This window comes from Lactuca sativa, chromosome 8 (genome assembly GCF_002870075.4).
Source record: "Lactuca sativa cultivar Salinas chromosome 8, Lsat_Salinas_v11, whole genome shotgun sequence".
In the NCBI taxonomy this organism is placed as follows: domain Eukaryota; kingdom Viridiplantae; phylum Streptophyta; class Magnoliopsida; order Asterales; family Asteraceae; genus Lactuca; species Lactuca sativa.
The window spans coordinates 63,361,885-63,433,973 of record NC_056630.2 but is presented as its reverse complement, the minus strand read 5'-3'; the positions used below and the strand labels follow the sequence as shown (position 1 = coordinate 63,433,973).

General features: G+C 33.9%; 3 protein-coding genes across 3 annotated transcripts; all 3 read right to left on the bottom strand.

Annotated features, from left to right (window-relative positions):
• Nucleotides 1-6,247: 6,247 nt before the first annotated feature.
• Nucleotides 6,248-7,261, bottom strand: LOC128127569 (mannose/glucose-specific lectin-like). Its single transcript, XM_052766154.1, has 3 exons — nt 7,118-7,261; nt 6,830-7,024; nt 6,248-6,643 (listed from the first exon to the last, which is right to left on the bottom strand). Exons 1-3 carry the CDS (start codon nt 7,124-7,126, stop codon nt 6,404-6,406), a joined length of 444 nt encoding a protein of 147 aa, XP_052622114.1. The 5' UTR covers nt 7,127-7,261; the 3' UTR covers nt 6,248-6,403.
• Nucleotides 7,262-36,701: 29,440 nt separating this feature from the next.
• LOC111921172 (uncharacterized) lies at nt 36,702-37,349 on the bottom strand. The gene is made up of 2 exons (XM_023916742.1): nt 37,113-37,349; nt 36,702-36,992 (listed from the first exon to the last, which is right to left on the bottom strand). The coding sequence occupies exons 1-2, from the start codon at nt 37,347-37,349 to the stop codon at nt 36,702-36,704; spliced, it is 528 nt and encodes a 175-aa protein (XP_023772510.1).
• A 19,561-nt stretch (nt 37,350-56,910) lies between these two features.
• On the bottom strand, nt 56,911-57,360 carry LOC111921171 (uncharacterized). The gene has a single exon (XM_023916741.1). The coding sequence runs from the start codon at nt 57,358-57,360 to the stop codon at nt 56,911-56,913; it is 450 nt and encodes a 149-aa protein (XP_023772509.1).
• Between the last annotated feature and the right edge of the window lie 14,729 nt (nt 57,361-72,089).

Genomic DNA, 72,089 nt, shown 5'->3' with positions numbered 1-72,089 from the left:
CGTTGCTCGGCCTACCCTTCCAGGCATATCTAGGTGCCCAACCTACCCTCCGGTCTATCTCAACCGGCAACGGGGACTATTTCACCCCTACCACTATCACATAATACATAGCATACACATACTGCCAAGCATATATGGGTGCCCAATCTACCCTTCGGTTTATTTGAACCGGCTACCGGGTCTAACCTACCCCTCCTACCACTATCACTTAATATCATAGCATACTAGCACATAAAGCATAACAGATAGTGGCATACCAGACACTTATCACAAAGACAATCATCTCAACTATAATTAACTACTAGTGGGTCGGCATTGGTGCCTGTGACTGGAAGGTAACTCACCTCAAATGTCGTGAAGTAGCTGAACTGTCCTCGGCTCTGAAATCAACTCCACTCAAACTCCTACACATAAAATATCTCCTGTAAATACCCTTTCATACTCATAACCCCTTAAGGGTCAACTTTGGTCAAAGTCAAAGTCACTGTAAACACCGTGGTCAAAGTCAGCCTTCTGGTCAAAGTCAACATCTTGGGTTGACTCAACTCGCCGAGTTGGTCCATCAACTCGTCAAGTTCCATGAATCATAAACCCCGAAATCGCGATCCAACTCTTCGAGTTCCTCCTATCCACATAATTAGGACTTTTAAAGTCAATTCGTCAAGTCATCCTTGAACTCGTCGAGTTTTTCCCTTTTACAGAATCAGGACACTTCGATCCAACTCGTCGAGTTCCTCTATGGACTCGACGAGTTCTTTAGTCTGTTAAGACATCTTAAAAGATTAAGCTCATATCCTTCTGATCTAAGCTCCATACTTCATCTACATACTGGAAACGTATTTTTAAGGGTAAAGTTTCCAACTTTACCCGTTAATAACCTTCCTTAATGGGTTTAGCTCAAACCCTAACTCTTTAAGACCTAGATCTTGATCCAAAAGCCATTAATACTTCAAGCTAAGGCATACAAACTGAGATCTAGACCCTAGACATTACATGAACACATAAAATCTCTGACTTTCTCTCCATGCATGGCCTTTTGGAGCTTAAAAGGCCAAAATGACATCCTAAAGCTTGCATTGGGCTTCAATGGCCATAAAGTTTGCACTTTTATGCCATGAAAGCCCTTTAAGGTCCTAGATCTGGAAGTACACTCACTTGGGACGTCCATTTCCCAAGGATGAAGGTATTTGGACCAAAAACTCAATAATAGTGAAGATGGAGAGATCATTAAGCAAGTTTGAAACTTGCTTACCAAACAATGCTGCAAATGGAGTGAAGTTTCTGGATCTACTCACTTGTTCTTGATTTTTCAAGCTTCTTCTTCTTCCACAAGCTTCAAATGCACAAGTTTTCACTCAAAAATGACTCACAAGCTCACACAAGGCATTAGGGTTTTGAGATTTAGGATTTGGGACTTGGAGGCTGTAAATGAGGCCAACCTTTGGAGGTTAAGGTATTTAAATAGGTGCTAAACCCTGAAAATTAGGGTGTCACTCTTCCAGTCCTACTCGTCAAGTTGAGGCTGTCAACTCGTCGAGAAGACTTTACATCCCGCGTCCAAATTCCATTCCTACTCGACGATTTTGGGGCCTCCAACTCGTCGAGTTTCTATATAATGATGAATAAATTTTTTGAATTAAATACATACCAGTAACCAGGCGTTACATTATATGATTATTATCTAATCAATTTCACAATCTATAATAAATAAATTCAGTCTCTATTTATCAATTTCATGAGTTAAATCAAGAGTTACTCACCTTGTTTAAGGCATATGGGGATGATAATCCAAGATTTTAACCTCCTTGATTATGGCTTTTCCTTGATTCCCTAATCACAATTAGCTCATATTCATCAATGGTTAAGTCAATTAAATGACTTAGCTTTTATATATATATATATATATATATATATATATATATATATATATATATATATATATATATATATATATATATAATCTTTGTTAAGTAACAATACTATCATATCAATTTTACATAACCCATATACAAATCACAAGTCTAACACACTTAAGAAGTTTAATTTTATTAGTTGTAAATATCAATTACATTATCTTTTATCACCTAATGACTTAATCCATCAAGTCATGTTCTCCCTCTATGTATTCTTGATCTCCATAGATGAGGTTTTATATTGGCTTCCACTTTCCATAAATAACATTCAAAATCACAAAATAAGCTGAAACCAAACTATATAACACTAGTTTCTTACTCAATATTATGATGCAAGTTCAAACCCTTTACTTAGGTTTTCATCATAACCCTCATAATCTGGCTCTCAATCACAAATTAAAGTGTTAGAATTAGTAACTCATATCTTAATCCACCGAATTGAAGCTTTAATCTGTAACCCTCATGAAAATCGGACTTCTAGGGCTTAACTAGGTGAAATCACACATTTAGGTGTGTTTTTGGCAGTGTTCTGTTGAAATGATCTAATTATAGATCATTTGTTAACTCGTTTCAGTCGCCATGTCGTGGTATACTTCATGCCACGGCATGGCATGCCTTTTATGAGACCTCTCTCTCTCTCACGACATTTCACCATCCTTCACTAAAAATAAAATTAAGGTAATCTATTTTCCTCCACGTCGTGGTCATGACTTCTCCACATCATGGTATTTCAAAGTATGTTGCTTTCATTGTTCACTTTACGTAGCTCAAATCACTGTTATGAGACAATGTCGTTGTCTCATCTTTGCCACATCGTAGCTTTAAGAGAAGTGTATTTTCTACATATTTGATCACTAGGTTATTATCACTTGTACTTTTACGTTATGATACTCATTTTAATCTAGGAAACACACATAATAGTCCTACTAAGCTCATATTTATGTAATACAACACAAATTTATAAAGCATGTATTATGGTAAAAGCTTATGAAGATGTGTTCCCGTTTAAAATGAAAATCACTAATGGTAATTATGCTTTGTTGTTTGATGTTTCTGATAAAATTGACCTAGTTGTTCCTCGTTCTAATGATGATAACCTGTCATATGAATTTTTAGATGAAAACATACAATCTGGTGCCTCTACGTCTGGCCATTAGGTTGATGGTATTCATGCAGTTCAATCCATGGCTGACACCTATACTAGTAAAGTTGACAACCATGATGACGAGGTATCAGAGCGACAACCTGATCTGAGTTATGCTAGATCTCTAGGTTAATCTGAGGATAATTGACAATCAAAACTTGTTCATTCGAGTAGCCACTCTATAAGTTGTTATAGGAGAATATCTCATCTACCTACAATATTCTTTAATTTTATTCTTAAAGGTAGACGTAAATATGCAATTGAAAAAACTGCTAATTATGTTTTGCTTAGTTCTAAAATAAGGTGTTTTGTGTTTAATATAAATTAGGTTATTGAACCACAAAATTTCTTATAGGTTTCTTCATAGGCCATTTGGATAAAATCAATGAAAGAAGAGATGGAAGCTCTTCGTAGAAATAATACTTGGGAATCAAAAGATCTTTGATTTCGTGAAAGAGTAAAAAATAGGATATTCATGGGCGGATGTAGTTTATGTCAAGAATATGCAATTGCATACCCTTAAATTTTTCTTACATGTGTTGATTTTTTTTTTAAATAATAAAGTATGTATTAAATGTTACATTTGCATACCTTAAATAAATACTTGCATATAGGGATGCAAACAAGCTAAGCTACTCGGGATCGGATCGTTAAAAGCTCGACTCGAAACTTATTTTAAACGAGCCCGAGCCGGACTCGAGCTTAATAATAAACTCATTTATTAATCGAGCTCGAGCTCGAGCCTATGTCACTAAACTCGATTAGGCTCGCGAGCCTAAGCGAGCATTTATATAGTATAATTTATTATTATTATTCTATATTAAAATAAAAACATATATTAGGGATTAGGATTTTGGGTATTAGTAAACGAGTTCGAGCCAAATTTAAGCGTATTTAGGCACGTCAGACAAAAAACAAGCCGAACCCGAGCCCGAGTCCAGCTTGTATAATTATTTACGAGCTCGAGCCGAGCTTAGTACGAGAAGTTCGAATCAAGTCGAGCTCGAGCTCGAGCCTCGTATAAGTTAAACGAGCCCGAGCCAAGTCTGACTATACTCGGGCTCGACTCGGCTCGTTTGCACCCCTTGTTGTATATATCCTTTACTATTTTGCCACTTGTGGCAAAAAGCTATGCGTCCACTGTTTTAATTGACCACATATATAAAAAAAAACGGCTATCTGTTGAATTTTCAAATGGGAACGTATATAACACCTCAAGAAAATGTCATAATTTGGATTTTAATCAAATTTGGGCCTATAAAATATATTTTGAGTTTTTTTTGAACATTGTGCTAGAAAATTCTTTTATATCAATATATAGGATTTTCTAAATTTTGCTAATTTAATTATTCAAAATTTGAACAAAATGAAGGATTATTTTAATCGTTTTTATCGGTATCAATGATTCCATTAAAGTTGAATATGTGGCAGAAGTTTGAAATTATTCTCTCTCTCTCTTTCTTTATATATATATATATATATATATATATATATATATATATATATATATATATATATATATATATATATATATATATATATATATATACTAAGCAGTTATCGCGGTCCAAATTTCAATAGCAGTCACATGCCGCTATTTGAAATCGCGGTTATCGCGGTGGTATAGCAGTGGTATAGCGGTTTTTTAATATTATGTATAATTTATATTATATATTTATACAAAATTTATATATTAGATTATTAATACTATATAGAATTAATATCATAAAAAATTATATAAAAACATAACATAATCTATATATAATATTCTAATATAGTTATATGGAAACTAAAAAGTGTCAAAATATCATTACAGCTCAAGTCGTTCGTGGTTTCTAAGTACTGAAACAAACGAGAAATGGAAGTTGTCATTTGTTGATTTTGTAGTTTGTAATTAATTATATTTATTATTTGGACTTATTAAGAAAAAAAGTGTAGTGGACTAGTTAAAAAAAATAAAGATTTAATATTAAAATAACACATAAGCGTTTTTTTTCTTTGTCAAAGTAGCCCAATATGTACGAAATTGTAAAAGCGAGTGCATCGTCGCTATAACGCTGATGAGTTTCGCGGTAAATAGCGGTCAATAGCGCCGCTAATAGCGCCACCGCTATTTGTAAACGCTATTTCAAAATAGCGTTTCAATAACACCGCAAAACGCTATAGCGTCGTTATAGCGCGCTATTGATAGCATAGTATATATATATATATATATATATATATATATATATATATATATATATATATATATATATATATATTAGTTTATAATCCGTGGGAACCACGGTTATAGAATTAATTAAACTTTTAAAATAAAAATGAAATTATTAATAAATTATTTTAAATAAATTATTAATTAAAAGATTTTTTTTAGTTATATAATTTTAATCATTGATTTAAATAAATATGTGATATTATATCACTTTATTATTTGTATTAAATTTATTTTAATTTTTATTCTAATGTTATTAATTTAATGTAATTAGAATGAGAAATTTAAATATTGAAATTTGAAATGGAAAATCAAAAGGTTCACAAATGACATGCATTAATTAATAAATATAATATGGTGACACATGACAAAAGAAAAAATAAAATATGCATTAATTAAGGGGGCTAATAAGATGACACATGTCAAAAGGAGAATAAAACTATTCTTTTATTCGATATATATATATATATATATATATATATATATATATATATATATATATATATATATATATATATATATATATATATATATATATATATATATATATATATATATATATATATATATATATTGTAATACTAAAATAATTATAATAAGTTAATACATCTTAGTTATCATCGTATTTGTATGTCAAGATCTTCAAACATTTTTGTTCTCTTCTTTATGGTTCTAGATTAGTTTTTAAGAGAATGAGAGTGATTGTAGTAAGCTTTCAATTTAATAAAGTTTTGCTTGAGGTTTTTAAGTGTGATTGACACTAAACTTGTTATATTAATTCGTCGATGAATTGGTAGATGACGCCGATATCACTGGATATTAGTAAGTCACGGAGGAGTATATATATATATATATATATATATATATATATATATATATATATATATATATATATATATATATATATATATATATATATATATATATATATATATATATATATATATGTTTAATATAGTGTCCGTAATTCCTTTAAGGTTTTTCCATAATAAAATATCTGTTGGATTAATAACTTAATAGTTGATAAGAAGCTTCAAAAGTAACAATACTTTCACACATGAAACAAAAGTGCACCTATAGGCTGCTTATTTAATTAGCTACTCGAAGCTTGTTGACTTGGGCGGTTCAAACCAATTATGTGGGGCGGAGATAGACACCGATGGCATGGAGGTAGTCGCTAGAACGCCCATAGAATCCAGCAAAGCTAGCTTTTGAAATTGGTAGCGAAAAATGAGTCCCATTTTCCCTACCAAATGGTCCAAACTTGTTTACATCAGTTGCAAAAGATAGCGATGTCACAACAATCTTCCCATCAAACCATCCAACAGTTCCACTAATCTCATTCAGCTCCTCAACATCATTGTCGATGTGAACCTTCATGTCATAAATATGAATCGATTATATTCATCTATTCAAAAAGATGTTGTTATTCATTAACCCCATTATTAGATACACACCCCGTTTTGTAATTTTTTTAATATTTTTAATATTCCAACTTGATTTAAAATATATATATATATATATATATATATATATATATATATATAGTACTCAATCTACCTCGGTATAATCACCACCATAACCACCAAACCTTTGTGAATGGAGGTGATTACCATCATCATCTAGGCTTACGAATCCAATGGAATCAATAACTTCTCCATGGTTGATAAATATCTTTGTGATCTTTCCCTCAGCTTTGAATGACCAGTTTTCTCCATCCGATCCTCCCCATGGTCCGATTAGCGCTATCTTTTTCTGCAATAAACAGATTAAACATTACGCTATATATTGTAGATAAAACTAATCACTAATATGGAAGAAATTGATGAGTAATGGAAGAGAACATACCATTTTCATGAGAGAATAGTGAACTGAATTGGTAATTGTTTTGATGGGTTGTAAGTATATATAGGGATTTTAAAGGAGTGTTTATACGATTTGAAATTGAATTTTATTGCTTAGTTGACAGGTGTAAGCTATGAATGAAAAGTGTTTGAGTTTGGTGATGGATTGTGTGAGTTATTTTTGGAGGTTGGTGACGGTGCATGCAACCAATTAGATTATGTGACCCACCACATTTTCCTTTCACCATAAGTCTTTCTTTATATATATATATATATATATATATATATATATATATATATATATATATATATATATATATATATATATATATATATATATATATATATATATATATATATATATATATATATATATATATATATATATATATATAATTTTATTTAAAAGGAATTAAAATAAATATTTGAAAAGAGTAAACATTTATAAATCTTAGAAAACAACTTTTATAAATATGTTTATTATTTATTGAGACAGTTGAATGGCTACCAACATTACTACTATTATGCTATACTTTAAATGATTTTCACATGCCTTATTATGTCACTATAAGAAATATACTTTTTAACGAGAACACTATTACCGACGATAAGGGGTTTTACCGGCGACTTTATCTAAAATTTAAACTGATTTTTTTTTCTCTCCACTTAACTCTTCTACACAAAAAATAGTGTTTTTGGTCATTTTGGATTTTTGATAATGTAATGTTTTCTTTCGTAATATATCAAAGTTTTAGTTTTTCTTAAAAGTTTTAATATAAAACCCAAAAAGCCCATAAATGTTCGGATTTATTCATTTTGTAACATTTGTTGTTTATGGCCTATAAATAGTTTGTTGAGGTGTAAATGCATAGCATGTTGTCAACGAGTTCAAATTAATATGCAAAAATAAACAATTCAAGATGAATGAGAATTTCTAAGTATAGTATTGAGACAATCCTACTTTCATCTATATGGTAATATTTAAAAAGATATTCATAAATTTACAATGTAGTCACATGAAATTTTTAATTTTAGTCCATGTTTTAAAACTATGACACCAACAAGATTCATTTTCTTGTGGTGCTGGTCAGGGCTGAGTTGGTCCAAGCTATTGTTGGCCTATGGTACGGCTGTGACATCCCCAAAATCTCGGTTAGAAAAGACCGGTTTCATTTATGTTTTTTAAACATTTTCAGAGTAAATCCCTTTGATTTTAAAAGAGATGCGGAATTTGTTCCCAAAAACAAAACATGATGAAATATAATTTCATTTCATAATCAAAACCCGGGATGTCATGTTCCGATACAGACCATAAAGCATAAACGATAACATTACAACTCATTCAACAAATATATATATATATATATATATATATATATATATATATATATATATATATATATATATATACAGACTTGTAAACAAAACAACTTGATGATTATCCATCTTATGCCCTCGCGCCACTTCCTATAATACAAAGAAACTGAGTGGGTCAGGCTTGGGAGCCTGGTGAGCATATAGGGTTTTCAACTCACAATAAATAATTATATTTAATTTCACCAACCAACAATAACCCAATTACCCATTCCCGTTATTCTCACTTTATGTCCCTAAAATAACTGACACAAGGGACCTAGTCTAAGAATATTTCATCGGGGCGACAACACATGCTTTCGGGGGTTTCCCGGCAATATATGTCAAATAAGGCAACCATGGGGGGATGGAGTACAGCGAATGAACACCCAAGTTCATTAATACCTACAGGTGGCGAGCCTGCCAGTGTTCCACAAGACTGTCTAGAAAAGTCCGTGGTCATCATCTAAACTCCGCTAGATGACTAAATCAAAACAACATCTAGGCCTCTCATCTGTTTGTTACACACCAACTATCTACCCATGTTCTACTCAACATATTAGTAGATAAAAATATACATTTTTATACATAGTTTAAAACCTGTATAGCATGCTTTAATCAGTACATATTCCACATAACAGATGAGGCACACACACATAACACGTATTTCATAGAGAATAAATCAGATGTATGAGATAGAAGAGAATGGATATACATTTACACATATAACAACAAAATATATACACATAGCACGTATTTTATATAAAATACTTCGTAATAATGTGATGGAAGCAAGTAACTACACACTCACTTGATCAGAAGATGATCGGATAGCACTACAACTTGCATAAGTAGTATACTACGATAGATCTGGAAGATTTTCACAAAAATCAGACTCCTTGCGGGCAGAGCTTCGGCTCGGGAATAATGCTCTTCGGGATCCTCGGGCCTTCGGATCTTGTTTCAGGGCTCGAGAATGATACCGGGGCTTCGGGATATGATTGGCATGCAAATCGAAGCAAAAAATAGAGAGAAGAAAGAGTTTGAACAAGAGAAAATGGTTGATCTCAGTTTCTATTTATAAGCTGGTGGGTTTGGGATTACGTTGGGCGTAATTTCAATTTACGCTGGGCGTACTTTGACGTCACTGCATGCGTCAATTGGTGGCACTCAAGTATTGGTCAGGCAACTTGCACCCTTCTGAGTACGCTGGGCGTACTCAAATTACGCTCGGCGTAATTTGACTCGTCAAACTTCTAAATTGCGTAACTTTCGCATACGAGCTCCGTTTTCAACGTTCTTTATATCCACGCGTAAGTGAGACTACGCTCTACAACTTTCGTTTAGACTCCGTCGGCAAATTTTGACTTTATTTTTATTATTTAATTTTTAGTAGGCCCGGACAGGAAAACTCCGTTATAAATTCATAACTTCTTCGTCCGACGTCCGTTCTCACCTAACTTTTCATCGTTTCGCTACTAACAACGAGATCTTCGATTCCCGTTTAGATTGTTTCGACTAAAAACTGCTCGATCTCAAATTGAGTATTCGGGCTACATATTGCTAAGTCAAAACTTCGAAAAATCGTAACTTCCTCATACGAAGTCAGATTTGGGCGTTCTTTTTATGCACGCTCTCGGTTTAAAGAACTCTACGACTTTCGTTTAGATCACTAAGGCTAAATATTGCACTAACGTAAATTTCACTTTTTACGTCATTCAGCGTTGCCGGTTCTGTCGCGAAACTTCGACAGGTCATAACTTCTTCGTTATAACTCGGATTTCGGCATTCTTTATATATTCGGAAACCTCGTTTCGACCACTACCTGTTTATGTAATGATATCGGGCTTATCTCATACTTTAATTTTGACGCTTATTTTATTCTTAATTCATTAAATTATAATAATTAAGAAAATAAACACATCATTCACATAATACTCAAATATTTCATCATTAATACTTCAAAAAGAGTTACAAGGGTTAACCTAGACTATTACATCAACGAAAATGTCTAGCCTGGAAACGCGGGCGTTATAATTCTCTCCCCCTTAGGATGATTTCGTCCCCGGAATCACACATCGACAAACAAATGCGGATAGCGACTCAACATGTCACTCTCCGTTTCCCAAGTGAGATTTGGACCATTCGAATGTTTCCAACGGACAAGCACTAATTCGACCATCTTGCGTCGAAGCTTCTTAGTCTTTCGATCAACAATTGTCTCTGGTTCTTCAATTAATCTCTTGTTTTCAGCAATTCTCAATTCAGAAATTGGAATTATATCAGGAACTTCTCTCGTGAACTTCCTCAAATAACACACATGGAAAGTGTTATGAATACCAATCAGTTCTTCTGGTAGTTCTAGCTTGTAAGCTTGGTTCCCAATCCTATTAAGAACTTTAAACGGTCCAATAAACCTTGGACTCAACTTTCGCCTTTTTCCAAATCTTATAAGTCCCTTCCACGGTGAGACTTTAAGTAACACCGAATCCCCAACTTCAAAAGTCATCGGTCTTCGCTTCTTGTCAGCATAGCTCTTTTGACGATCTTGAGCTGCTAACATTCTTTCCCTGATCACTTTCAACTTCTCAGCAGTCTGATGGACCATCTCGGGTCCCATAAACTGCTTTTTTCCAGCCTCAAGCCAACAAGACGGCGTACGACACTTCTGTCCGTACAAAGCTTGATAAGGTGCCATCTTTATGCTCGAGTGGAAACTATCGTTGTAGGAAAATTCTACTAAAGGTAAGTGTTCATCCCAGTTACCTAGGAATTCTAGGGTACATGCTCTCAGCATATCTTCAAGTGTTTGTATCGTCTTTCACTCTGACCATCAGTCTGTGGATGGTAAGCTGTACTTAAACACAACTTGGTACTCATCTCCTCTTGTAGACTTTTCCAAAACCTTGAGGTAAAACGGCTGTCACGATCTGACACAATCGTTAACGGGACACCGTGAAGCCTCACAATTTCCTTCACATAATAATTCGCAAGCTTATCCATAGACCATTTCTCCTTGGCTGCTATGAAATGCGCACTCTTAGTGAACCGATCAACGACCACCCAAATCATGTCGTGACCAATTTTCGTTCTGGGTAGTTTAGTGACAAAATCCATCGCAATGTCTTCCCATTTACCCATAGGCACATGTAAAGGTTCTAAACTCCCATATGGTTTCTGATGTTGTGTCTTGACTCTTGCACAAGTCACACACTCGGCCACATACTTTACAACATCAAGTTTCATCGTCGGCCACCAGTAGTAGGGTTTCAGGTCCCTATACATTTTAGTGCTACCAGGATGAATCGAGTACATGGTTTTGTGATCTTCTTCCATCAAAAGATCTCTTATCCTTCCGGACTTAGGTACCCAAATCCGACCTTGGAACACCTTCAATCCATGACCGTTTGTATCAAACACCAACGTTTTGCCCAAACGTTCCTCCTTTCGGTCATTCTTCTCAGAAGCTTCCTCTTGAGCTTTCTTTATACTTTCCACAATTGTCGAGACAACTTCTATTCTCAACGCTCTTGGCCTTTTTTCCTTCAAGATTGACTTTCCGACTGAGAGCATCAGCAACAACATTAGCTTTACTGGGGTGGTAAAGTATCTCACAATCGTAGTCCTTGAGTAACTCTAGCCAGCGTCGTTGCCTCATATTTAACTCTTTCTGATTAAAGAGATATTGGAGACTCTTATGATCAGTGAAAAGTTTGCACTTCGTGCCATAGAGGTAATGCCTCCATATTTTTAGAGTGAAAACTACCGCTGCCAACTCCAAATCATGAGTTGGGTAATTCTTTTCATGCTCCTTCAGTTGTCGGGACGCATATGCGATCACCTTATCTCTTTGGGTCAAAACACAACCCAATCCAACCCTAGACGCATCGCTATAAACAGCGAAGTCTTCAACTCCATCGGGTAGAGATAGAATTGGTGCCTCACATAGCGTCTTCTTTAGCTTCTCGAATGCTTTTTTATGCTTATCACTCCAAGCATAAGTAGCTCCTTTGTGGGTCAAAGCTGTTAATTGACTAGCGATCGAAGAAAAGCCTTAGATAAACCTTCGGTAATATCCGGCTAATCCTAAAAAGCTTCGGATCTCTGTGGGACTTTTTGGGTGTTCCCACTTCATTACAGCCTCAATCTTTAATGGATCGACCATTATCCCTTCCTGGTTGACCATCTGACCCAAGAATTGGACTTCTCGAGTCCAAAAATCACATTCGGAGAACTTCGCATACAACTTCTCCTTCTTCAAGACTTCTAACACTTCTCGCAAGTGTCTGCCATGTTCCTCTTGGCTTTTCGAGTAAATCAGAATGTCGTCTATGAATACTATCACAGATTTATCAAGGAACGGATTACAAACCCTATTCATTAAATCCATGAATGCTATTGGAGCATTGGTTAGTCCAAACGACATAACCAAGAACTCATAGTGTGCATATCGTGTTCTGAATGCAGACTTCTCTATATCTTGCTCTTTTACTTTCAGCTGATGATATCCTGACCTAAGATCGAACTTCGAGAAATATCTCGAACCTTGCAATTGATCAAACAGGTCATCAATCCTTGGCAACGGGTCTCTATTATTTATTGTTGCCATATTCAGCTCTCTGTAATCGATGCACATTCTCATACTTCTATCTTTCTTCTTCACGAATAACACCGGAGCTCCCCAGGGTGATGAACTAGGTCTAATGAAACCTTTGTCCAATAACTCCTGAAGTTGCATCATTAGCTGCTTCATCTCCGTCGGTGCTAATCGGTAAGGTGCTTTTGCAATTGGCGTGGTTCCTGGTAACAAGTTAATACGGAATTCCACTTGTCGATCAGGTGGTAATCCAGGAAGATCTTCGGGAAATACCTTCGGATAATCACACACCACTGGAATACTCTGCATCACCTTCTTTTCCTTTCTTAGCATCAATCACGAATGCTAAATATGATGTACATCCCTTGGTCAAACACTTTCTGGCTTTCATTAGAGAAATGATTCCAGAATTTACCCTGCGTTTGTCCCCATACACCATAAATGACTCTTTCCCTGACGGGTTTACTTTTACTATCTTCTTTCTACACAATATCTCGGCGTCATTAGCGCTAAGCCAATCCATTCCCAAAACAATGTCGAAACCATTAAGTTCGATAGGCAATAATTCCTCGTGAAACTTATTCCCATTAAGGTCGATTAAGATATTTTTCATACGATGGCCAACAGGTACAAACTTACCACTAGCAACTTCGACTAATAAAGCATTATCTAGTCTATCAACAGGCAAAGCTAGTTTTCTACCAAACTCATGCGAAATAAAGGAGTAGTTGGCTCCAGAATCAAACAAAATTTGAGCAGGTAATTCGTTAACAAGAAAGGTACCTGAAGCGACATCAGCTTCATCTTTCGCAGCCTCAAGTGTCATCTGGAAGGCTCTCGCCTTCGGCTTTGGTGGGATGTTGGGCTTCGCTGCCTCCTTCTTCTTCGGACAGTGTTTCAAAATGTGCCCCTCTTCATTACAACCAAAACACATCCTTTTGTTGTTTGGACACTCATTGGCAAAATGCCCAATTTTTCCGCACTTGTAGCAGGTTACATCCTCACTACATTTCCCAAAGTGCTTTTTCTTACACTTATCACACCATTTCGCTTCGCCTCCCTTTCCTCCAAACTTCTTCGAATTTGACTTCGAAAATTTACTTTTCTTATTGGAACTTGAAGTTCCTTCAATTTTTCTCTTTTCGCCAACTTTAACCTTGTCGGCGGTCCTTCCTTTGATCATGTCCTCAACAGACTTGGCAGTCCAAATAGCTGCCTCTAGAGTAGGTGCCTGACGCACTGGCACTGCATACTCCCATGGAAGTCCTTTTGCGTATCAGTCAACCTTTGTCAGCTCATCTGGCACGATGCGCAAAGCAAACTCCATATTATCGGTGAAAGCATTTGTGTATTCATCAACTGACATGCTGCCTTTCGTCAATGTCAGAAACTTGTTCTCTAACTCCAACAGATATTGGGGCGAACAGAACTTACGCTTGAACTGCACCAAGAATTCTGCCCACGTCAGTTGCAGTGGCTCATTAGGGCTTAAAGTCTTCCCTAGAGTGTTCCACCAACGAACAGCTCCACCTCGGAACTGACGCACTGCATAGATAGTCTGCAACTTGCCACTGTAGCCACAAGTCATGAAGGCCAACTCCATTTTTGAGATCCAATCCATAACTCCAATCGGATCCTCCTTTCCATTGAAGGTCGATGGTTTGAAAGTTAGAAAGTCCTTGTACTTGCATCCCATTCCATCATTCCTTCCATCATGGTTGTTTTGCCTAACTATCGGTGGGTTGGCTTGACCAACAGACCCACTGAAGTTTCCACCTTCCGAGCTCCCTTCATCAAATTCGGGCTCTTCCACTTGAATTGACCGTTCTTCACAATTCTGTTGAAGCAACCGCCTAGTCTCCTCCATTTGACGATCCAACATCATTTGAATCATCAATTGTACACCGGCCATTGCTATCGACTCAAGTGTTGCTGCTACGACAGGTATTTGCTCAATCACTGGTGGTTGATTCCTATTTTCATCAGCATTTCCAACTCCACTTCTTGTTCTCACCATTTTGATCTACACACCGAATAAGGTGAAATTAGATCCTCATTCACGATAGATATTCAAATCATCCTTATCACTGCGAAACGTTTACATGCTAGTTCTAATATAGTAGACGTACGCTTAGAATCCTACACATATAAGGTTTCTAGATCTGGTCGGAAACAGACCATAGATCCGAACAAATAATATCATATATGGCAAACATATAACATTTAGCACATAAAAGCATCTTAGGCAATTTTCCTAAAATAACCTAGTGCTCGTGCCTAAAATATCACAGGCACACATCTCAAAATTTCACTTAGCATTTTAAGTTTAAGTCTACAAATCCTACAAATTCCTAGTTCGCTTAAGCTAATGCTCCGATACCAACTGTGACATCCCCAAATCTCGGTCAGAAAAGACCGATTTCATTTATGCTTTTTAAACATTTTCAAAGTAAATCCTTTTAATTTTAAAAGAGATGCGGAATTTGTTCCCAAAAACAAAACATGATGAAATAGATTTTTATCAAAACATTTCATGAAGAAATATAATTTCATTTCATAATCAAAACCTGGGATGTCATGTTCCGTACAGACCATAAAGCATAAATGATAACATTACAAGTCATTCAACAAATATATACATATACAGACTTGTAAACAAAACAACTTGATGATTATCCATCATATGCCCTCGTGCCACTTCCTATAATACAAAGAAACTGAGTGGGTCAGGCTTGGAAGCCTGGTGAGCATATAGGGTTTTCAACCCACAATAAATAATTATATTTAATTTCACCAACCAACAATAACCCAATTACCCATTCCCGTTATTCTCACTTTATGTCCCTAAAATAACTGAGACAAGGGACCTAGTCTAAGAATATTTCATCGAGGCGACAACACATGCTTTCGGGGGTTTCCCAGCAATATATGTCAAATAAGGCAACCTTGGGGGGATGGAGTACAGCGAATGAACACCCAAGTTCATTAACACCTACAGGTGGCGAGCCTGCTAGTGTTCCACAAGACTGTCTAGAAAAGTCCGTGGTCATCATCTAAACTCCGCTAGATGACTAAATCAAAACAACATCGAGGCCTCTCATCTGTTTGTTACACACCAACTATCTACCCAACATATTAGTAGATAAAAATATACATTTTTATACATAGTGTAAAACTTGTATAGCATGCTTTAATCAATACATATTCCACATAACAGATGAGGCACACACACATAACACGTATTTCATAGAGAATAAATCAGATCTATGAGATAGAAGAGAGTGGATATACATTCACACATATAACAACAAAATATATACACATAGCACGTATTTTATATAAAATACTTCGTAATAATGTGTTGGAAGAAAGTAACTACACAGTCACTTGATCAGAAGATGATCGGACAGCACTACGACTTGCAGAAGTAGTATACTACGATAGATCTGGAAGATCTTCACAAAAATCAGTCACACCCCAAAACCTGAATGGCGGAAACGTTCCGGGGCGGAGGACGTCATGTACAGTATCACAACAAGGCATAATAGTAAACAAGCAACAACATCATCCATTGCATTAACAATATAATTTAATACAAGTGTGTTATGTATAGTTTGTAAGACACCAAAAATATGAATCAAAATAAGAGACGAGTCTTGAACGCCCCATCTTCTCAAAACTTGGCATCGGTACCTGTCTACTGATGACCTAAGAATACAAGTTATTTTGAAAGAGTTTATCAGCTTTAAATCTGGTGAGTTCACAAGCATTTTAGTGTCATTATTTGTATGAAAATGTTTGTAAGTTGTTTGATGTATAAGTTTGTAAATGTTTGTAGTAAATGTTTGTATCTCCTAGAAAATCCTATATTTTCTACTAAACGTAGCCTTCTACCAAGGCAACAAATGTTCTGTATGTTTGTTTCTTGTAAAAGTGTGTATTTTTCCCAAGTGTGACTATCATTAACAAAATATAGTTAATACATTACCGTTTATGTGAGAAGATCACAATGTGAATGCAATGGGAAAATAATAAAATACTGTAGTGTTGTATTATTGTAACTACTGTTGTACTAACTACCTTAAACCGATTGTTAATTAAGGTATAATGTGATATGATTATACCCATACTTGATCGACTAGTAAATCACGACGCTTAAAGACTATGATTATAACCATACTTTTACTAGTGTAGTGTATGTTCTATCTGTCTAGTATGTAGTATGTTCTCTTTGTTTCTCATCATAGTATGTTCTCTTGTATAGTGTAGTGTATTGTATGTTCTCTTAGTTTCTCATTATAGTATATTCTCTTAGTTTCTTATCATAGTAAGTTTGTATTGACTCATGAATGAACTGACTCTTGTATGTTTCGTTGTACTAGAAATAGTGAGTAGTGACTTCCTAAACTATACCTATTATAGTTTACTAGTAGATTTGTTTATATGATTGAGTGTGTTGAACTGAGATAAAAAGCTTTTATGTCTATACATATATACATAATATATAACTAAGGATTAAACGACACTTGGACAAACAACATGGTACTCTAAGTCCACAATCAAACAAGGAACAGGAAATAAAGTGATTTATCAGTCCTAAGTCCTTCCAACCTTACTTATATAACTATATATGCATTAGACATGGTTTTGACAATATATAAGTTTGAAAGAGTTAAAATAAAAGGTTTGGTATATAAGAACAAGTTTCATAAATAGTTTAACATGTAAAAGAGTTTGCTAATCATTTTGAACTAGTTTGTTTGATAAATCAGTTAAAAGTATAGTAAATCCTTTTGTTTGATATTTATTAATCACATGTGATTGATGTAATAACTATAATGTTTCAACTTGTATTCCCTCCCCCCCCCCCCCCAATAAAAGCATTTAAAATCATGTAAAAGGTAGATTAGGGGTATAAACTCACCTGTAGTGAGTGGTTTGGATGAACCAGTGGTATAGGATGCTAAGTGCCAAGTGAAGACTTGAACACACACATAGATCCTATTTATCATATAATGACACATATATGCATCTAATTAGTGTTTATAACATCTAATATTGAATTGGAACAACCTTAGGGACTAGGAAACACTTGTTATGAAGTGCTAAACCACATAGGGTTGTGTATAAGGGGTGTAGGGCCTCATGTAGGAGTTTACAGCCCAATTGGTAAAACCCCCCATGAGTTTACGGCCCATGGTTTACAGCCCAATGAGTTTACGGCCATGAACTCATGGTATTTTGGACCATTTTGTGTGTTAAGGTCTTACAATCATGAAGGAAGTGATCTAATCTCATATCTAAGCCTTAGGAAGAAGTTATGGTCCTTATGTACCAACAATTTGGGTTTACAGACAAGGGAGATAATCTTGGCTGTAAAAACCTTATGTTCTTGGGGAAAGCGTGTTTTCAAGGCCTTAATCAAATATCCTAACTAGGTAACAAGTATAGGAGGTAGATACTTACGATTTGAAGTCAAAAGGAGGGTGTTTTGCAGCCCAAAACACCTAAGTGTTCTTGATGTTCTTGAGAATCTTTGAAGATCTAGACTCAAAGATGAAATCCATGTATCAAATCAATGGTGATTCATGGATAAGAGAAGTATAATCTCAAAAAGGAAGGAAATCACTTATAATTTTGAAGTTTGGAAGCAAAAACCTTATGATCCTTAGGAGAGAAATCGGATTCCAAGCCTTAGAAATGGGAAAAGTGAAGAAAAGTGGCCAAGTTCCATACTTATAGGATGGAGTTTACGGCCACCATGAGTTTACGGCCGTAAACTCATGGGTCTTGGCCGTAAACTCCTCATTTGAGGGTTTATGGCTTGTATGATGGTTTGGTACTTTAGTTAACACATCCAAACACTTAATCCTTTGGTGAACTAGGCTCAGAATGCTCAAACAGACTCCAAATAGTGCTAAAAGTTAGCAGAAATAAGTCTGACTTTGATTGAAGTGAATGGTTTGTACAAGATAGAAATTTCGAGTTGTCACACCTGATAAATGAACATAAGTCCTTAGAATCATCCGCTTTTTGACCATTTGCCGCCATTTTTTTGTCGAAGTTGGAGAATTATGTGAAGAAAATAGATGAAAAAGAATAAAATAACTCAAATAGATTGTAAAGAAGGAGCATATATAGAAATTGTACTCTTAGACATGAACCTATTTGCAGTCTTATGATATCTAATCACACTAATGATAAGATTAGAGTTCCAATGCACAACTAACTTAACAACCATATTTGGATTAAATGATGAAAAAATATATATTTTCTTAAACGAGACATTTAGTATGTCATATTAAATTCACCTTATTTAATAAATGTATGTGACAACAAAATATGCATTACCTAATTCCGTGTAATGTATAAGAGAAATTAGCTTAATCCATATGATTATTAAGTTTGTACAAGTCTTAGAAAACACTTAACATTGACAATCATTATAAGGACAATAAAACCATATTGTAAGATACATTATAATATATATATATATATATATATATATATATATATATATATATATATATATATATGTATGTATAGAGAGAGAGAGAGAGAAAGAAAGAGGAAGGATCATTTGAGAACCCATAGTTTTCCGAGAACCCGAGAACTAAAGGTGGACCACTAGATCAAAAATTTAATGATCGAAAATTTCGTTGTACTAGAAATAGTGAGTAGTGACTTCCTAAACTATACCTATTATAGTTTACTAGTAGATTTGTTTGTATGACTGAGTGTGTGGAACTAAGATAAAAAGATTTTATGTCTATACATATATACATAATATATAACTAAGGATCAAACGACACTCAGACAAACAACAGGGTACTCTAAGTCCACAACCAAACAAGGAACAGGAAATTAAGTGAGTTGTCAGTCCTAAGTCCTTCCAGCCTTACTTATATAACTATATATGCATTAGACATGGTTTTAAAAATATATAAGTTTGAAAGATTTAAAAGAAAAGGTTTGGCATATAAGAACAAGTTTGATAAAGAGTTTAGCATGTAAAAGAGTTTGATAATCATATTGAAGTAGTTTGTTTGATAAAACAGTTAAAAGTATAGTAAATCCATTTGTTTGATAGTTATTAATCACATGTGATTGATATAATAACTATAATGATTCAAATTGTATTCCCCCCATAAAAGCATTTACAATCATTTAAAAGGTAGATTAAGGGGTATGAACTCACCTGTAGTGAGTGGTTTGGATGAACGAGTGGTATAGGATGATAAGTGCCAAGTGAAGACTTGAACACACACATAGATCCTATTTATCATATAATGATACATATATGCATCTAATTAGTGTTTATTGATGGGTTTTGAGCATTATAACACTTCCTAAGTGTACATGCAACCCTAATAACCTTGGATCTATGTTTGTCTAATTATCATGCAAAGTTGAATTCCAAGGTTATATTCCTATCTAGCATACATGGGGAACAATTTCTAACTTGAATGAAAGATAGAATAACTTACCTTGTTGTTGCTTATGTTCCTTGAAACCTTGTGAGCCTAGCACCCCAAGTGTGATGCCTCAAATGCTTCATACAACACCAAATGCTCTTGGAAAGACTTTGAGAGAATACACACTTCTTGAAATCGGCTTAGCCCTCTAGTTTCTTATGTGTAGCCAATTTTGTGGAGAATGGGATTCTTATATAGTGTTGACACATCTAGGGTTACACCATGTAAACCCTAATGTGTCGTGACTCTTCATTTCCATGACCCATGGGTTTGTAACTCCCATGGAGCATCCATGGAGCATCCTATGGGTAGAACCCAACTTGATAATTCATGGAGCCTCTTAGCCCACTATACAAGATATGAATGAAATAATATAATCAACCCATATATTTAATTAGTTAACTTTTGATCACTTAATTAATTCCAAATTAATTCTTTGATCAAACTAATCAAATAATATTATTAATATATTAGAACTTATAATATATTAATAATCTCCAAGTGTCATTCCTCTCATTTAGTCTATCCAATTGCATGGTGCCATGCAACCCAAATGGACCATGCCGGGTCGGGTCAAGTACTGACCCGAAATAGTTATGGACTTAGACACCTTATCCAACAGTCTCCCACTTGGATAAGTCTAACAACTATAACTCAAGTACTTCAGGAACCGACCGGCAATCGTAGCTCTTTCAAGGTCTCTCGGAACTGAGAAGATGTTGATACGCCATTTAAAATAAGTGATCATATAATCCTCTGTTCTAGATATCAGCCGTACAAATACATGGAACAATGTCTTACTTATTGTCCAGCAGTTTGTTTCCCGATTTCCGATTTGTTTGACAAAGAACTTAATTGAACACATCAACTTAGTTCTGACCGGGCCCGGTACATAGGTCAAAACAAAAGCATCGAGGGGCCCATATATCAGCTTCTAATCCAAGAAGGAACAGATAAACTTCGACTCATATGTTTGTTCTACCACTCATTGAATTATACACAAAAGCACGTTTTATAACATCGAGTTACCAATGCGTTTTCGTACAATCAATGCATAACCAACTTGTAAGTAACAAATCATATCTCTAGGTTTGAAGACTTATATGATATTACCGTCTCACAATCACTCGAGATAGAATTCCATGAATTGATTCCAGTGAGCGTGGGTTGAGTCCAATGCTCAGAACTTATGAGCACTCATGATTGTTGTATCCTTGTCCAACACCTTATACCTCTGCAACCAATCATGACAGTCTTGATTCATACCTACTTCCGACATATGACCGACTGTGGAGGTTTGAAAAACATGTTATACCAAACAAAATTATTCTGGAAGTCAAAACATGCAAAAGAAATATAGTAAACGATCGACAAGAGATAGCAACACTTTACTCATAAATAAAACACCTTTTATTCATCATCTAATGTCAATTACACTTTACAAATTTCTAGGTTATCTAACTACTAAATCTAATATCATCCTTCAGCCCTATGCTCCAAGCATTCTGGAGATGCTTAACCCGAGTCAGTCCCTTCGTGAGGGGATCTGCTGGGTTCTCATCCGATGATACCCTCTTTGCCATGAGGAGTCCTTCTTCTAATCGATGTCTGATAAAATGGTATTTTCTGTCGATGTGTCTGGATCTCCCGTGATCCCTTGGTTCCTTGGCTAAGGCAACAACACTTTCACTATCACAGAAAATTTCCATTGGCTCTTTAATAGCTGGTACAACTCCAAGGTCTCCAATGAAGTTCTTCAGCCATATCGCCTCCTTTTCGCCTCGCTAGCTGCAATATACTCTGATTCACAAGTTGAATCAGCCACTGTCTCTTGCTTGGAACTCTTCCAAGAAATTGCTCCTCCATTTAGGGTAAAGACCCAGCCCGACTGAGAGCGGAAATTATCCCTATCATTCTGGAAGCTACCATCACTATACCCTACAACTCTCAAGTCATCACTCCCACCGAGGGTAAGGACCCAGTCCTTAGTCCTCCGTAGGTACTTAAGGATATTCTTTACTGCAGTCCAGTGTGCCTTGTCAGGGTTCGCCTGATACCTGCTAACCATGCTCAGGGCAAAGGCTACATCAGGTCGAGTACACGTCATATTATACATGATCGATCCTACAGCCGAAGCATAAGGTATTCGACTCATTTCTGCTATCTCAGCCTCAGTGCTAGGGCTTTGTGTCTTACTCAATCTGGTGTTACTCTGGATGGGTAACTCTCCTTTCTTGGAGTCCTGCATGCTGAATCTCTTCAGCACCTTATCCAAGTAGGTACTCTGACTAAGTCCAATTAGTCTTTTACTCCGATCTCTCAAGATCCTTATCCCTAGAATATAGGTAGCTTCTCCTAGGTCCTTCATAGAGAAACAATTCCCAAGCCAGGGCTTAACTTCCTGCAGGGTTGGGATGTCATTTCCTATGAGTAGTATGTCATCCACATACAACACCAAAAAGCTAACTATACTCCCACTAGCCTTGACATACATGCAAGACTCATCTTCACTCCTAGAAAAGCCAAATTCCTTGACCTTTTCATCAAAGCAAAGATTCCATCTGCGAGGTGCTTGCTTTAATCCATAAATGGATTTCTCAAGCTTACACACTCTATTAGGGTACTCGTTGCTGACAAAACCCTCTGGCTGACTCATGTAAACATCTTCAGCCAACTTTCCATTAAGGAAAGCGGTTTTGACATCCACTTGCCATATTTCATAGTCATGAAATGCAGCTATGGCTAACAGAACCCTAATAGACTTAATCTTGGCTACTAAAGAAAAAGTCTCATCATAGTCCACTCCAAGAATTTGAGAGAAGCCCTTTGCAACCAGTCTAGCCTTATAAGTGTGTACTTTACCATCCATATCGGTCTTCTTCTTGAAGACCCATTTGCACCCTACTGTCTTACGACCTGGTACATGCTCAACCAAGTTCCAAACTTTATTGTCATACATGGACTGTATTTCGCTGTCCATTGCCTCTTTCCACTTGGCTGACTCAGGGCCTGCCATGGCTTCCGCGTAACTGTTAGGTTCATCCAGACCTATCAGTGTCTCATCACTGATAAGTGTATCACCTTCTTCAGTAATGTGGAATCCATAGTAATGCTCAGTAGCATTCCTAATCCTTGTGGATCGCCTCAGAGGCATAGACTTGTCAATTGGCTCAACAGGAGTTTCCTCCTCAAGTTGAGTGCTAGAGTTTGAAGTTCCTTCACCGTTTGACTCTTGAATTTCTTCAAGATCAACTTGCCTCCCGTTGTTTCCTTGGCTTATGAACTCTCTCTCTCTAAAGAAAGCCCTCCTAGCTACAAAGACCACATTTTCACTAGGTCTGTAGAAGAGGTAACCAAAGGATTGTTGTGGGTAGCCGATGAAAATACACCTCTCGCTTCGGGGTTCGAGCTTATCATGAGTCTCGCGTCTCACGAAAGCCTCGCAACCCCAAATCTTGATGTGGTCTAGTTTGGGTACTTTACCAGTCCACATCTCGTGAGGAGTTTGGCAACTTTCTTTGTAGGGACTAGATTAAGGATATGGGCGGCAGTCTCTAAGGCATACCCCCAGAATGAGATTGGTAGCAAAGATCGACTCATCATGGAACGAACCATATCCAACAAGGTTCGATTTCGCCTCTCAGCCACACCATTCAACTGTGGTGTCCTGGGAGGTGTCAATTGTGAGACTATCCCACATTCCCTTAGATAGTCAAGGAACTCTGAACTAAGATACTCACCACCACGATCGGATCGAAGCATCTTAATGTTCCTGCCCAATTGATTCTCGACTTCCTGTTTAAATTCCTTAAACCTTTCAAAAGTCTCTGACTTATGCTTGATCAAGTATACATATCCATATCTACTGTAATCATCAGTAAAAGTCAAATAATAACGATTAGCATCCCTTGTGGCATGTTTGAATGGTCCACACACATCCGTGTGTACAAGGTCCAACAAACCTTCACCCCTCTCACACGAGCCTGTGAAGGGTGACTTTGTCATTTTTCCAAGTAAGCATGATTCGCAACTATCATCTGACTTTAGGTCAAATGACTCCAAGACTCCATCCTTTTGGAGTTGGCCTATGCGTTTCTTGCTTATATGTCCAAGACGACAATGCCATAATGATGCTTTATCCAAGTTATTATTATTAACATAATCAATACACAATACATTATTTCCTAAGTTATCAACCACAGATACTGTTTCACACACGCCATCACAAGGTAATGCTTTAAAATAAAGAACATTATTAAAGAAAGCATTAATCGAACCAACTTCATTATCAAATGAAAAGGTGAAACCTTGTTTATACAATGCATGAAAGGAAATAATATTTCTTGCCATATCTGGCGAATAACAACACTTATTCAAATCTAAACTAAACCCACTACTTAGCGATAAAGTATAAACTCCAATCTTGGTAACAGGTAAAGCTTTCCTATTCCCCATGATTAAGTTTATTCTTCCTTGCTCCACATTCTCACTTCTTCTTAGACCCAGCAAGTCACAACAAATATGAATACCACAACCGGTATCAAGGACCCAAGATTTAGAATGGGGTGAGTTATTAGAAATAATAGTGTAAATACCTGCATGGTTGGGTTTAACTTTCTCATCCTTCACATCTTGCTGGTATTTTGGGCAGTTCCGCTTCCAATGTGATTTTTCATGGCAATAGAAGCATTCAGCCTCTTTTGGGTCAGAAGAAGGAGTGACAAAACCTTTCTTGGTTCCACTTGAAGAAGAGCCATCAAGGGTCCGAGCCTTGGTACCCTTAGAAGAGCTCTTTCTCTTCTTCCCTCGACTTTTCCCGATTGCCAAAACCGGAGTAGAGTTTGCAGTAAGAGTGTTAACAACCGACTTCCCCTTAAGACCTGTTTCTGTGGTCTTGAGAAGTCCCTGAAGTTTGCTGAGTGTGACCTCTTCCTTATTCATGTGATATGTCATGCGGAATTGATCATAGCACGATGGTAAGGAGTGCAAAATGATATCTATTGCAAGCTCCTCAGGGAAGTTCACATTAAGCTTCAGCAATCGATCCACATACCTTTGCATTTTCTACATGTGGCTCGTGACGGATTCCCCGTCCTTCATCATGGTTGTTATCATGGAGCAGATGATTTCATACCTCTCTTGTCGTGCACTTTGATGGTATCTTTCCATCAGATCTTGGTGCATTTCATAAGAGTAGAAATCCTCATAAGACTTTTGGAGTTCCGTTGTCATCGTGGCCATCATGATGCAAGCCACTTTCGTAGCATCCCTTTCATGTGCCTGAAAGTCAGCGATCTCCTGGGGAGTTGCAGTGGTCTCATCAATCTCCTTAAGCTCCTTGTCAAGGACATATTCTTTGTCCTCGTAGCGGGTAATCATCCTGATGTTTCTGATCCACTCATTGAAGTTGGATCCATCAAAAGTGACTTTCCCACACAAGTTCATAAGGGTAAAGGAGCCATTAGGATTAGAGCCAGAAGCAGCATTGTTTGAAGACATCTGAAAGAAAAGGACAAGATTAGTTTAGATATTAAGAGAGTCCTTAATAAAACACCCAAATGTAATATTAAGGCTAGGACCCAATCACAATATATTATAACTTAGAAGAGGTATGCCGTAATCCAAGCTATAACATATTTGAAAGGTAGGTGCATGACGATTCACCAATTTCCACCACGAAAACCGAAATATTAAATATTAGGTTTCTGATTGGTTCTTAGAAATTCCTAGATTCTTTGAGATTCAATGAACTTTTTAAAGGCATGTTTCAATCTCGAGTGTGCCCTCCAAGTTTTGTGACTGGGATACCGAGGATCACAAAACGAGGTGTGAAGTAACCATGCAAATCACTTGGTACCCTTAAAGTTTATCACTCAATCGATGTGCCGGTAAACCCCACACGCTCCACCGATACTATAATAAACCTTAAGTCACCCTTTACCTACCTTGTTAACTCCAAGTTAGTGTGTCGGTTAACCACACACGCTCCACCAACGACTTAAACAAAGTGTAAAGTGTAATTTCATGGATTAGCACCTTATTCACATTTTTCCTAAAGTAACTAAGATTGGGAATTTAATAAAACATTTAGTTACTTTATAATATTCATCATACTTTTAATGAGAATTTATAAGTCCTTGTCTTACCCGTTCGGCTAACGACCCTCCACCGGTCAAGCAAGCAGTGGGTGAGAGTGGACACCCATTAAGTTGCCATTTTATAGGCAACAACCTTATACCCACCTTATAGACCGGCTTCGTGAATGAGGCGTACTAGCGGTAAGACGACTTTGTTCTTATACATACATACATACATACATATATATATATATATATATATATATATATATATATATATATATATATAATTATTAAATCATAATAATATAAGTATAAGGGTTGAATTTTAACTTTTAAAATTCTAAGGGTTGGAACTAAAGTTTTTAACATGACTTTACTTGTTCCAAAACTTGAGGGCAAGTTTTGTAAACTTTCAAAACTTTTCATTTCTTGTAACTTATGAGTTTATTAGAGTAATAAAATGAAGACTCTTCATTTTTCTAACTCTTGTGTTCTTTTAATGGTTTTAACTCAAGTGACTTTTGGTTTTCCATAACTTGAGGACAAGTTATGGACTCCATTAAAACACATTATGATCAAGAATTAAACTGCCACATAGGTTACAAATAATTCCTATGATCATCTAAACATCATAAGATCAAGAACATGAATATGAACACTTTCATGAATCAAAACTACACTTAAAACTTTGTAATTTTGATAACTAGTTGTTGTAAATGGATTAGCAAAGACATTACACCATCTAAAACAAGTTTTCAAGTACCAAAACAGTTTAGGGTAATGTTTCTAGTCCATTTCCAGCAACTAAAGTCGAAAATCTGCACTTTGTGGGTCCTACTCGCCGAGTGCATGAACCTACTCGGCGAGTAGGTTGAAGATACAAGTGAACTCGGCGAGTCTCCCCATGGACTCGGCGAGTTCATCAGGCAGACAACAAGTTTTTCGACTTTTTTCAACTTTTAAGCACAAATAACAAACAAACAAGCCTAGGCTCTGATACCACTGATGGGTTTTGAGCATTCTAACACTTCCTAAGTGTACATGCAACCCTAATAACCTTGGATCTATGTTTGTCTAATTATCATGCAAAGTTGAATTCCAAGGTTATATTCCTATCTAGCATACATGGGGAACAATTTCTAACTTGAATGAAAGATAAAATAACTTACCTTGTTGTTGCTTATGTTCCTTGAAACCTTGTGAGCCTAGCACCCCAAGTGTAATGCCTCAAATGCTTCACACAACACCAAATGCTCTTGGAAAGACTTTGAGAGAATACACACTTCTTGAAATCGGCCTAGCCCTCTAGTTTCTTATGTGTAGCCGATTTTGTGGAGAATGGGATTCTTATATAGTGTTGACACATTTAGGGTTACACCATGTAAACCTTAATGTGTCATGACTCTTCATTTCCATGACCCATGAGTTTGTAACTCCCATGGAGCATCCATGGAGCATCCTATGGGTAGAATCCAACTTGATAATCCATGGAGCCTCTTAGCCCACTATACAAGATATGAATGATTTACATAATCAACCCATATATTTTGTTAGTTAACTTTTGATCACTTAATTAATTCCAAATTAATTCTTTGATCAAACTAATCAAATAATATTATTAATATATTAGAACTTATAATATATTAATAATCTCCAAGTGTTATTCCTCTCATTTAGTCTATCCAATTGCATGGTGCCATGCAACCCAAATGGACCATGCCGGGTCGGGTCAAGTACTGACCCGAAATAGTTATGGACTTAGACACCTTATCCAACATTTATAACACATAGGGTTAGAGGTGGCAATCGTGTTGTGTCGTGTCGGGTTCGTGTCGTGTCGAAACACTAAACGGGTTGAAAGTACTTGACCCTAACCCGAACCATTTAATTAATGTGTCATGTTGTGTCATTTCAACTCGTTTATTTTCGTGTCGGGTTTCAGGTTAGGGCTATACCTCGAAATATGTCGTGTCATGTGAGGTTAAAAGATTGAGCATGTTGCAAGAGAAGGAGTTAGGTAGGCAAAAAGGAAAATCTAATAGTTTGGAGGCAGAATAGATGAAGTCATAGCAAGTTCAGATGACAAATTAAAAGAATAAGAGTTAGGGAGGCAGATGACAAAGGTCATGAGGATGCGAGAGTGGTGAAAGAGGCTGGGTAGTTTGGGAGAGAATGGAAAAATTGAAATGAAGTCTTGATCTAGATGGCTAAGTCATTTCAACATTACAAAACAATTCAATTTGAAGGCTTTCTTTTACTTATGGTTTTGATTTTGTATCTCTCTAGTTTATTTAAATAATTTCAAATACTTGCATATAAATAAACGGGTGATTTTTGAGTCATATTCGAGTTGAAATTCTCAACCCTAACCTTACCCATTTAATTTTCGTGTCGTGTGGTGTCAAACCGTTTATTTAAACAGGTTGAAATATCTTACCCACACTCGTTTATTTCGTGTCGGGTTTCGTGTGTTAAGGTCTTACAATCATGAAGGAAGTGATCTAATCTCATGTCTAAGACTTAGGAAGAAGTTATGGTCCTTATGTACCAACAATTTGGGTTTACAGCCAAGGGAGATGATCTTGGCCGTAAAAACCTTATGTTCTTGGGGAAAGCTTGTTTTCAAGGCCTTAATCAAATATCCTAACTAGGTAACAAGTATAGGAGGTAGATACTTACGATTTGAAGTCAAAAGGAGGGTGTTTTCAGCCCGAAACACCTAAGTGTTCTTGATGTTCTTGAGAATCTTTGAAGATCTAGACTCAAAGATGAAATCCATGTATCAAATCAATGGTGATTCATGGATAAGAGAAGTATAATCTCAAAAAGGAAGGAAATCACTTATAATTTTGAAGTTTGGAAGCAAAACCCTTATGATCCTTGGAAGAGAAATCGGATTCCAAGCCTAAGAAATGGGAAAAGTGAAGAAAAGTGGCCAAGTTCCATACTTATATGATGGAGTTTACGGACACCATGAGTTTACGGTCGTAAACTCATGGGTCTTGGCCGTAAACTCCTCATTTGAGGGTTTATGGCTTGTATGATGGTTTGGTACTTTAGTTAACACATCCAAACACTTAATCCTTTGGTGAACTAGGCTCAGAATGCTCAAACAGACTCTAAATAGTGCTAAAAGTTAGTAGAAATAAGTCTGGATTTGATTGAAGTGAATGGTTTGTACAAGACAGAAATTTCGAGTTGTCACACCTGATAAATGAACATAAGTCCTTAGAATCATCCGCTTTTTGACCATTTGCCGCCATTTTTTTGTCGAAGTTGGAGAATTATGTGAAGAAACTAGATGAAAAAGAATAAAATAACTCAAATAGATTGAAAAGAAGGAGCATATATAGAAATTGTACTCTTAGACATGAACCTATTTGAAGTCTTATCATATCTAATCACACTAATGATAAGATTAGAGTTCCAATGCACAACTAACTTAACAACCATATTTGGATTAAATGATGAAAAAATATATATTTTCTTAAACGAGACATTTAGTATGTCATATTAAATTCACCTTATTTAATAAATGTATGTGACAACAAAATATGCATTACCTAATTCCGTGTAATGTATAAGAGAAATTAACTTAATCCATATGATTATTAAGTTTGTACAAGTCTTAGAAAACACTTAACATTGACAATCATTATAAGGACAATAAAACCATATTGTAAGATACATTATATATATATATATATATATATATATATATAGAGAGAGAGAGAGAGAGAGTGAGAGAGAGAGAGAGAGAAAGAGGAAGGATCATTTGAGAACCCATAGTTTCCGAGAACCCGAGAACTAAAGGTGGACCACTAGATCGAAAATTTAATGCTCGAAAACAAAGATGGCATAATTGTAATTATAAATGAACTTAATGGCATTTTAGGTTTTTATCATTAAACCTTAGGGGTAAATATGGTATTAACAATATATTCCAAAAAAATCTAACAAAACTAAATTAATTAATTGAAAATCCCTAAATTAATGTTTCTATTTCTCATATGTCTTCTTCACTCTATATCTTCCAATTCATCTATCGCCTCTCTCCTCCTTTAATCCACCACATCTACCTCTTCCGATCTTCCGATGATCAACATCGACTAGTAGTGATGATCGAAATCGCACATATATAGAAAGTCGATTATTGCTCGTATACCTCCCTCTGCCCTCCAGTAACTGGCCCTCCCTGCGACTAAATCGAACTCCATTGTGGTTGCTCTATCAATCTGGTAGATATCCAAACGACCTTCCATTGTCGATCATGGTTGTAGTTGCTACGTTCCAACCAAGCCGATCATCTTCTTCGTCACACCGACGACCACTATCTATGGCAGAGATGCTAAAACATAAGTTGTATGATTTGTTTCTATTGACCTGATACAAAACAGAGTCGATGAAAACAATGATCTGCCTCACATACATGTTCGATGATAGTATGTATTTCGAATATCATATCTCAATTACCATTGTTTTCACCATGGTACAACATCTTCATGTATAGGATCTCTTCCGTTAATATCATGCTTCTATATCAATTAATCAAATGAATTTTATGTTACTAAAACATAAATGTATAGTAGATTATGTTTAATTAATTTGATTTGAGCCCCTATAATGCTTAGTTTGATTTTAATCTACTTCGTTGCCCTGGTTCATTTGAATGTAATTTGTTATGATAAGTTGCATACTTAGTGCACTCCAACTTTTCGATGAATTGACAACTTCGCTAAATAGGTTGGATGGGTTTCAGATGTCACCTCTATATACCTCTCAAACTATCTCTCCCCATGACATTCATATTTGTTTCATTCCTCAACTAATTTGATTCAACTTTTTGAAACAAATTGGTAATAAAAAAAGTCTTAATGTGAATGCCAGTTGGACAGGAAGCTGGTGAAGCAGACAGTAATGACATCAGTGTATGGTGTGACTTTTATTGGTGCTTGAGATCAAATTAAAAGGAGGCTACAAGAACGAAGTGGTATTTCTATTGATGATGCTCAGCTTTTTGTTGCAGCTTGTTATGCTGCTAAAGTAAAAAACAAACAATCAAACTTTTTTATTTTTTATTAATTTTCAGTTTCAATTGTCTCAATAAGAAAAAATGTTTGTTATTATTTGATTTAACAGATAACTTTAGCTGCACTTGGGGAAGTGTTTGAAGGTGTACGTAATATCATGAGCTGGCTTTGGAGACTGTGCAAAAGTTTGTTTGCTTCTATTTTGTATAATTAGGTTGGATGGGGTTTCAGATGTCACCTCTATATATCTCTCAAAACAATATTTTCCCCGTTTAAAAAAATACCTCCATTGTATCTTAAACATTGCACCCATCGTACATATATAAAAAGAAAAAAAAAACTAAAATGAAACAGTTTTTTAGTATTGAAAGTACAATCATCTACAAACTACTTTTTGCACATTTTATTAAGATATATACATATTAAAATCAAATGATAAAATAAATCCACATCACCTGCCGCTTCTACATGCTTAAAATCTTAGGAATGGCACAAGTAAGTACTCAACACCACGTAACTACATAAAAGAATGATACCAATGATGTGTTAATGGCACAGAGTGGACTTTATCCATATGATTGATAAATAGTATATAGATAATGTCCAATCTATATTTGTTTCATTTTAAATATCTATTTGTGTTCATATGTTGTACAGAGGCCAAATAGTGAGATATTGTTCCATTTACTTCAATCAAAGTTATCCTACTATGGTAATAATGAGGTTTTTATTTTGAGTTTTGTCTGTCAACGTAAGCATGTGAATTTTAACTTTCAAATTGATCAAAAAGAATTCTTTTGAGGGTTTTGTTTTAATGTTATAAAAAACAATAAAACCAAGAATAACTCTCAATTCGATACGATATGACTTTTATTGCATTTTTGTTATCTAAAATTTCATAGTATGATATTCTTATTTTTTTTTATTAACCTAACCAACTAAAAAAATCTAAGTACTTGTTAATTGTTGATTTATTAATTTGATTAATGCATGATTGAAGATTCAAAATTACATGTGTTTGCATATTGCCACATAATGCATTGCTTGATTTGTGCATCTCATTGTTATTAAATAGTAAACAAGTTTCACTTGTTCCACCTGATTTACATGTGAATTAGATGTAATTCTTATGCAATTCATTTGTGATTTACATGTGAATTACATGTGAATCACATGTAATTCATATGTGATTCACATGTAAATTACAAATGAATCATATATGAATTACATGTAAATCACAAATGAATTACATGTGATTCACATGTAAATCACAAGGGAATCACATATGAATAACATATAAATCACAAGTGAATCATAAATGAATTACATGTGATTCACATGTAAATCACATTTGAATTACATGTAAACCACATGTAAATCATAAGTGAATCACATATGAATTACATGTGACTCACATGTAAATATCACATATGAATTACATGTGATTTACATGTAAATCACATATAATTCACATATGATTCACCTGTAAATCACAAGTGAATCACATATTAATTACATGTAAATCACAAGTGAATCACATATGAATTGCGTGTAAATAACATGTAGTTCACATATGAATTACATGTGATTCACACGTAAATCACATGTAATTCACATATGATTCACATGTTATTTACATATTAATCACATTTAATAGAAATGATTATAGGTTGACTTTTTATAGAAATGATTATAGGGTATCTAAGGGGTGTCTTATTAGCATCTTTTTCGGAAATCAATGCAATTTCAACCAATAAAAATATTTCAAACATTAATTAGGGTTGTCTAAATGGTAAAATAGGATGTCTTTTTAGCCAACCACATTTCTTAATCATACTCGACACTGACATCAATCACTCGTTTCTGTGGTATGGCTTTCTTCATCACATTAATTCCATAATGAATTGCTCTTGTGAAGGCTAGTATTTAACCCATATATTTTTCAAAAATTGATTATATTGATTGCACATTCAATAATTTATTTATCATATGGTGTCATCATCCGAAAATTATGATTATGTCCAAACCTACAATTACACATGATAAGTAAAATACCAATGAGTATAATATAAAAAGTTTGCATTAGCAATTAAAGGGATACTTTATTCAAACAAAAAAGTTTTTTTGAATATACATACCTTGATTGCAATGCGGATGTCCTTGGAAGATTATTACCATCCCAAGAACATAATTTGAATCAAAATGACCCACATTTCCTGCCTCATTCAATAACGTCATTCCAACCTCGAAATTATATCATTAAAGTATGCACATAGTAAATACCAATAACATTAATATTAACACACTAACATCAACCACATTATATAAGCATATATAAAGTGATGACATTTCATACATACCACTCTTTTTTCAAAATTTTACGTTAAGGTTTCCTCCATCTGCACATTTATTTACAAAGGCTTTCTCTGTTAATTTAAAAGTCATGCCACGAATTAAAGGAAATTTATCAAAGGATGCCAATTGAAAATATATTTACAAAGGCTTTTCTTAAAAACTTATCACTTATTTAAAAATAAATAAACCATCATGTTGAAAATATAAATACCTTTATATCAACATAGATAACAAATTTGTTATGATAAACCTCATAACTACAACTATAAGGATTTGCACCATTTACAATTACATTAGCAAAAATTAATAAAATGTTATTAATTATCTGATTAATGATATAGTTGTGTAATATATATTGGCGTCATACATTCTACATTAGCAACATGTATAAAACCATATTTTGTGCTTGAATATTTTCAGAAATATTAATCATGTACAATTACATACACTAATTAATAAAGCACAATATAAATATACCTCAACATCATCATATTAAAAAAAATTGTTATAATGCAATTAAGTAAACATCCGATTTCATAATTAGCAAGAAAATATCAAATACAATCAAACATACTTCATGCATTGTTTTGTTTTTGGAAGAAATACTAACAACATCATTGTTTTAAGGTTAATTCATAATATCGTGATATGCAGGTTGATCAAATTGTGAACAATTTCAACTTTGTTCACATTTAGTCATTAAAAAGTCTTTTCAAGCTTAATTTACCTCTGAATTATTTGAAACATTTAGTCATTAAAAAGTCTTTTCAAGCTTAATTTACCTCTGAATTATTTGAAATTGTTTACACTTTACCAATTGGTCATAAGGGTAAAATGTGAAATATTTCAAATAAGTTAGGGGTAAATCAAGTACAAAAAAATTCAATGATTAAATATGAACAAATTTGAAAGTTTGTTACCCTTTCAAGTCATTATTCCATAAATGCTTCTAAATTTTATTAAGAATGAACAAAAGCAAAATATAGAGGTCATAAAGGTGAGGATGTTGTAGTAATCGTATGATATACAATTATTGTATAAGTTACCAAAAAAACACTTAGAAATGCAGTAGAAGCAACTCCAATCACATAGAAACTGCAAGAAAAAAGATGGTGGTGGTTTCAGACATGTACCTAGGAAATAGGTGGCAGTTATCAGTTTATAGGGTGGAAACGGTTGTTATAGATCGTCTGAGGAAGAGAGAACATAAGATAAAGAAGTGTGAAGATAATGTAGTGTTATATTTGAATGAAATTTTTCCCTTTACAAGGACATGAGCTTTGATTAGAGAGTGTGGATGCATAAGATCATGGTCGTGAAGTAGTACATGAGTAGTCTAGGTGTCAGCTTCCTTTACTTTGTTTATGCATTTCGTCTAGTTTTCACTTTTTTTTTTTACTTTTAACTTGTTTATTCGATACTTTTCTTCTTACTTATTACTTGCATCTACCTTTTCTATTTGTATGTTGGTTATATATGTACCTTATCACAATGGTCCTTTTGATTTTCGATCTTATTTTTCGTTTTATTGCTAATATATGTGTCTTTTTGTCTTTGTAAAAGTCTACTGATTATTTCTTCTTTGTGGGTTAGCATTTCACTTATAAATGAATAAAAATTCTAGTTAAACGTTTATATCATGGAATATGATTAAATCCATAAACTAAAACATGGTTACATTGTATGTATTCTATTTTATAATACTTCTTACAAACACAATACAAAATCTATTATGTAATACTTCTTACAAACACAATACAAAACAAATCATAATGACTTAAATAAAATTATTAATCTAAGTAATTGCTACCAATTGGTAAAATAAATTAAATGATGATTACAAAAATGGATGAAGACTTGAAAAGATAATAAACTTTCAACTTTGTTATTGTTTAGTCATTAATTTTTTTTTTCGTGCTTCATTTACCTATTAATTATTTGAAACCGGTTACGACGGATCATAAAAGTAAAAATATGAACACTTTCAAATAACTCAAAAATCAATCAATCAATCACAAAAAAGAAAAAAGAAAAAAGAAGAGTTCAGTGAGTTAATATAAACAAAAGTAGAAAGTTCATTATCATATTTATACCAAGGTATTATTTTGCCACCACGTGGAAGTTAAATTATAAATAGAGAATACTAAGCTCACACGGATTATGATAGTCAACATGCAATGCAATGAAAGGGACCACATGATCAATGCACTAGGGGTATGAGGGTATTTGTTCGATACAATCATAAATTCTAAAGATTGAGGTTATATGGAGTGTTCATCACTAACTGGGGGTGTGAGGCTATTTGTTCAATACAATCATAAATTCTAAAGGTTGAGGTTATATGGAGTGGTCATCACTGTGTCACGTCATCTTCACCACCAACCCACTTCATATAGGAAATGGTCACCACTAACAACATTCACTTTTTATTATTTTTTATTTTTTAACATTATGTTAAATAAACAACATAATTTATAAAATAGGTAACTTTTTTTATTTTTTGTAACACTATATGAAATAAAAAAAACATAATTTATAAGATAAATAAATTTTTTGAAAACACACAAAAAAAAACATTTCATTAATTAAAAACATAGCAATTTAAAACCTAAAATTACTAAAACACACATAAAACCTAACAAATCAAATATTACACTACTTAATTTAAAAAATAAAACATAAAAACCGCAGAAAAATACTACTCATCGTCATCATTCTCATCATCCTCATCCGTCTCGTCGTCACCGTCTGCATTCTCGTCGTAATCATCGCCCTCATCCTCTTCGTCTCCATCGTCATTTCCCCCTTGGAGTTGTCTCCCCCATATGTGCTCGGTCAAATCGTATCGTAGATTGTGATGTGTTTCACAATTTTGTATTTCCAAAACCCTAGAGAAGTATGTCGGACTGCCAACTTGTATTACTGAAGGTGGGTTAAATACATCGTTCCCGGTATATGAACAAATAGCACTGCCCTCTTCTTCTATTATCTAGTTTTGTAAAATCACACAGGCAGTCAACACCGTCGTTAGTTTTGCCCTATCCCATGTTCGTGTTGGATGCTTGATTATGTGTCACCTTTGTTTTAGGACTCCAAACGCTCTTTCAACGTCCTTCCGTGCAGATTCCTGTGCTAACTTGAACATTTTTCGTTTCTCATCAGCTGGAAACGAAAAAGACTTAACAAATGTAACATACTCTAGATATATCCCATCACCTAGGTAATATCCATACTTGTATTCATTTCCATTCACAACGTATGACATATCTGGTGTTTTATCCTGCAAAATATCGTTAAATAACGGAGATGCGTGAAGCACATTCAAGTCATTGTTTGACCCCGCCATACCAAAGAATGCATGCCAAAACCATAGGTCATTTGAGACAACCGCCTCCAGTATAACAGTCGGGACCCCATGATCTCCTCGTGTGAATTGACCACGCCACGCATTTGGACAATTTGCCTACTCCCAATGTGTACAATCAATACTACCAAGCATCCCTGGAAAACCATGTTTAGCTTCATGCGCGGCATACAACTGTTCGACATCACTTTTAATCGGATGTCGCAAGTATATGTCACGGTAAAGCTCTATAACATACTCACAGAAAAGATATGTACAATCTTGACCCGTCCTCTCAGACATTTTCATATACTCATCTGATGCGTCTACGGTTATACCATATCTCAATTGTCTAAGAGCGGCCGTACATTTTTGTATTGTGGTACAACCACGTTTACCTCTAGCATCCCATTGTAATTGGAAAAAACTCATAATTATGTTCCAAATCTGAATCTATACGAAAAAATAAATTTCTACTGATACGAAAACAGTCTTCGAATTTTGATAGGTCATAAAGACTATCAGGGGAAAAATAATCACGTACCAAAAGTTTATGTGCCACCTCTCGATCCCGAATGATATATTTTCTATGTTTCTTCTCGCAGTGTGAAGTTTCGCCTCTTTGACGAATCACGTATTGAATCGCAGACAATAGTGTGTGCAACACCAAATCATCATCGAACCACTATCCATTTTTTGTTGAATTTGTATGTTTGATTTGAGAGAATTATTATGATTGTTTTAAATAAATTATGTATAAGTGGATGTATATATAGATAGAGAAAGGAAATTAAAGGAAAAAAGTTTTTTTTTATTTAATAATCCAGCCAACGGTCAAAATTAAAGAACCAATCAATGTACGCGTCTTCGTCCATCCTGGGAGCCACGCCACCACCAACCCACTAAAACCAGAGGCGGTGTTCACGCGTGGAGAGAGCCTCCACGTAAGCATTTCACGCGTGGAGGTCCCTCCACTCCGGGTAGCCTGAGGGGCATGGGAGTCAAATGTTACTTTTGTCTTGAACGATTTTGAAATAAATCACACTATAAGGACGAGGCCTGTTTGTCGGTAATGAAAATTCAAATTTGAAAATCTATATGCTAGGAAAAGCATCAAGTATTCCCAAATTCGCAGCCATAGTTCTGAAAAAATAGGGGCAAAACATCACTTTGATGATGGCTGGAACTCATTTGAGGCGAAATAACATCAAATTTATTTCTGTTTCTCTATTATCGTAAGAAATTTGAATGTTTGGATAGAAAAAAAAAGTCTAAAGTCATAAAAAGCAGTAAATCGTACAATCAAAATGCACATTAATGTGTCTCGAGGTTCACATTAAAAATCATAGGTATAATATTAACGATATTTAGATGTGACATGGTTTGAACACAACTCATGTCACGTTTTTTTAGTGTTCAACTGCTAGCATATTATTGTAAGGGTTTAAAAAAATAATTATATAAAAACATGTTTATTGGCCTTTTAAAACTAAACAAAATTATTTGACTAAATACAAACAAATATAATAGCTTTGTGTCTAATTTCAAATTTAACATTTTTTATAAACTAACATATTAAACTTATAACTTTACAACCCTTCTCACACTGATATTGATTAATATTATTAAAACTTATATATATTATGAAAAAATTCTACTATAAAGATAAGATTATTATTATTTAGTCTTTGTTTTATTTAGTATAAAATACAAACATTATGTATACAATATTGTATTAACACATGCATGACTATCGATATAGTTCTAAGAACTTAAAATTTTATGAATACCCGAAAGCTTCTAATTCATTCATTATTTTTCAAAACCAAAACTATCAATATTAACAAAATGCAACATCTAACAAAGATACTAAAACAAATCGACGATTTTTTTTCGAAATGTGCATTTATGCATATTTGAAAACCAAAACTATATATATATATATATATATATATATATATATATATATATATATATATATATATATATATAGAGAGAGAGAGAGAGAGAGAGAGTTAGGTTCAAATGTTTTTACTATCTATTGTGTGCATGTAGGATTGATTCTGGACCAATCATTTTAGTTATTTTAATAATGTAATTAATGCATATTAAATGCTGAAGATTTAATTAATACTCATTATATCTTCAACATGTAATATGTATTAATTATTTTCTTAAAATAACTAAAATGATTGGTCCAGAATCAATCCTACATGCACAAAATAGATAGTTAGAACAAAATAACTTAACCCTCTCTCTCTCTCTCTCTCTCTCTCTCTATATATATATATATATATATATATATATATATATATATATATATATATATATATATATATATATATAAGTTTAGGTTTTATGGAAAATAAGAAACCCTAAAAATACATTAAAAAAATTACTTAGACATCACAAACCTTTTTTTTTATTTTATAATAACTAATAATAAAATCTAATAATTATTTCTCCCTAAGAAACTATTCATCCAAAGAGTTATTTATAGTCGCTGCTTTATGCGGGCACACATCTAGTGTGTGTGTGTGTGTGTATATATATATATATATATATATATATATATATATATATATATATATATATATAATTGTGTTCGCTACGTATATCCATACATCTGCAGTGCATATATTTGTTGATTATCAATATTACTACGGTACTCGTGCAATCCAAAAATATGAATGCATGCATATTTAGATGTGTATATATATATATGCATATTTCCAAAGAAAAGTATCAAATATTTCTTTTAGCATTGATTCTTCTTAGTGACTACATTTCATTAATATTTGTGGTTTTGGTTTTGAAACGATGTGCTTATATGCATATTTCCAGCACAACCACCACCACTCTATCGCCACCACCACCAGGGACGTTCCAATCATATTTTGGGCTCATAACGAGAGAAGAAAAAAGATCCTTAAAATAAGCAAATTTCATTAACTTTTTTTAAGGGAGTTGATCTGTACACAATAATTTTTTTCCATACACAACAATTGGTGCTTTAAAATGTTGTATTTTACCACTATATATTGCATGAATTGTTATGTATGGCTAAAAACTATTGTGTACAAATCACTTCCCTTTTTATAACAACTCAATAATCCAAAGAAAATTATTTAAACTAGCTTTCTAAATATAACATTTTCAATTACAAAAATATATATTTATTTAAAGAAAGAAAATACTTTTTCTATCTTTTTGAGATGAAATTTTTTTTATTGATATCTTAAGATTAATCTTGTCTAACATATCATTAATAAAGTCCATAAAATGTTTGGGCCTTTTAGAAGATGGGTAATGGACGGTCATCCCTATCGTCCATCCTCTGAGACAGGATTGACCACAACCGCTATCGCCACCACCAACAATGCTACAGCCACCACCTTGTCACCCATACCACCGCTACCAACACCACCACCCTACCGCTGCCACTAACATCACCACTGTTGCCATCGTTGATACCACCACCGCTATCGCCACAACCATCAATGCTACCGCCACCACCTGATCACCACTACCACTCTACCGACGCCACTAACATCACCATTGTTGTCATCGTTGATACCACCACCACCACCCTACCACCACATTCACCAGCAGCCACCCACACCCATCCACCCTACTAACACCATCATTTTCAAAAAATGAAAACCAATAGAAAGATATGTATCTAAACATATTTTCTAATTTCCTAAAATGAAAAATGAAAAGTAAATAAGTTTAACTAAACATGTCTTCTAATTTTTAGAAAGCTGAAAATAAAAATTTATTTCATTTTTTCTGAAAACTGAAGGTGAAAAACAAAAACTATTTTTCTGGATCTAAATACATCCTTAATATTTCAAAAATGGCAACATAATATTCTTAGCCTTTGGAATCAGTATGTCATTGTCTGCATGTTCTGCAGTGACAGCCATATCACACTTTTGTTTTTGACAACAAACTTGTTCCATAAAATAATATTACCAAAAAACAATATTTCTAAGTATTAATGTATTCGATATGTTTTGTTATATATTATGGAGCTTGTATGTTTCGACGATTAGAAGTATGATGTGACAAGTGTAGTAAAACTCATTTATGTGATAAAATATTTGATTAACAATGATATTGTTCACGTGATTAATCTTATAATAAAATAATCACCTTCGTATAAGTGTGAGAAAAAAGATATTAACCAAAGAGTATTTGGTCTAACGGTAGTAAGAAGTGACTCTTTCAAATGAGAGCTTATGAGTTCAAGTCTTGTTAGAAGACATTGGTTGTGTTGAGGACTAGGTTAGTTTCCGGTTCAAAAAAAATTGTATATTTTTCACGTAATCAATTCTTTTAAAAGCAAAGAAACATCTAGGATTCAAAGGTTCAATTATAGCTAAAATCCCCATAGTATTCGTTTATCATATGATTTGAAATAGCCCAAAATACGCCTTAATAAATCGCCAATCTTGTATAAATGGAGCCCAGTCCAAGTTTTAATCAAGTAAAACCAAGTTTTATACTTCAGTTTTTCTATTACTAAATTTAAACTTCTTTGTAATTAATAATATTATAATTTATTTAATAAGTGATTAATTTGTTTATATTAAAATAACTCGTTAGATTATAATGTTTTCTGTTTAGGTTTATTTTTATTAAATAGTTTAAAATTTAATTTATTATTATATAAGTTTGAATAAATGCAAACATTTTTAATTTTAAAAATTCACCTCCGATAAAGTCTACTCAAATTGCTTGCAAAACTAGAAGCATCAAATAAACTAATACAAAGTTCAAATTTTCAAATACTTGGTACTATTTATGGATCAAAAGTTTTGAAAAATTAAACAAAAACTACATAATTTCTTAAAAATTTCAACAATTGTATATAAACTAAAAACTGTTACATGGATATGTAATATCAGGGAATTGTTTCTAAATCATTTTGATAGATAGCAACTAGAAAGTGTGTGGACTCTACTTCGTAGTAATATATATATATATATATATATATATATATATATATATATATATATATATATATATATATATATATATATATATATATATATATATATATATATATACTAGGCAAATGTCTGTGCGTTGTGCAGAAACACGTATATAGTTGAAATCTTTACAAATATATGTTTTTTAAATATAACAATAACGTTGTTGTTAAATTTGATATAATAATTCGTATAATAAGTTGATATGATATATTGATTATTTTGAATTATATGATAATATATACATCTATTAAAATTACATAATTTCAATTGTTTGAATAACATCTACCTGCGGATTATTCATGAATAAAATTAAATATAATATATATTTTAATGTTATTTATAGTTGTTGTTATTGTTAATTAATTTTTTAAAATTTATTTGCTAAGCGTTTTAATTTCTATCATTGTTATTATTTAAAACATCAAACATTGTTTTAATTTATTTTAGAGGTAACAATATAATCATTTATATAGAGTTATTTATAATTATTGTTATTGTAAGTTATTTTAAGCTACTTATTTGAAACTTTTAACGATTATAAAACTATCTTTAGAAAATATTTTAGTTAAATTGAAATTACAATTTAGTTTTTGCATTTAGCACTACAATTTATAACTTTTAACTATTTACAAAATATTCTTTGGGTTTTTAAGTGGAACTGAAATTTATATTTAAGTTAACCCTGTAATGTTATATTTAAATTAACAATTTAAATATTTTGTCCAAACTAATCAAAAGTTGTAGCTTTAAACCGATAATGGTTTACATATAACAATATATTAAATGTAATAAATTAAGTATCATATGTTAAAAGTTAAAGACATAACTTTATAAGTAGAAGTACATATATTATTTTAATATTAAAATTTAGTTTTTTTATGACTACACTTTAGGTTTGATATTTATTTAACCTTATTAACCAACTTATAATCATTATTAGAAAGATACTACAATTTATCACTTTTTACTATTTACAATATATTCTTTGGGTTGTTTAAGTTGAACTAAATTTTATATTTAAGTTGACCCTATAATTTTATATTGAAATTAACAATTTACGTATTTTATACAAATTGGTTAAAAGTTGTAGCTTTAAAATGATAATGGTTTACATAAAAACAACATATTAAAACTAATATATTAAGTATAATATGTTAAAAATTAAAAACATAATTTTATAAGTAGAAGTAAAGATACTCTTTTAATATTAAAATTTAGTTTGTATATGATTGGTTTGATATTTATTTAACCTTATTAACAAACTTATAAATCGTTATTAGAAAAAATTTGAAAAGTTAAAACTTTTGGTAATCCTATGTTATTGAAAATTTTAAGTCATTTATAACTATAAAATAATTATTATTATATTTAGTTTATATAAAATTTATATACTATATTAATTCTCATGAAACTTAGGAATAGTGCCTTTTTGATGATTCACAACTTAGCCATAAACGGTTTAAGAATTTGCCACTTTAGGTCCCCCCATCTTTGATATTCTGAGGGAATAAAAAACAAATAAACATTGAAATATATTAATAGTCATGGTCATTAGAAGTAGTGCATTTTGGATGTTTCAAGATTTTGCCACAATACTTTGTATAGTTTGAAAATTCTGGTCCCTAGGTTTTTGTAATTAGAGATTGACCACATGTCTTTTAATATTTCTCACATTAAGTCACTTTACCATTTTTGCCTTCCTTTTGTCCCTTTTTTTGTCTTACTACTTATTTTTCATTACAGATTGGTCACACGTGTCTTAATATTTCTCACTGTCAGTCCTTTTGACCATTTTGACATTCTTATTGTCCCTTTTTCGTCTACCGATTTGTAATTCTGTTTTGGGCTTCATTTTTTCATTTTTTCTCATCATCATCCTTTATAAATAGAAAAAAGATTCATTTCAATAATATTGGATTCGATAAGCATGCAAGAACAGCCACACGGGTGACCCGTGGTTCACCATGGGCTCACCCACTAGTTATAATTAATTTGTACAATAGATAAAATAACGCTTATTAAAATCAAATCATTTAATGGTCTATACTCTTATTTTATGTGTGTATAACATTAGTTATATTTGTCAAGTATTTTAATTTACTACTGTTATGATATATTAATTTAAAAAAATTTGATGGAGTTTTAATTTCATCATGATGATTATTTAAATTATCAACAACTGTTTGTAATCTAACATAATTTAATTTCTAAGTTTCTATTATTTTTAACTATTATTATTATAAATTAATTTGAAAACTATTGAATTGAATTTTAGTTATTATAAAATATAGTTTTCAGATACCTTTTAGTTAATTCGATTCATAGAATTAGGTTCTTTTATATTTATTATATTTAATATTTTCCTTTTAACTATTAAAAATATATATTAAATTTAAAATAAAAAAACAGTATTTGATATTTTACTTTAGGTTTTAAATTTTATACTAAATTTTTAAGCTTATTTGATATACTCCCTCCGTCCCAAAATGATAGTCCACTTTTGACTTTTGAAGTTTTTTTCTTCAACTTTGACCTTAAATATTTTTATTTGTGTTACATACTACTTGATAAAACTTATAAAAATAAAAAAACATTTAAAATACAATTCATTCATATACTTTGCATCAATTATTATCTATCAAAAACAAAAATATATAAGGTCAACGTTAAAGAGAAAAGACTTCAAAAATCAAAAGTGGACTATCAATTTGGCACAGAGATAGTATTAATATAGGTTATTTATTTAACAATATATTGAAGTTAACAAATTAAGTATATATCATATTGATAAGTCAAAAAGTCTTCCATTTATGTTAATGTTTACAACTAAAAACATATTTATGTTAATAAATTAAGTATATTATATGGAAATATGAAGAGTTGGGAGTTCCAAATGAATGTGGTGAAAGAAACAATGCTTCATTTATAATATACTAGACAAATGTTTATGCTCGTGCATTGCGCAGAAACACTTATATAGTAGAAATCTTTACAATTATATGTTTTTTTAAATATAATAATAATTTTGTTGTTAAATTTGATATAATAAGTCGTATACTAAGTTGATATAATATATTGATTATTTTGAAATATATGACAATATATACATCTATTATAACTGTATAATCTCAATCGTTTGAATGACTTCTATCCGCGAGTTACTCATTAATAAAATTAAATATAATATATGGCTTAATGTTATTTATAGTTTTTGTTATTGTTAATTAATTTTTTAAAATTTATTTTCTTAACATTTTAATTTCTATCATTATAATTATTTAAAACATCAGTCATTGTTTTTTATTTTAAACGTAACAATATAATCATTTATATAGAGTTATTTTTAACTATTGTTATTGTAAGTTATTTTAAGTTACTTATTTGAAAACTTTTAACGATTATACAAATATCTTTAGAAAATATTTAGTTAAATTGATATTATAATTTAGTTTTTGCATTTAGCAGTACAATTTATCACTTTAACAATTCACAAAATATTCATTGAGTTTTTTTAGTGGAACTGAACTTTATATTTAACTTGACACTATAATGTTATATTTAAATTAACAATTTAAGTATTTTGTCCAAATTGTTCAAAAGTTGTAGCTTTAAATTGATAATGGTTTGCATACAACAACATATTAAATCTAATAAATTAAGTATAATAAGTTAAAAGTTAAAGACATAACTTTCTAAGTAGAAGTAAAGATATTATTTTAATATTGAAATTTAGTTTATTTATGATTATACTTTAGGTTTGATATTTATTTAATCTTATTAACCAAATTATAATCATTATTAGAAAGACACTACAATTTATCACTTTTAACTATTTACAAAATATTATTTTGGTTATTTTAATTAAACTAAAATTTATATTTAAGTTGGTCATGTAATGTTATATTTAAATTTATAATTTAAATATTTTATACAAATTGTTCAAAAGTTGTAACTTTAAAATGATAATGGTTTACATGAAACAATATATTAAAACTAATAAATTAAATATAATACGTAAAAAGTTAAAAAAAATAATAAAAAAAAACCATAACTTTGTACGTAGAAGTCAAGATATTCTTTTAATATTGATATTTAGTTTATATATGATTACACTTTAGGTTTGATATTTATTTAATCTTATTAACCAACTTATAATCATTATTAGAAAGAAACTGAAAAGTCATGGGAGTTTCAAATTAATGTGGTGAAAGAAAAAAATGAATGAGAGTTTCAAATGAATGTGCTAAATCAATAGGACCGACCGTCTGGGATAGGCGGAGTTGGTAGGAAGCATGGTTGGCGATAAGCTGGTACAGGTTTCATTCTTTCTATTCAATAAATATATATTCCCGTAAATCAAATAGACTAATAATGTAGGCACCCGTATGGCCCATTCTCTTGTTTGTTAAGTGAAGCCCATCCACCATCTATGTTAAGGAAAGGTGATCCATCCACCAGCCCCAAAGGTGATTAATCCATTCCTTCATTCTTAGGAGGCGGGCTTTCTTACCTTTAAGTCGGGTGGTGGCAAACCAAGATAGGGGAAGGAAAGGCACTCAACTGCTCTATTTATACATTTTTCGGCTAGGGATAGCTAGTCTGAGGTGGTGAGAGATATGGCAGAAAGGGGGGGTGTCCTGGTCGGTTAATTGGCTATAGACCAATTCGAAGAGCATTCGTTAACCTCTCCTCAGGGGTCCCAACCCTTGTGGCCCCACAGCCTAACATTGATTTTTATCTTTAGATTTTCATTCTAGATAGAGCAGTAAGAAGGATCTCTTATTAAGCTTTGTTGATGAAGGGTACCTCTTTATAAAAAAAATTGTAATATTCCCTTCCTTTTTTAATGGATTTTTCTAGCCTCAATGGCTATAGCATTCATTTGATAAGATAGCAATCCAATCGTAAACCGTAATCAGTGACACACAATAGCCAAATCATAAACTTTGGAGCAAGTTCAATAGTTTTCGAATAGCTTCTGTCGAATTATGCTTGATAATAATTAATGGAGTGGCAAGCAAGAGCAAAAGGAGGAAGGTGAGTAGGATTGGTGAAATGATGCAAAAAAAAGGCATGATGAGATCTGAACCCCTACATTGACTAAGAGAATTAGGTTATTCTTTTGTTGTTGGTCTTTGGTGCCTATCCATCCTATGCCTCGTACATAGTCTAAATCAGAACTGAAACCTCTTTTATACCTAGAAAAAAAAACTTTGATTCATTCCCTTGATTTGGCTATTCATTCTAGCAACAATCGTCAAACACGGCATAGCAACAGCGGCTAGCTACTTCCTTAAGTTAGAAGCTGAGGTAGGACTAGTCTAGGTATGAATCAAATCCATTCCTAGGGTGAGTCCTTATGTAGATGTAAGTAGAAAGCAACCATCTACCAGATGTTACTAGTCTAATCTGGTACGATGTAGGTTGTAGGGATGAAAGTGGGTCCAAACCCGGACCGGATGGACCCGGACCTGGAAAACCCAGAACCGGTTAATGGGATTTTATAGAACCAGAAACCGGCCCGGTTTATAGCAACCGGTTCCAGTTTGGTTACGGGTACGGTACCGGGTAAAGTGGGTCTAGAACCAGAAAACCCGGAAACATCAAAGTGGGTAGGCTGGAACCAGATAAAGTGGATTTAGAACCCGAAAACCCGGAAAAACCAGAATTTTTTGTTAATTACTTACTACTTAGTGCGTTGAACTTTGAAAATTTCATATTGATATCCCAAGTTTGGGGGACTGTAACTCATTGAATATGAAACCAAAATTAACAAAATTATACTCTAAAATCATGTACAAACTCTAAAATACACTCTAGAAAAAAACCGCGTGTCAATCCGACTTTAAACGAATGAGATATGCATGTGTTAACATCTTCACATAATACAAAGTACAAAAAAAAAGCTGAAAAGTTGAAAATTTTCAGTTTTGATATCCCGACTTTGGAGGACTGTAAATCATTGGATATTAAACTAAAAATGACAAAATTATAGTCTAAACTCATGTAAAAACTGTAAACTACAAGTTGGAAAAAACCATATGTCAATCCGACTTCAAACGAATTAGATATGCATGTTTTATAACTTTCACCGAATACAAAAAAACTAAAAACTTCCAGCTTTGATATCTCAACTTTGAGGGACTGTAAGTCAATGAATATATAACTAAAAATGACAAATTTATAGTCTAAAATCATGTACAAACTCTAAACTATATGTTGGAAAAATTCGCATGTCGATCGGAGTTGAAAAAAATGAGATATGCATCTTTTAAACGTTTCACAAAAACCGGTTCCGGCCCTAAAAGTGGTTCCGATTCCAAACACCGGTTCCGTTTTTTAGACCCGGTTTACTCGGACCCGATGGACCCAAACCCGGATTAGCCGGAACCTGGATAAAGCCAATTTTTAAACCCGGAACCGGAACTGGTTCTATATATTCTGGTTCTAACGGTTCCGGTTCCGGTTCCGGTCCGACTCTGGTTCTGGTCAGGTTTTCCGGTTCTAAATTTCATCCCTAGTAGGTTGGGGGTTTTGAGTCATAGAGAGTCTGTATTTTATTAGACTTGGCGAGAAGTATTAATAGCAGACTAAGCTAAGGAATAAAAAGGGGGATTTGGATGCTTATTTTCCTTCCTACACCTAACTTGGTTATCGCTTGTCAGCTTCAGTCCCTGTTGAATCGATTATATCCGTTGATTTCTGGTTCCACCCTAGGATTCTTCCTTCAGCCTGAAAAGCCAACCAACCGAGCGTGGGGAACGAACGAGTGTGGGGGTGAGATGCATGTAACTGAAGCAGCTACCTGAAAAGTTGGGTTTGATTCCCTTAGATACCTTTGGGTTTAACCTTGAGGAAAGACAACATATACCAAGAAAGAAGAGGTTGGAGGGCATGACAGAGATGCACGGGATGCTCCGGAATGAGCCTCAACGGAAAAGAAGGAAACTTCCCTATTTAGTTCAAGTCCTAAAACAACGGATATTGGAGAAACTGAACAAGAAGAAATAACCATATCCCTAGGGGCACCTTCGATCGATACTGCCTTAGACCCTGCCCTTGGTCCTAAACCTGCTTATGCTGAAGAAGCCCTTACTTCTTCAGCTTGAAAGACATCTCAGGAAAGAGCTACTTCAACTGAAGAAATTGATTTAGTAGCGAGAACCCTTCCGACTCGAGAATAAGGTCAGCAAGTGAAGCGTTTTTTCAGTTTTTCTTGAAAAATATAGTAAGTGTTATGCGGGGTGGGGATTCAGACCGATGAGGGGCGTAGGAATTTCCCTTAACTGTCCGGAAGGATGAAATAGCTTTCTCGGGAGCCTCATGTCCGCACGTTGCGCAGAAACACCTATATAGTTGAAGTCTTTACAAATCTATGTTTTTTATAATATAGCAATAACGTTGTTGTTAAATTTGATATAGTAATTCGTATACTAAATTGATATATAATACATTGATTATTTTGAATTATATGATAATATATACATTTATTATAATTGCATAATCTCAATCGTTTAAATGACCTCTACCTGCGAGTTACACATGAATAAAATTAAATATAATATATGGTTTAATGTTATTTATAGTTGTTGTTATTGTTAATTAATTTTTTAAAATTTATTTTCTTGATGTTTTAATTTCTATCATTATAATTATTTAAAACATCAAATATTGTTTTTTGATTTTAAAGGTAACAATATAATCATTTATATAGAGTTATTTTAAGTATTGTTACTATAAGTTATTTTAAGCTACTTATTTGAAAACTTTTAACGATTATAAAAACATATTTAGGAAATATTTTAGTTAAATTGTGATTACAATTTAGTTTTTGCATTTATGACTAAAATTTATCACTTTTAACTATTTAAAAAATATTCTTTGGTTTTTAAGTGGAACAAAAATTTATATTTAAGTTGACATTGTCATGTTATATTTAAAATAACAATTTAAGTATTTTGTCCAAACTGTTCCAAAGTTTTAACTTTAAACTAATAATGGTTTACATACAACAACATATTAAATCTAATAAATTAAGTATAATAGGTTAAAAGTTAAAAACATAACTTTATAAGTAGAAGTAAAAATATTATTTTAAAATTGAAATTTAGTATATTTATGATTACAATTTAGGTTTGATATTTATTTAACATTATTAACCAACTTATAATCATTATTAGAAAGACACTACAGTTAATCACTTTTAACTATTTACAAAATATTTTTTGGGTTGTCTAAATTAACTAAAATTAAATATTTAAGTTGATCCTGTAATGTTATATTTAAATTAATAATTTATGTATTTTATACAAATTGTTCCAAATTTGTATCTTTAAAATGATAATGGTTTACATCCAACAATATATTAAAACTAATAAATTAAGTATAATATGTTAAAAGTTAAAAAAAAACATCACTTAATAAGTAGAAGTAAAGAAATTTTGTTTATATATGATTACACTTTAGATTTGATATTTATTTAACCTTATTAACCAACTTATAATTATTATTAGAAAGAAATTGAAAAGTCATGGCAGTTTCAAATGAATGTGGTGAAACAAAAAATGCATGGGAGTTTCAAATGATTGTGGTGAACGTAAAAATGTTTCCTTTATAATATAGTATGATATGATGATGATGATTATGACATATATATATATATATATATATATATATATATATATATATATATATATATATATCAAGGTTGTAAAAATCGTTCGGCAGTCGATTAGGGTCGAGCGATTAATCGGTTTGACGGGGATTAATCGGAGGAATAATCGGGGACCATAAATTACTAATAAAACTATTTTAAAACTTAATATATCCTAAGAAAAAATAGTATTTGAAAATTTAAAAATTTTAAATTTTGAAATTTTGGAATATTTGGTATAATATTTGAAATTTTAAATATTTAAAAATTTAATATTTTGAAGTTTTGAAAATTTTGGTGTAATATTTGAAATTTTGAATTTTAAAATTTTCCCACCAAGGACCGCCTAGCCTGAGTTTTACCGATATTGACCAATTTCCGCCAAGCACCCTAATCGTAATCAGTTGCAGACCGCCTAGCGCCTAGGCGCCGCCTAATCCTATATTTACAAGACTGATATATATATATATATATATATATATATATATATATATATATATATATATATATATATATATATATATATATATAGAGAGAGAGAGAGAGAGAGAGAGAGGTTCATGTATTCTAAATATCTATTGTGTGGATGTAGGAATCAATATAGACCAATCATTTCAAAAACCTAAATAAGGATTAAATGGTAATTTTATCTAATAATTAATTTTGGTAGTTAATAACTAAATCATTAATCCTTTTAAATTTAGGCAAATTAATTTTCGTACTTAAAACCCTAGCCAACAACAAAAACATTGAGCTTAATTTCTCCCCCACATTCTCCATAAGCAGCCGACAAGTGTCCTCATTCATTCCGGCCAAGAAAAAGTCAGGTACCCTCTTTACCGACAGTCTGAATTTGTACTTGAATTGCTTCATTCTTGTGAGAATATTGTTGGGTTCATCTCTTGATCCTTACCTATGCTCCTTCTAGTAAATAGATGTGAGATTGGTGGGATTAAATGTTGTTTTGATGGGTTTGTCAAACCCTAGAAAGTGAAATTAGAATCTAGTTTAAGCTTGATTTTGATGCTCAATGATTGTCGTGACTTTAATTCAATAATCCATTTGTTACTTATTGTCTTATGGTGAGAATTCTTGGTGTTTGATTAAAAAATCTAGCTTCGATGGTGATGATTTGTGTATTTTCAAACCTTAGGTATCCTAGATCCAAACTTAAGGTCGCAAAGCAATGATATGAGCTTGATTTCATGATTAGGTTGTGTATTTAGCTTCAATTCATTGGTTCAATTGTTAATTCATATCTCGTTTTGATTATTATGACGTTTTGATGAAGTCTTAGGTTCATAGAAGTAATTTAAGCTACATTTGATGTTAGGAAGTTATCTTCATTTATAGATGATGTCTTCTATTCCAAAATCTAATCATATTGTTATTCATGTTTCAATTTGGTATTTGTTTAGCTTTTATGAGATGTTGAGCTTCATTGAAGTTCATACGAAGACTTAAACGCAATTAATGAGTTGATAATCTTCATGACCTCTTAATTCCTATGTTTTAAGTTGTAGAAATAATGTTCAGTCTTATTGGTTGCAATTTATCATTCACTATAGTGAATTGGTGCAATTGGAGCTTTATATCCCCATTTGTCTTCCATTTGAAAAATTATGTTTATTCCATTTGGAAAATTCTTATGTTAATTAATGTGTTTTTAGTATGTATTTAAGTCATTTGGATAAGTTATAGGATGTTTGGATGCATTGGGACCAACATAAGATGTCTAAAAGATAAATTTTGGCCATTTTTTACTTAGTGGATTGACACTGGCCGTGTCAATTGACTAGGGTTGTGTACGGTGTTCTGATCTCATGTCACAATGGAAAAACTTGTTTTGGTCATAATTTTTTCAACCGGACTTAAAATCGCACATAATTTTTTCATCCGAACATAAAATCGCGCACAATTTTAAAAAACATATGGTCACACTTATTAACACTTTTGGTCAATTTTTGTTTAATTGTATGTGACGAAATCCCCCAAAAAAAACAATCATTATGTGACTAAATACGACCAATAACCACACAAACATAAACCCTATGTGGCAATGGATGAACAATAACCACACAAAATACACTTTTACTTGACTTTATAAATCATATGGTCACACTTTTAATACTTTTGGCCACTTTTTGCTTAATTGTGTGTGACTAAATCCCCCCCCCCCCCCCCCCCCCAAAAAAAAAAAAAAAAACAATCGGTTTGTGAATAAATCATTGCAAAGGCTAGATATCTTCTATATTCATGTGGCCAATGGATGGACATAGTCACACAAAATACACATTTACTTGACTTAAAAAAAAACATATGGTCACACTTATTAATAGTTTTAGCCATTTTTCGCTTTATTGTAGTGAATAATTGTGACATCCCCAAATTTAACGGCCAGAAAAAACCGATTTTTTTATGCTTATTTAAAAATCAGAGTATCCATTTAAAGAATAATATTGCGGATTTTTTCCTAGAAAACATGATAATGATATTATCAAAGAATTTCCGAAGAAATGTATTTTATTTATATTAAAACATTAGGATGTCATCATCAATACAGAAACATAAGCATAACGAAATATTATAAGCCTTACAGTAATTAAACTAGTGGTCTAATACTCCTTGAATCTTTCAGCAAAATGTATCTTTAATATCGCTACCTGTGATACAATAAATTGAGTGGGTCGGCTTAGGAAACCTAGTGAGTACATAAGGTTTTCAACCCACAATAATATAATTATTATGTTTAATCATCAAACAACTAAACCAATTTCTCATCCCCATTATCTTCTTTATTCTTAAGGATCTACCCTAAGGATCATCTATGCTGACAATACTTGTTCAGGGATTCCTCCACGGTACTTGTTAGTAGCTATTCTTCAATATTTATTCCTATGGATTTATCCTAAGGAATAGGTACGAAGTCCATCGCTGCCAGGGTTTATCTAATATGCACTAAGTCCATAGTTGCCTGTGTTATCTATTAGGCACTAAGTCCATCGATGTCGGTGTTTATCTAATAGGCACTAAGTCCATAGCTTCCAACGTTCATCTATAAGGCACTAAGTCATTAGTTTCCATGGTTTATCTCCTTTATTGACAATACAATTTTAGGGAGTCCACCCACAATACATGCCAATGTGTTTTTAGAGTACATCTGGTGAACACTTAGTTCAAAAACACCTACAGGTTGCGAGCCTGCTAGTGTTCCACTAGACTATCTACAATAGTCTGTGGTTGTCATCTATACTCTAATAGATTACGTCATCTTTAAAGTCGAGGGCTCTCATCATCTATTTCATATTTCATCTCCCATCATCTATTTCTTCTTTCATCTCTCATTATCAAACTCATCTTTCATCTACCTATCTTTACCCAATATATTTATAGGTATAAAAATATATATAAAGTTTAAATCAGGTAAAACATGTATAAATCGTTCATCTAGAATAGATATTAGGAACATATATAATAAGCACATATAACATGTATTCATATTAAATACTTCATATCTATGTGTAAGATGAAACTAACTATGCACTCACTTGTTAAAGTAACGATTCGAAATTCGGACGGTGTTTCGCTTCTAGCAATTGTCTTTTCCGTTTACAAAACCTAGTGTCATTATCACTAAGTTTTAGTCTAATATTTATTGTGGCTAATTATTAGTCTAGATTCATCATTAATTTAAAGTCTACTTCAAGATCTATCAAGTAAGGAACAACCAGGTAGGATCATATCAGAGGTAGGGTTTGTTTGTTATACAAAGTATACTGTTTGGAAATCCTATTTTAAACACCTCACTCAATCCAACCTAGACATCATCCCCGTAAGTAGATCAATCAGTATAATGACTTGGAATCACTGATAAATTTTGTTTACAGGTTCATAATAATGATAATGAACTTAAACATAAGTTATACTTAAAGTACGACAAGAATAACTCAACTTACATGTGGTTTAGCGAGAAACCAGACTCTGTGCGGGCAGAACTTCTAAACTGAAATCTCTATTTCTCGGGGATTTCTAGCGCTCTGGAGCTTTGCTGCTAACACCTAGGAAGTGCTAGAGAAAATGCCTAAGGACCTTAGGGGGTTTGGGAGAGAATGGAATGGAAATGTGTGATGAAATGAGTAAAATTTAACTTTATTTATATGTTGTCCAGGGGCCTCTCATGTCGTGAGCTTGCATAGGCACCAAGGCATCGCCTGGTGCTGACATGTGGCACCGGATGTAGTTAAAACACAAATCTTCAAAAATTCACAACTTTCGCATACAAGCTTCATTTTTTACGTTATTTATATCCATGCGTAGGTATTTACGAGTAATACAACTTGCTTTTGACTCCATTGGCTAATTCTCGGTCGATCTTAAATTTAACAGTCTGAGAAGATTACATTGTTAATGACCATGTAAAATTCATAACTTCTACATACGGACTCCGTTTTCGAATGTCTTTATCGTTGAACTCGTATTAATGATATTTTTGATTCTCGTTTATACCATCTTGGCTAAAAATCAACCAATCTAAAATTCGACTTCTAGGTTATATACTGCTATGCTGAATCTTAGAAAAATCATAACTTCCTCTAACGAAGTCGCATTTGGACGTTCTCTGTATGCACGCTCTCAGTGTAACTTTTTTTATGATTTTTATTTATATTACTAAGGCTAAAAAGTATTTTATTAAAAATTTACTTTTTACGATACACGAAGTCATGCCGGTTTAATCACGAAACTTTGACGGGTCATAACTTCTTCGTTATAAGTCGGATTTCAGCGTTCTTTATATGTATGGAATCCTGGTGACATATACTATAATTTTTGTTAAGATTATTTATCTAAATAATCTTATATCAAAAATTCATTTTTAACACTTATTACCTCTAAATTAACTAGTCCGAATCTGCGGGTGGTAGAATTATCTCTCCCTTAGGATGATTACGTCCCGGAATCATCAACAAAACAAGGCTTGTATAATGACTCCATACATTATCTTTTCATCCTAGGTAATAACCATAACTCTTATGTCGTTTCAAATAAGTATCTAACTCTTGGACTTCTTGACTACTGACGGTGCGCAATCTTGCACCCACTCTTTATCTTATGTTGGACGTTTAATCATAACCTTCGATTTACAAATTCGATCCTTATTGGAGACTCTTGATCCTTCTTAAACATACTTAACTTAAGATAAGTTCTTTATTTTGATTATCGAAATAGACCAATGGGTTATGTTCTATTGACCTCTCATCGTATGATGCAACGCTTAGACTCAGATCTTTTTGAGTTAGATTCCATAATGGAATATACCTTCCGTCATGTTCTAATGTGATATAATCACATTCTAGCATGTAGCACTTCTAGCTAAAAGCTTCTTACTGTAACGGTGATCGCGATACTTCTATTGATCGCTTCGATTATCATTTTCTAAAATCTTCTGGATTAAGTTAGATGCTACATCGAACTTGGTTCTCTGAACCGTGAGACATTCTTGTCTTATTTGGACTCGATTTGATATGACCACTAGGGTCGGAATATCAAACCTCTTCTTGGTAATTACCGAAACGATGGTAACAACATACATTAACAAAGCGGAATCAATTACTAGCACCTTGGTAACCTTGTGACGTTCCCTCATACAAATGTAAGTCACGTGCTTCCGGTAGTATAGGCGTCTACCTCCTTTCACACCTACTCATACTCGTCCCAAGAATTGCCTCTTAGTTTTCCAAGTCACCATACAAGAATTTCACATAGTCAGTTAACACATCAGACAACATAACTAAGGTTTATATTATTTCTTGAAACGATTACATAAATATTCAAGTTCACCCTATATTATGCCTCCTATGTTAGGCTACACCACATGATATTATTTATATGGCTACATTATAGATCCTTACTCCTAATCCTTTGCTTTGTCACCTGCTTCATCAAGGATCATCTGAAATGCTCTTGCCTTTGGCTTCGGTGGCGCATTCGGTCTTGTTGCTTCATTTTTCTTTAGGAAATCTTTTGACATATGCGCCTTATCTCCACATCTGTAGCATACCTTATCATTAAACATACAATCCTTGCAATAGTGACCGATCCTCCCACATTTATAACAAGTCACTTCTCTATCGCATCTCCCATAATGTTTCTTTTTACACTTCTCACTCCACTTGGCTCCACCACTACCCCCATACTTTTGGTCGTCCAGGTTGGACTTCGTGAATCTTCCTTTCTTATCAGATCTTGAGGATCCCTCAAGCTTCCTCTTTTCTACTGCATTATCTTTCTCCATACCCTTTTCCTTAAGTTGGGTCTCCACATTCTTGGCTACTCTACCGGCTGTCTTCAAAGTAGTTGCCATTTTTACCGTTGCACCAAAGTCTGTTGGCAATCCATTAGCAAACCTATCTATCTTTTAGATTTCAATAGGCACCAAGTAGGGGAATAGCTTCATCTCCTTGGTGAATGCGGTGGCGTACTCATCAATACTCATATTCACCTTCTTTAGGTTCTAAAACTCGTTGTTTAGGTCTATCAGATCTACTTTCGAGTAGTACTACATTTTCAACTGCTCTAGGAATGCTTCCCAAGACATCCTCATGGATTCTCCTTGTAGCATTGTATCTGCCAACAACTTCCACCAACTTAAAACCTCAGTCTTTAGTTATCTGAATGAAAAGAAGGTTTTCTGCTTATTGCTACAGTTGCGGCTTTCAGATACCATCTCCATCTCAGAGATCCAGTCCATAATCTCCACAAGCTTTGGGCTTCCAGAAAGACTTGGTGGCTTGGAACCCAATAAATTCGTATACATATGCCCATCCATGTCAATCGTTTTGTCTAGGTCGTTCCTCCTTACCACACGGGGTTCAACTTGACTCACAATATGACTGTAATTTCCCTCCTCTGATAGTTCTTCATTCACTTTGGGCTGTGCAACAAGCATAGTAGGTTCATCCCTATTATGTTAAAGTAGAAGCCTTGTCTCTTCCATCTGACGATCTAACATTGTTTGTATCATTGTCAACGTGATAGGTTCGGGTGCAACTGCTACCTCTGGTACACGCTCAATTTCTCGTGGCCCAGGGTGTTGGTTCCCGTTTGCATTTCCTAATCTGCTTCGGTTTCTCACCATGTCAATCTATACACCAAAGAATATGTCCAATGTATAGTGACGAGAATTAAGATAGGGAAATATTTATTTACGATAGACGTCTAAATCTTCTTACCACTCTGAAAAGTTACATGTCAGTTCTTATACCATAATTAAATGTTTAGAAATCTAAACACATAAAATTTCCAGATCCGGTCAGCAATAGACCATAAATCCGATCAACTAATAGCATCATAAAGCATATAAGGCATCTTTATAACTATAACATAAATCATTTAGCATATAAAAGCAATTTAGGCATCTTTCCTAAAATAAGCTAGTGCTCGTGTCTATTCAGGCATACTTCCACAGTATATCAGTCGCTCATATTACAATCATCGCTTAGCCTCCTAAGTTTAAGTATAAAAATCCTCAAATATTCCTAGTTCGCTTAAACTAATCCTCTGATACCAACTGTGATATCCCTAAATTTCACATCCAGAAAAGACCGATTTGTTTATACTTATTTAAAAATCAGAGTATCCTTTTGAAAAATTATACTGCAAAATTTGTTCCCAGAAAACATGATAATGATATTATTAATGAATTTCCAAAGAAATGTATTTTATTTATATTAAAACTGTTGGGTTTATTAGATTGCGTCATTTGGTTGTTTTGTTTATGTCCATTATGTTCACGGTTTGGGCCTGTCCAGCCGTATTTATTATTAGGGTTATAGTATAAATAGTGCATGCATGCATCCATAGCGGTTAACGTTGAATTGATCTTTTCATTGTTACCCTAGCACGCCTCTACAGTAGCAATTCTTAATAGAGTTCTTCCAATCCAAATAGTGCATGCATGCATCCATTGTGGTTTTAATCATTCAATATCATTGATCCATCTTGTGTTCTTGTTTTTATATCGTGCTTTTACTTTACTTACTAGAATCAATCTATCTAAAAGGATTTAAATCCTAACAATTGGTATTAGAGCAGGAGGTTGTGTAAATCATACACACCTCTTCTATTTGAAGAAATCTTTAGCGTTTCCGCTATTATCAAATCTATCGGAGCCGTCATTACTTTGTTGACGTAACTCCATGATCTCGATATTACCCTAATACAATCCTATAAGTCTGATTCTTAACAGGTACAGAAAAAAAAGTCATAATGTCGCACAAAGATTTTTCATCCAATCTAATCAACATCTCAAACAACATAGGTTCAACCACAAGAATTCCAATTCTATATCCTCGCGAGTACGAAGTATGGGCTCTTCATTTTGAAGACTATGTTCTTGGCTTAGAAGACAACGGGTATTTGATCTAGGAAGCTATTACTTTGGGTTCTTTTGTTCACTCTGAAACCAAAAGAGTCATTAAAACTCAGAAGGAATACAATCAATTGCTTATTGATATGAAGGAAGTTCCTAAGGATGAGAGAGACAAACTTACCAGTAACATTAAAGCAATGAGTGTTATAAGGTTCGCTCTTCAGTCTGATACATTCCGCTTGGTGAGCTCCTATGAAAGTGCGAAAGAGATTTGGGACAGGCTTAAAGAGCTTTATTCCACAGATGATGATCTCGAGCATTCCACCCAAACACTCCTGCTTTTGGAGTTTGGTGTCTTCAAACAAAAGCAAGAAGAGAATCTCAGCTAGACTTTCAACAGATACAATCATCTTCTTAGTAGGATGATTAAGCATGTAATAGAACGAAAACTGATCGAGCAGAAGGTCACATTCATGAGTGGTCTTAGGCCTGAATGGATGGCAGTAGTCTCAACTATTAAAGCACATGAACAGTTCAAGAGTTCTACATTGGCCAAACTTGTTGGCATTCTTAAGTCACATGAAAGCGAAGTGACGAAAGAAACAAAAGTAGTGTCCAATATGGGCTCCTTAGCTCTCATGGCGAAAGGCCAACATGTTGCAGAGGAATAATCTAAAGTGGAACTCTCTGATTGTGATCTTTCAAGCGAAGATTATGCATTGATGATCACGAATCCCAAGCGGTTTTGCCAAGAAGAAGTTTCCATCAACCAAGTACCGAAACTGGAAGGGAAGCTACAGTGCAAAGAAAGTGAAGGAAGAGAATAATCATTTGGCGAATGAGTGCATGCTAAGGAGGCTTAATGAGAAGAAAGAAGGAGAGGATGATGAGGCTTACTACTTGCGTAAGCTGGAGGAGATCAAAAAGAAGAAAACCACTGATAGCTCTATGAATCCATTAATTGTGCAGGAAAATACAGCTGAGGATGATTTTGGAGGAGTGGAGATTTGGTCAACTGAATCTGAAGATGAGGAAGTTCGCAAGCCCACACATGGCAGGGCTTTTGTTGCGAAAGAATAAAACTATAAGTTTACTGGTAGATGTTTGATGGTGACCAATGGTGGGTCAACTAGAAGTGGATATAGGAATGCAAAGGGAAATGGGGATGACAAGTGTTTCGCTGTAAAACCTGTTAGCGAGCAAATCAATGAGTGTGATCAATTGATCAAAAAGGTACACACCATTCTTGAATCTCTTAACATACCTGTATCTAACTATGAAACTGAATTAAACGATCTAAAATTCACCTTTTCAAGTATAAGTAATAGTCTTAAACAAACTCTTCTGGTGAATGCGAACCTAACCGATGAAATCAGCAGGACATCATCCAGGAGTGAGGAGCGAAGGATGTGGATTTAGAAGATAGAGTCAGAGTTGTCTAGGTCTAGAGATGAAACATTTTTTGTTTGATTGTTAAACGTCTTTACACAAATATTACTCAGTTGCATTTAGATTGTGAAATAGGTAAAAAGATCCGCAAAATAATCTTGCCTTTCCTTGAATTCAAGGAAGACAAGATTTATGTTGATTGTTACAAATGTGAAACTATCGTCTCTTTAGACGAAACCTCTGAAGCTTACAGAATTGGACTGGACAAAATTGAATCCTTTATTAAGTTCAAAGACCATAAGGACATGTTGAAAAACTTTCTCGATGAAAATGACAGGTAGAAAATCAAGACCGAAACTGTATAGAAATTTGACTCGTTAAATTCCATGTAAAGTTCAGAAAATAAAATCAATATTGAAAATACATTTGAATTTGACGAGGACGGTGATATGAGCGAAATATCTATAGAGGATGAGGTTGACTACTCTAAGTTTCTGAAAAACAAACCTAAACCTGCAAAAGTCCTTATCTCTGAAAATTCAGTTGAATTCGCTCGAATTTCTCAAAATAAACCAAAAACACTAAAAGTGAAAGCAACCATTTTTCCAAAAGTCCAAACAGTACCAAATCAAGTCTTTGCCACTGGAGGACTAGACAAAAAACATACCATCGAACTAACGTCCATCATTAGTGAAGACAATAAAGATGGTTATGACGAATTCTTCTGGTCGGCACCAATTGATAATGCAGACGAAACAAAGGGTCTTTCTGAAAGAACCTCATGGATAGTTAAAGGACGTTATGTTGCAGAGCCAATAAATAAGCCTTCAAGTTTTGAAAAAGGCAGTCCAAGTGGTACTAAGGAATGTCTAAGCGAAACTCATTCTGGAAGGAGTGAATTTCATGCAAGTGAATCGAAGCGAAAGGCAAACATTCACAAATCTTCAAAACAACTTGCTGAGCAAAAACGTTAGAGGAATCAGGGATATCAAAAGAATCTCAACGAAAGGAAGCAGTTTTGGCAATGCCAAAACTCTAACTACGTTCGCAAGGTAAAAGCTTCCAATCAAAAAGAGAAAGCAACTTCACAAGCGAATCCCAAACAGTGTTCTCACTGCCATTCGTGTGGTTCTCAAAATCAAAAGGGAAATTCCACTCTCAAATCATCATCTTCTAAGAAGTTCATTGAGAAAACCAATACTCATCATTCTCAACCAATGAAAGCATCTGTCAAATATGTTAAAGGGAAGGAAAAGTTGTTCCCAGATTTTGAAGTTCCAGCTAAGAGGTCGACAACTAACCCTAGGAAAGATAACAAAGATTTTGTCAAAAATCAAATCAAAGATAAAAGAAAACAATCTGATTTAAAAGAGATGAAACTCAAAATTAACAAAATCAATGTTTTCTCAATAAAGAAAAAGGACAAAACCGCCTTGATTAAACGAAATTATATGGTTGATTGCTCCATTACTTTTCCACTTTCTATAAAAGGATCACCAGGACCCAAGCATCTTTGGGTTCCTAAATCTGCTTAACTTTTTCTTTTTATACATGACGATCAGTTCGACAACAAATGGTATATTGATAGTGGTTGCTCACGTTACATGACAGGAAGAAAGGAAGAGCTAAGGGAGTTTCGTGCTCTGAAAGATGGGAGAAGTATAAAGTATGGTAACAACTCGTTTGGAATGATAAAAGGCTATGGGATGATATCAAATGGAGATTTTTCTATACGAAAGGTGGCTTATGTGGAAGGACTACAACACAACCTGATTAGTGCTTCTCAATTGGTTGTGGGAACAAGGATGAAAGTAAGCTTTGACAACGAAGGTTCTGAGATTATAGAGAAGGAAACGAAAGTTGTTCTTTTAAAGTCTCCAAGGAAAGGTGAAATGTATCCTCCAATTTTGAACCCGATAAGAGGAAAACCTGTTATCTGCCTACTAACGAAAGCTCACTCGAATGATGGCTGGCTATGGCACAGACGACTTTCGCACCTAAATTTCAAGGATATCAACAAGCTCGTGCTTGGAGATCATGTGTGAGGGCTTCCTTTATTAAAGTTCGATAAGGATCACTTGTGCGCGCCATGCGAAATAGGGAAGCAAAGTAGGAAAATCCATCCCACTCGCGTAAACATGAAAATTTTGGAATCCTTAGAACTTCTACACATAGACCTTTGTGGCTTTGTGGACCTTCTGCAATAGAAAGTGTCGGTGGTAGTAAGTATATTCTCATTATAGTTGATGATTTTTCACATTTCACTTGGGTGTTCTTTCTTAAACACAAATATGAAGCAAATCCTACACTCAAAAGTTTTCTAAAGAAAGTTGAGCTTCAACTGCGAAAGCTAGTTCGCAATATTCGCAGCGATAATGGACTCGAATTCAAAAATTAAGACCTTGAAGAGTTTCTGGCCAGTAAAGGAGTCACACACAATTTTTCTGCTCCTTACTGCACAACAGAATGGCATAGTTGAAAGACGAAACCGTTCTTTGTGTGAAGCTGGGCGAACAATTCTCACTTTTGCTTCGCTCCCTCTGTACTTCTAGGTTGATGCTATTACAACTGCATGCTTTACCCAAAACAGATCCTTTCTGAACAAGCGATTTTCTGTTACTCCATATGAAATCCTTAATAATCGCAAACCTAACGTTAAATTTTTCCACGTATTTGGTTCTAGGTGTTTCATCTTCAATTCCAAGGAATACTAGAAAAAATTCGATGCAAAAGTTGATGAAGGTATATTCTTAGGGTATTCGATAAATTCCAAGGCATTTAGGGCTCTCAATAAACGAACAAAGAAGATAGAGGAGACATACTATGTCAGCTTTGATGATAACTATTCGAAGAAAACTCAGCAGAGCGAAAGCCTATCGGAGGAGATTTTCCAAATCCAAGTCCAGTAACGGTTCTGATTTCAACTCTTTATGATGAGTTTTTACTTCTCTTTGATGAACCAGAAAAAATCTATATCATGTGAATCTAAAGAAGCTGACAATAAAGAAGATGAGTTCAAGAAAATCATCATCAATGTTGTGAAATATATGGCAAACGAACCTCCAAGTTCCAGCGAATCTCCTAGTTCAAACGAACCTCCAAGTTCAACCAAAACCACAAGCACTCGATTACAGGGGGAGGGGTCATCTTCGTCTTTTAAACCCGATGTACCTTTTGAGGGGGAGAATCCATCTCCAAGCATTACCCATGAACATCCAGTTGAGGGGAGAATGTTGAACCTAATGTTGAATTAGTTTCATCATTCGAGGGGGAGAATAAAGAAGCGAATGATGATTCGGATGTACAGTCTGAATTTGAGGAAGTAAATGTTGAACTGGATCCTTCTTATGATCCAAATTATCCTCCATTAATGAAATGGACCAGAGATAACCTAAAATCTCAAGTCATATGTGAAACGTCTGAAGGTGTCCTCACACGATCTCAACTAAAAGCGAAGCAAAATGCATTATTCTCTAAGGTGGAATTTTGTATGTTCAACTCATTTGTTTCAAAGGTTGAACCCAAAACCGTCAGCACAACTCTTGATCATTTTGATTGGGTGCAAGCGATGCAAGACGAACTCAATGAGTTTGAGAGAAACAAGGTCTGGAGATTAATACCAACTCCACCAGATGCATCGGTTGTTGGTTTAAAATGGCTGTTTCGCACTAAGGTGGACAAGGAAGGCAATGTGATAAGAAATAAGGCAAGACTAGTAGTCAAGGGACACTGTCAGGAAGAAGGAATTGACTATGAAGAAACCTTCGCTCCAGTTGCAAGGTTAGAATCTGTTCGTATCTTTCTGGCATATGTAGATACAAGAGTTTTGAGGTGTTTCAAATGGATGTCAGGTGTGCTTTCCTGAATGGAGAACTGGAAGAGACTGTATATGTCGAGCAACCACCGGGTTTTGTGAACGAGAAATTCCCAATCATTGTTATAGTTTGGACAAAGCAGTCTATGGCCTAAATCAAGCGCCTAGAGCCTGGTATGAAACTCTAACTCGCTTTCTTAAAATGTCAAAATTCAAACAAGGTTCGGTTGACCCAACCTTCTTTCGCAAGAAAGAGGGTGACCACCTAATGATCGTCCAAATTTATGTTCATGACATCATCTTTGGCTCTACGATTCCTAGCTTAACAACTGAGTTTCGCAAGTTGATGGAAACTAAATTTGAGATGAGTTTAATGGGTCCACCTAACTTTTTCCTTGGACTGAATATTAGACAGGGACCAGAAGGAATTTTCATAAATCAGGAGGCTTACACCAAAACCCTACTGACGAAGTTTGGCATGATGGGAGATTGAAGAGTGAAAGTACCAATGGCATTCGGAACAAAACTAACACCATCGCTGGAAAAAGTTGTTGATATGACTCTGTATTGTCAGATGATAGAGTCATTGATGTATCTAACAACTAGTAGACCAGACATTATGTTTTCCATTTGTTATTGTGCTAGGTTTTAGGCTAATCTACCTGAACCTCACATGGTGACAGTCAAGAACATCTTCAAATACCTGAAACGACTCTCATCTCTCGGCATATGGTATCCTGCAAAATTTAATGGGTTTTAGCCATATGAACATTCCTATGTGCACATGCAAACCCTAATGCTTGGATCTAGGTTTCTCTAATTGAACATACATTGAATCCAAGACTTCTAATGGATAATAGACTATAATAACAATATGAAATCAGAATTAGAAGTTTACCTTGAATCACTGGCTTGATCTTCTTGTCCTTGGAGCTTTAGAGTCACAATTGTCACTCCTCTAATGGCTTACAAACACCAACTAGCAAGAGGATGATTTGAGAGAGAGAGAAGAGGGGATCAAAATCGGCCAGGGTTTCTTTCTAAAGCACAAGTGCCGATTTCCCTTGACCCCTAGGGTCTATTTATACTAATGAGGCTCCTAAGGTTTCACCCTTAAACCCTAATTGGATAACTTAGGCCCTAAGCAATCCAATACCCTAGTTGATAAGCCTTGGACGAATTCTAAGCCTATCCTAAGCCTTAGAAATCTTCCCCCCTTATCCTTAAGGGATTTATAGTGTTGGATTAGTGTCTAAGTCCATAACTATGTTGGTATGTACTTGACCCGATGGTGCATGGTCCTTTTGGGTTGCCTTCACCAAACCAACTTGATAGGATGAATTATGGAGAGAAAGGATTAAATATGATTTATTAATATATTATGAGAATAATATATTAAAGGAGAAATCATATTGTTTAATTAATATTAGTCAAGAATTAATAAGAATTAAGTTTTTGACTAAAAGAGATTAATTAAACTTAAGGGACTAGAATTGTAATTATAAGATAATTGCAATTGGGCTATGGATTGCCTTATATTATAAGGTTGGACGAATTCTATGGGAAAACCCATTAGAAATCGTCCAAGGCCTTTAAGGAAAGGAGTCAATGGGTTGCTTAGGGCTTAAGCATCCAAATTAGGGTTTCCTTGTTAGATAACCCTAATAGCCTCACTATATATAGAGCCCTTATGCCCCAAAAACGTGGACAAGCTACCTTCTAGGGTTTCCACACGTTTTGGGCAACCTCCTTCTCTTCTCTTCTTCATCCTCTTGCTCTTGGTGTTTGTGAACCATTAGAGGAGTGACATTTGTGACTCTAAGCTTTCTAAAGTCAATACAAGGAGGATTTGAGATTGTTATTGTTACATAACAATCAATGTATGATCTAAACCCTAATTATATGTTATATTCATTATCATATGCTAGATCTAGGGTTTATAGTCTTGGATGAATTGCATGTACAATAGAGAAACCTAGATCCAAGCATTAGGGTTTCTATGAGCACATAGGATGTTCTTATGGCCAAAATCCATCAGTGGTATCAGAGCCTTGATTGGTTTCTATTGTATTGATGCCTTGTATGTCTGTTCAAGTTAAAAAAAATTTGATTTTTGTGAGCCTGTCTGATGGACTCGGTGAGTCCCATTGTGGACTCGGCGAGTCCATATGGGTACTCGGCGAGTTCGAGCGTCAGAAAGAGGGGTTTTCGGGATTTCTTGCTGTTTTTCTCTGTTGGATTAATGTCTAAGTCCATAACTATATTTGGTAAGACTTGACCCGACCCGGCATGGTCCATTTGGGTTGCATACCATCATGCACTTGAATGAGAGAAATAAGACACTTATGGTTATTAATATATTATAAGTTCTAGTATATTAATAATAAGAATAATAAGATTATTTAATTAGTATTGATCAAGAATTAATCTAGGATTAATTAAGTGATCAAAAGAAGACTAATTAAATATATGGGTTGATTGTGTAAATCATCCATACTTGTATAGTGGGCTAATGCTCCATGGATAATCAAGTTGGGCTAAAACCCATAGGATGGTCCATGGATGCTCCATGGTGTATTTGTACCCATGGATCCAAGGAAATGGAAAGCCATGACAATTAAGAGTTTACCCTAATTGTGTAACTATATAACCATCTTATTATTGAGGAAAAATCGGCCACTAGTAGTATTCTAGAAAGGGCTAGCCGATTTTGGTGAGTGTAGAATTCTCTCAAGTCATTCTAAGTGTTTTGATGATTGTGATTCCATTTGAGGTGTCACACTTGGGGCACTAAGCACTCAAGCTTCATGAAGACTTACTACACCAAAAAGGTATGTATTCTATCCTACTATATCCATTGTTTTATATGCTAGATTAGGATAATACCTTGGAAGTTCTTATTTGCATGTATAATAGAGAAAACATAGATCCAAGGTATTTAGGGTTGCATGTACACTTAGGAAGTGTTAGAATGCTCAAAACCCAACAGTGGTATCAGAGCCTAGGCTTGTTTTCTTGCTATACCTGCAATAGAAGCTAAAAAAATCGAGTTTTGTTGCTGTCTGCCCAGCAGACTCGCCGAGTCCAAGGCAAAATGCATCCAACTCGCCGAGTTGGTTGATGCCACTCGCCGAGTAGGAGCCCCAGACAGCATATATTCGAGGTTTTTGGCTAGAAATGGACTAGGAACATTATCCTAAGTTGTTTTTGAACTTATAAACTTGTTTTTGATGTGGTAATGTTCATGCTAATCCATTCTCAAAGATAATTGTCAATAGATTCATGTTTTGTATTAGTTTAAGGTTTAGACTAATTACATGAAAAAAAAAGTTTGATTTGAATTATCTTGTTCTTATGAGTTGCTTAGATTAATAGAAATGTTGAGTGAAATAGTTGTTTTCAATCCATTTTAATCTAAGAGTTGAGTATAAAATGTGTTTGTGTAACTTGTCCTCAAGTTACATGAAGAGTCACATTAAAGACTCATAAAACTCATAAGAGTTGGCAATGGTTACAAAATGAAGAGTCTTGTGTCATTGAATAATTCATATGACTCCATAACTTGTCCTCAAGTTATGAAAGTTCAAGAGTCACTTCATTAAAGGAAAAAAATATGTAACCATAATTAAATCCATAAGTTATAAAATAAAGGAAAAAGTTAGTTCTTTTATTAGTTTAAAGTCTTCCATGACTTGTCCTCAAGTTATGGAACTTGAAGAGTTTTTGGATTAAAACTACTTTAAACACATAAGTTATGGAATTAATTAGTTTTGAATAGTTTCAAAACTTGCCCTCAAGTTTCGGAATTTGAAAAGTTTTCAAGTATGAATACTTTAATTCCAAGTTAGCCCTTAGAATTTTAAAAGTTAAAATTCAACCCTTATACTTTATAATATTATAAGTTAATAATATATATATATATGTATAAGAGTAAAGTCAGTCTTACCGCTAGTACGCCTCATTCACGAAGCCGGTCTATAAGGTGGGTATAAGGTTGTTGCCTATAAAATGGCAACTTAATGGGTGTCCACTCTCACCCACCGCTTGCTTGACTGGTGGAGGGTCGTTAGCCGAACGGGTTTGACAGGACTATAATTCTCCCTTCATTAAAAGTATTAATGAAAATACTAAGTAACTAAACTTTTAATAATACCCAATCTTAGTTACTTAGAAAAATGTGAATAAGGTGCTAATCCATGAAATTACACTTTACACTTTGTCTAAGTCGTTAGTGGAGCTTGTGTGGTTAACCGGCACACTAACTTGGACTTAACAAGGTAGGTAAAGGGTGACTTAATATTTATCATAGTATCGATGGAGCGTGTGTGGTTAACCGGCACATCGATTGAGGGGTAATTTATTAAGGGTACCAAGTGATTTGCATGGTTACTTCACACCTTGTTTTGTGATCCTCGGCATCCCAGTCACAAAACCTGAAGGGCACACTCGAGATTGAAACATGCCTTTGAAAAGTTCAATGAATCTCAAAGATCTAGGAGTTTCAAAACCAATTAAAACCTAATAATACATTTCGTTTATCTTGGTGGAAATTGGTGAATCGTCATTCACCTACCTTCAAATATTTTATAGCTTGGATTACGGCATACCTCTTCTAAGTTATAAAATAGTTTGTTGGGTCCTAGCCTTAATATTTCATATTGGGTGTCATATTAAGGACTTTAAATCAACTATCTTGAATGTCTCCCAAAAGATGTCTGGTTTAGACACCTATGATCTTCCCAAATCTCTTGAAACAAGGTTTCCTAATGAAGATGATGTCCCATGGATATCATACTTCTTTCTCCTCCTCCAATTATTCTCCCCAACCCACAAGTTCTTGAAAAGTTTAAGGTCACTCAGGCCCTATTGGCAAGGCAAGGTCTAGGTGTGGTCACATCTTGGAGATGTAGTCACATATTGACAAGCTGGGAGAGTTGGGTGTCAAAGTCTTGAGAAAGTTGGTGGTTCAACTACTTTCTAAGTCATATAGTGAGTTCTTTTGGAACACCTATGAAACAGACTATGACAAGACCCTTAATGATCTTATCTATTTGCTAAGATCAACTTCCTAAAACTTTATGGACATTGACAATGATGACATTGGATATCCAGTAAAGCATTCTCTTCCCAATGGAAAGGGATCGGCCATAGTCAACTCGGTTGACCAAATGGTAAAGAGAAAAGCTAAGTCTGTGATAGTCCTGTGTACCATTATCAAAGGGCCCATATGTTTGTATTGCCAAAGAAAGGGGCATTGGTTGCGAAGCTGCCAAATTTACCTAAGGATGTTAAAGTCAATAAGTTTGACTCTACTTCAGGTAAAGTCCACTATCTAACTCTGTTAAGTTTCTATTCTGAGATTCTTGATACATGATGTGACCGGGTCGCATGGTGATGGTTTAAGAATCAAAGGAAAGTGAAGAAACTTAAAGGAAGAATATGCTGAATCTGATCGCATAGATGGATTTCTATCGCATAGTTTGAAAAATCGGATTCTTGAGCTACTTCTTAGGAGTTATGAGATATTGCTTAGGAATAGATAACAACAAGTTTTCATATGGATTGTAAGGATAGTTTTTCCGCAAAGTTTTAAAATAAAAGAAAATTTTTGATTTTATTTATTTTAAAATATCCTTACAATTGCATTTGAGGGAAAATTGTTGCTTATATGATTCCATTAATAGCAAGAGTGGAAATATGAAATTGATTCTTTCATTTGTGGTAATGTCTAAATTTACCAAATAAGGAAAGATTCTCATCACCCAAGTTTCAATTGGACCGGAACTTGGAATCATGCAAGTTGTATAGCATGATGAATGAGAACTTTCAAGTTTTGGAAAATTAAGACTAATTACTCGATCACATGGATGTGTGAGTCAAGTAATGGACTAAGGGATCGAGTACATAGTCTTGTGCACTGGTCAAGTCCACCACAAAAGATTGATAAGACTATTCGTCATAGTTTACTAAAGTTCAGTAAATATGATTATACTTACAAGCTTAAGTGTAACTCTGAGACATTGGGAAAAAGGTTCCAATGTATGGCAGAGCGAATAAGAAGAATCAAATAAGGCAGAAGGATAAAAGTTTCTCAAATCTGAAAAGATGGGAGAGTACTTTAGTATCAGTTTTGTGATCATCTTAATGATTAAGAAACCATATCAAAATTAGTTCTCTAAGGAAATCTTAGTGCATTCTTATGACTAAGAAGAGGAACTTGAATTGTTGAAATGGTTAAATCAAGAAGATGAGTCATACTTCGTTCCAATACAAGTCTTAGAGTCATACTCCAAGATTGTCATTTGAGTGATATGTCTTAAAGAAGGTTTAAAACACTTGTCAAATGTAAGAGTAAAAGTTTTCTACTCTTGTACATTTGAAATTGGTAAGTTGTGATGTTTTGGATAAAACAAAGACCAACTTAGGCCAAATGTGCGAAGTGTTTGTCTTGATTAGAATCCACACTATCTCTTGGATATTTGACAAGGGAGTCTTATAGGTCAAGAGGACAGTGGGAGTCTTAAAGGTCTTGAAAGTCTCAAGAACTAATCAAGAATAAAACCTGAAGTTCTTCACTAGCACACGACTTGAGGTTCATAACCTATCGTGTTGACATGTCTGTGCCCATTCCAGTTAAAGTTGGCTTTGCATATGAGTTCTTAGAGTTCTCAGTTTGTTGCATAACAACTTGGAAGCAATGGCAGGCCCTTGAGCTGCCAGGTGGCAAGAAATTAAGAATTGAGTTCAGTCCATATGAGTTTGGATTTGTCATTATCCTTTTCTTGTGACTATGATTTTGACAATTCACATGGATAAGAACACATACACCATTAAATCTAAGTGTCATAAGGTTTCTCTCTGATTCATGAAAATGATGGTGAGGAAACACTTTCACTAAGTAGATTTTAGCTAGATAGCAATTGTGATATTTGCATTCTCAAAGTCGTTAGTGGAGCGCGTGTGGTTAACCGGCACACTAACATGGACTTGTGAGAAGTGGCAAAAAGGTCTAACCATTATGATTACGGCATACCTCTTCATAATTGTTTAGACTCACAAGTGTGCTATCTAAGGGAAGGTGTATGATTTTGATAAAGTTTTATCAAAACAATCTAGTATCAGAAATCTGAACTTTGGTAAGGAAGTCAATAAAGTATTGATTTCTAGAAGTCCAGCTGATTTCTGGGTACATGTCAAAGCTAGTGGGAGCATAAGTGTTATGCTGATAATCATCATGTTAGTGGGAGCATGATAATTATGATAAGTATTGCAAGTTAGCAATGTTAATTATAGAAAACAAAAGTTTCAACTGGGAAAAGTTGTTTTGCTATAATTAAGGGAGAGGAAATTATACTTCATCTCAAATCTATAAGCTTAGATCATGAGGTTTTAATCATTTAGTCAAGGAAATATATGAATTTCATGTTGGAATGGCTCAACATAAGGAAATTCTGTATATGAGTCCATTATTTGCGTTCTAAAATTCGATTATGATTACGGCATCCCTTTTCATAATCTG

Bases quoted from the DNA above. Each gene is read 5' to 3' on its own strand.
- LOC128127569 (XM_052766154.1), bottom strand. The intron at 6,644-6,829 runs GTAGATTGAGTA...TATGACATGAAG, and splicing joins ATGGTGGTGATTATACCGAG to GTTCACATCGACAATGATGT.
- LOC111921172 (XM_023916742.1), bottom strand. From the start codon at position 37,349: ATGGCGGGGTCAAACAATGACTTGAATGTGCTTCACGCATCTCCGTTA. The intron at 36,993-37,112 runs GTTGAAAGAGCG...TTACAAAACTAG, and splicing joins AGGAATCTGCACGGAAGGAC to ATAATAGAAGAAGAGGGCAG.
- LOC111921171 (XM_023916741.1), bottom strand. From the start codon at position 57,360: ATGGCAACTACTTTGAAGACAGCCGGTAGAGTAGCCAAGAATGTGGAG.